Consider the following 71,001-nt stretch of genomic DNA (forward strand, 5'->3'; position numbering starts at 1 on the left):
ATCAGGTCCTTAAATTGTAATATCAAAAAGAGTTAAAGAGTTTAAAATGTAATGAAGCATATTCAATCTTTCACTCTAATATCATATTACAAATGATAAAAGAAATCTGTACTGTTGATTCATTTAAACTTAAAAATGCATTTTGAGATATTTTTATGTCCTTTTTATCTTATCCCTTTTAACATTTGTTTTTGTTTGCTTTATAATATATATATATATATAAAAGGTTAATATGCTAAGTGTCTGACCATTCAACCGATTATTATGATGCACACTGACCACCAGGGGGCAGATGCTCAACACAGGAGCTGCTGAGCTGCAGTGACTTGGCAGCAGCAGTTCTTAGGTGATGCACTCTGAAACCATAGAGGAGGGAGCCCAATTCCTCACAGGGCCTTTGGCCCTGGGTTATGTTGTTGCTGGGGCACTATTGACCCCGAATCTGATTTACTCTGCACACTTGCATTTGCCTTCAAACACCCTGTACAACAGCAAATTTGCAGAGTTCCTTCTCATACTCCAGGACCCCTTGGAGAATGTTGGAGAGCTGTTTTCAGCCCGATCCCCAAAGGCCAGGCCCAGGGACCCACCTGACGGAGGAGACTCCACTCACTCTGCAGACATTGGGGAGGGACCATGGGAAGTTGGTTTCAAGGTGTGTCCGGCCCATCTCACCCAGTCCTGCCCCTCCAGCCACCTTCTAATTAATTTCCTTTCAATGTGTATAAATTCGTGCACTGGGTCACTAGTCCTATATAATAAAGAGGTAATATGCAAATTGACCATCACTCCAACACAGAAGATGGCCAACCCCATGTGGTCAATGATGGCCACCACAAGATGGCTTGCAGGAAGCGCAGTTGTGGGCAATCAGGCCAACAGGAGAGGGTAGTTGGGAGGGACCAGGTCTGCAAGGGAGGGCAGTTGGGGGTGACCAGGCCAGGAAGGGAGGGCAGTTAAGGGTGACCAGGCAGGGCAGTTCCGAGCAACCAGGCCAGCAGGGAAGGGAAGTTGAGGGTAACTGAACCAGCAAGGGACCAGTTAGGTGTTAGTCAAGCCAGCAGGGGAGGGCAGTTGAGCAGTGATCAGATTGGCAGGCAGGTGAGCAGTTGGGAGCCAGCAGTCCCAGATTGTGAGAGGGATGTCCGACTGCCAGTTTAGGCCCGATCCCACAGATCTCTGTCTGAGGGACACCCTCCCTCCCGTGCACAAGTTTTGTGCACCGGGCCTCTAGTATACATATAATATACATCTGTGCAGTACAGATTTCTTTTTATTTTTTTTACTGAAGGGTATGTATGGTCAAAAATATTTAGCTTTTATTTTTTTACCAGGTTGGTGTGGCTCAGTGATTGAATATCAACCCATGAACCAGGAGGTCTTGGTTCGATTCCTGTCAGGACACAGGCTTGGGTGTTGGGCTTCCTCCCCAATTGGGGGTGCAGGGGGCATACAGGAGACAGCGATCAGTGATTCTCTCTCATCATTGATGTTCCTCTCTCTCTCTCTCTCTCTCTCTTCCCCCCCATCTCCCTCTCTCCCCCTCTTCCTCTCCCTCTCCCTCTCCCTCCCTCTCTCTCTCTCTCTCTGTCTCCCTCTCTCTCTCCCTGTATCTGTAAAATCAATGAAAATATATATTTTTAAAAATGTTTGGAAACTGTGTGTCAGTTTCCTATTGCTGCTGAAACAAATGATCATAATCTTAGTGTCTTGAAACAACATAAGTATTGTTTTACAATTCTGGAGGTCAGCTGTCCAAAATGGGTCTCACTGGGCTAAAATCAAGGCGTCAGCAGGGCTGGGTTCCTTCTGGATGCTTTTGGGGGAGAATCATGTCCTTCCCTTTTGCAGCTTCTAGAGGAGACTCCATCCCCAGCTCCTGGCCCTGCTTCCATCATCACATCCTCTCTGACTTGGACCCTCTCACCTCCCCCTTACGAGAACCCCGTGAGGACATTGGGTTCACCAGGATAACTCAGGATCATCTCCCATCTCAAGGTCCTTAATTCAACCACGTCTGCAAAGTCCCCTTCTCCATGGAAGGAAACACAATCACAGGTTCTGGGGATTAACATGAGGACGTCTTTAGAGGCTGTCATACTGCCTGCCACTAAGAGCTGAGGCAGGAACCATGACTGGCCCAAGGAAGAGAGAAATGGTGATGGGTTGGGGGGAGCAGATTGGATGTGAGAATTCCCAGCAGAGCAGTCCCCACAAGCTTGCTCTCTGGGCTACGCTTTGAGGGGCACTGAACCTCATCTTCAGCTAATGCACGTGATATTTCTTCAGTCACATTTCTGCCTTTTTGGCTAAAAGTAATAAACCTCCTCCTGTGTTTTGTTGGGTTTGTTTTTTCCTTTTTTAAAAATCCTCACCCGAGGGCATTTTTCTATTGATTTTTAGAGAGGGAAAGTCAGAGAGAAATATCCATGTGAGAGAAAAATGTCCACTGGTTATCTCAGGTAAGAGCCCTGATCAGGGCCTGGCAAAGAAGGAGCCTGCAATGAAGGTATGTGGCCTTGAACGGTATCTAACCTTCAGTCCTCAGGCCAATGCTCTGTCCACTGAGCCAAACCGGTTGCAGGGGTCCTCAAACTTTTTAAAGTGGGGGCCAGATCACGGTCCCTCAGAGAGCTGGAGGGCCGGACTATATGAACTACTAATTCCTACTGTAACACCTCGGCTGCGCTCACTGCCCAAAAAACCTGGCGGGCCGGATCAGACTCCTCTGCGGGCCGCATGTGGCCCGCGGGCCGTAGTTTGAAGACCCCTGGGTTAGGGCAAACCCCCTCTAGTTTAGGAAATGTTGGCATGGTTCTTTTGCTTTCTACTGGTTCAAATCATGATCTAAGCACTGCCTCACTCCCTGAGTGATCTGGCAATTTTCTCACCTCTCTGTTCTTGGGCTCTCCCCTCTTTAAAACTGAGGAACTAAGCCAGACCTTGCATAGTGGCTGGGGGGACTAAAGGCTACAGTGGATAAATTGTTTGCACAGGGCTGCTGCTTCTCTCCCTCTTCCAGCTGGAATTTCCATCCATGCAATTCTTCATGCTGGGAACAAGCCTCATCCATAAAGATGCAGAAAAGTGAGAGCAAATTGAGTCCAAGAGTGAATGCCACTTTGCTATGATTTCTGGATTTCTCGGTTCATCTAGGGATTAAAAAACACAGCTTCTTTCCTCAAATCAGTGCCAAGCATGACAATGAGAGTCAATCAACTTAGAATGAAACACACTTGACATGGCAATGGGTATCAAAATAATTTCCCTAAAAACGAAGATCTTCCTAATTTAACAGCATTGTGTTTTGACAATTTCCCAAATTCTCGGAACATGCACAAATTTGGCCAGTGTTTGTCCCACAAAGTGCCCCATTCCCTTCTGAGGTCTCCAAAACAGAGGGCGGTGGGGGGGCCCTTTCACGGGTGGACATCCTTTCAAAGGAAGCGTTTTCATTTCCTTGTTCTGGGAGGCGGCTTGTCAGATCTCATTTTCCAGCCAAGGGCCTCTTCCACGCAGTAACATCCTCCCCTGCTGGAACTTCCAGGTTTTGCTACAACATTAGCAAAATTTGAATAGGAGATGCATTTCACATCCAAACGGGTGGTTCTTAAATCTTCACTGTGGTAAGAATCTTCTGACGTGCTGGGGGTGTTTTTTGTTTTTAATTGTATTTATTGGGGCGATATTGGTTAATGAAATGCTATAGGTTTCGGGTGTATGATTCTATAATAGATCCTGTCTATCTTATTGTGCGTTCAAGTCTCCTTCCATCTCCGTTTATACCCCCTTTCCCCTCTTCCACCTCCCTCCAGTCCCCTTTTTAGAGGTGCTGTTTTTTTCTTAGTGGAGATTTTTATATCCTCTCCCCATCTCCTAAGAATTAGGATGAGAAAGTGTACTACTAGTAGGGCACAGGTACATATTTAAGCCCCTCTCAATCCTTACCTCTGCAAGGCCCAGTGATCCTGATCCATGTGGGTTTTCCAGGAGAATTTCGCTGAAATCTAAAACGATGCAGAATGGATGGTGGAGAAATGGAGGGAGAGGCATTGAAGTTCTCCATCTAAGAAGATTCAACAAGAAAAGTGGGGAGATTTTCAAGCCCAAGAAATATGTATTTTCTTTTTCTTTTTTTCCCAGTTTCATTGAAGTATCAGCTGTGCGTGTTTAAACCATACAATTTGATGAGTTTGGACAGGCGTGCACCGATGAAACCATCACCACAATCAAGGTAATACACATATTCATCGCCTCAAGCATTTCCTTGTTCCTTAGGTTTTTGGAGGTTTGCTAGCTTGTTTTTGTTTTGTTTTCTTTTCACTGTTTGCTTTTTGTGGTAAGAACGCTTAACACGAGATCTACACTCTTAACAGATGATGATTGCACAGTACACTGATGCTAACCAGGGGCACTGGGCCTGTACAGCAAGCAGATCTCTAGAACGTACTCATCTTGCATAACTGAAACCTGAAGTCAACTCCCCATTTCCTCCTCTCAGTTCCTGGCAGCCAGCAGCCTATCATCTGCTCCTATCAGTCTGATTGCTTTAGATAGTTCGAATAACGGAATCATGAAGTATTTGTCCTTCGGTTTAACACAGTGTCCTCCAGGTCCATCCATGCTGTTGCAAATGGCAGGATTCCTTCTCTTTAAAGATGGAACAATATTTAATTGTGTTTGTGTGTGTGTGTGTGTGTGTGTGTGTGTGTGTGTGTGTGCGCGCGCGCGCGCGCGCGCGCGCGCGCCACAAGGGGCATTTGGGTTGTTTCCATACCTTGGCCATTGTGAATAATGCTGCAGTGAACAAGTGAGCATAGTGATGGGGAAAATGAGACATTTTCGGGGGGCTAGCAATCTGAATCTGTGCCAGTAACCTAATGTACACTCTTGATAGCCTATAATTAAGTCACTGCCCACCCCTTCTTAATTATCTGGTCCTGCAAACCGCTCTGCTGACACAAGGGTCGGGCCCATCTTTGGTTCCTCCCATGCCAGGTGCCTTCTGGTTACACAAGCTGTGCTGTGCTCAAGGCTGCAGGCTTTCTGCAGGACATCTGCTCAGCACAATCAGTCTTTCTCTGCCCCGTTTGGTTCTTTTCAACCCCTTCAATGTATAGAGAAAATCTCATTGTCCAGGCTGCTGAGGATCTGGACCTTAGAGTCCCTGAAGCAGCAGCGCTGCCTTAATTAAAGGCTCTTTCCCGAACCTCACAGTGCCTGACTGTCACTTCCACGCCAATTTCATAAACTCCATATTCCATAACATTTGGTGCATTGGCCGGAAACATGTCAGTTGAAACTGGCTCTTGAGGCCACTGCTGACGAGATCGGACTCCGGGGTGCTCGGCCCAGGCTCTGTGACACTGGGAAGGCGCCACAGGCTCATTCGCTGGTTCCTGGACTCGTGGGGCCCGGAAGACTGCTGCGCTTCTGAGCTACAAGTGGATTTTCCTGAGGCGGGAAACAACTTTCTGGACCAGACGATGGGTAAGTGTCCCCTGGGGAATCAGTCAGAGGTCAGGCCTGCCTTTTGGGGCCAAAGAAGTAGCTGATCACTACTTAGGCAAAATATTTGCCTCAGGGACTTGCTGTGGGTGGGTGTGTGAATGAGAGTGTGAAAGCCCATGCTCCAAAAGCTACGGGAGTCGGGAGTCGATGAGAGCCCTACCATGGTGACCTCATAGGCTAAGGAAGGCATCGTCACCTGGGGGACTACGGCAACTCAGTCCCTCCCTGTGGTGGCGATCCAGGTCTGGGGTTTATATGGATCCTCCATCAAAGCTAAGAGGCACCTAAGTCCGAGCAACCAGCGCAGCTGGGCAGACAAATTGAAAGTTACCTCCTGTTTGTCTTGTGTCTCCGATCATTGGGTGGGGCTACATATTTGCAACATGGGAAATAGCTCCTCAACACGCACTGTGTTAGAATGTGTGTTAAGGAATTGTAAGAAAGGATTTGCTGGGGACTATGAGGTAAAATTCGTCTCTTGGAAGTTAAAAAGAATGTGTGAAATAGACTGGCCATCTCTTAGAGTAGGATGGGCACTGGAGGGCACTTTGGATGCCCCCGCAGTTAGGCATGTTCACAGAATTATAACTTCTATTGATCAGTGGCTAGGAATAGCTCTGCACAAGCCTCCTTGGGTCGGGCTCAGCATGTGTCAGAAGGAATAGAGTAAGATCTTAGTAGCAGCAGGACAGAAGCAGGCAGGACAGGAGCAGGTAGATGAAAAGAAACAGGTCTCTCAGAAGGAAGCTCAGCCCCCTATTCTACAGGAACTCCCAAAGAAGTCCCGCCAGTTTACCGCCTCCATACGTGCCTCAAATGGCACCCAGTGCTCCCTTGCCTGGTCAGGGAAGTTTAGATACATCACCTCCTCCATCTCTCCCCAACCGGACTCTCCAGAGCAGCTGGATGGCGCTTGCGCTTAGCTGATCAGAGACCCGAACCACATCCAGCCTTCCAGATGCCTCTCCGGGAGATTTTGGTTCCCCTAGTGCTTGGAGATGGGACCTTATAAGAGGGGAGACCGGTCTTTTACTATCTCCAGAATTGGAAGCATCACACTCCTGCTTATTCTGAAAAACCTCAGGCCATGGTAGACCTCCTCGAGTCAATTTTCCAGACTCAGAAGCCCACCTGGGTGGACTGCAAGCAGCTCCTTTTCATATTCTTTAACACTGAGGAGCACATGAGAGTAATGACAGAGGCTCGGAAGTGGCTCCAGACCCGGGCCCCGGCAGGGATATTAGACACAGACAGATGGGCCAGGGAGGCCCTCCCAGATGAGGAACCCTGTTGGGCCCCAAACTCAGAAGACAGAAGGGCCAGGCTAGAAAGAGATTGGCTGGCCTTCCTCCAGGGGGTCAAGACTGGGGCCAAGAAGCCCACCAATGTGGCTAAGACCTCCAAGATCTTCCAGAAGCCTGATGAAAGTCCAGCAGCTTTCTATGAGAGACTATGGGAGGCATACCAGGTCTATACTCCTTTTAATCCTGGAGTCCCAGAATATCAAACTACAGTAAATTCGGCCTTTGTGGGCCAAGCCCAGCCTGACATAAGGAGAAAGCTACAGAAGCTAGAAGGATTTGCAGGAAAAATGTCATTGAACTGCTAGAAGTAGCAAACAAACTTTTCATTAACCGAGACAGGGCGGCTAAGAAAGAAGCGGAGGAGAGACTGAAAAAGAAAGCAGCCTTGATAGTGGTGGCTATTAGGAATCAAGCTCTCAGACAGATAAGAAAGGAAAACAAGAACCTAGGCTTGGGGGGGGGGGGGGGGGCGGAGGGAGGAGGACAAACCTGAAGTGAAACCAGTGTGCTCATCATAAGGAATTTGGACAATGGAATAATGAATCCAAAGTGCCAGAAAGGAAAGCAGGGTCGTCTAACCCACCCAGCCGCTACCGGCCAGAACTGCCTGAAGCAGACCTTATTGGGCTGACGGCAGCTGACTCTGACTAGGACAGATCGGGCTCTTTTCAGCTGGGCCCCCCACGAGCCCATGGTCAGAATGAAAATAGGGGGCCAGAAGGAACTTTGTGATTGATACGGGAGCTGACGACTCAGTAGTCACTGGGAAAGTAGCGCCCTCTCAGGAAAGGTCACCGTTATCGAAGCTACTGGGACCAGACCCATAGACCATTCTCCCAGCCTCGCCGACGTCAGCTTGGCAGCCACCGATTAATTAATGAATTCCTGTGCTTGCCAGATTGTCTGAGGGGTAAAGACCTTTTAGCCAAAATGGGGGCAGAGATCACCTTTGCCCCAGATGGCTCAGCATAGCTGCGCTTAGGTAAGGAGGAGATTTCTCCAATGATCCTATCCTTAGCAGTGCCTGAGGAGGAAGAATGGAGACTTTATACCCCTCAGTCAGAGGCCTCACTTTTAGAGCCTGAATTAGAGGAAGAATTCCCACTGGTCTGGGCAGAAGGAAATCTCCCTGGCCTGGCAAACGACCACGCCCTGATACTAATTGATTTAAAGCCTGGGGCACAGCCTGTTAAATCTGACAATAATCAACTCCAGGGGAGGCACACCTAGGACTCCAGGCCCACTTAGACTGGCTGCTTCAGTGAGGATTTCTTAGACAACGCCAGTCTCCATGGAACACGCCTCTCTTGCCTGTTAAAAAGCCTGGGACTAATGACTACCAGCCAGTGCAGGACCTGCGGGCTGTTAATGAGGCTGTTACAACCCTGCATTCGGCGCTGCCAAACCCCTACACACTTCTAGGACTCATTCCATCAGAGGCGGAATGGTTCACATGTCTGGATCTGAAAGATGCCTTTTTCTGCCTCCAGTTGGCCCCCTCCAGTCAGTCCCTGTTAGCCTTTGAGTGGGAAAACCCAACTATGGGGCCAAGGAGCAGTTTACCTGGACCAGACTGCCACAAGGGTTCAAAAACTCCCCTATACTCTTTTTGGTGGAGCACTAGCATCTGATCTAGGGCAGGATTTGGGGTATGTTCTACTCCAGTAGGTAGATGACCTACTGGCCAGCTCCACACGAGCTCAGTGCTGGGAATACGAGCCCTTCTGAGATTCTTAACTGAAACAGGTTACCAGGTGTCCAAGAAAAAGTTACAGATTTGTCAGAAAGAAGTCAAATATCTAGGCTTCCGAATCACCAGAGGGAAACAAAGGCTGGGGTCTGAAAGAAATTAAGCAGTTTGTGCCATCCCAGTCCCTAGCATCCAGCAACAGGTTTGGGAATTTCTGGGAGCAGCAGGGTTCTGTTGGATTTGGAGCCCAGGGTTTCCAGAAGCTTCGAAGGCGGAAGAGAAGGCACCCTTCAACTGGATCTCGAGCAGGAAAATGCCTTCATCACTATTAAGGCAAAGCTCACCGAGGCCCCAGCACTACAGATATAACATGGGACTTGAACCTCTTCCTGGTGTAGCCCTAGGGAGTTATAACCCAGGAATTTGGACTCCGGCAAAGACCAGTAGCTTATCTCTCCAAGCAGATTGACACAGTTGTCTCTGGATGGCCCCCATGTCTCAGGGCCTTTGCAGCCATGGCAGCATTATTAGTCAAAGAAGCGGATAAGCTAACCCTGGGACAAAACTTAAATGTAAAACTACTCATGCTGTTGTAACCCTAATGGAAGCCAGGGGGCAGCACTGGCTGGCTCAAGCTCTAATGCAGGGGTCTTCAAACTACGGCCCGCGGGCCACATGCAGCCCCCAGGGGAGTCTGATCCTGCCCGCCAGGTTTTTTGGGCAGTGAGCACAGCCAAGGTGTTACAGTAGGGATTAGTAGTTCATATAGTCCGGCCCTCCAACTCTCTGAGGGACCGTGATCTGGCCCCCACTTTAGAAAGTTTGAAGACCCCTGCTCTAATGACTCAGTATCAAGGGCTCCCATGTGAAAATCTGCAGGGTCCAATTAGAAGCAGTGAGAACTCTTAGTCCTGCCACCTTTTTACCTATCACTGAGGGAGCCCCTGAGCATGATTGCCTGGAAGCCCTAGAGGAGGCTTACTCTAGCCGGCCAGACCTAACAGACAAGCCTCTACAGAATCTGGACTTTGTATTGTTCACGGTCGGCAACAGCTTCTTAGATGAAGGAAAAAGACGAGCCAGGCATGCAGTGGTATCAGACTTTGAGACAATTGAGGCACAGGCCCTGTCTGAAGGATGGTCAGGCCAGAGGGCAGAACTTTGGGCCCTCGCCAAAGCCCTAGAACTCAGTAAGGATAAGCGTGCCAACATCTACACTGACTCACTCTATGCCTTCACTACTCTGCATATTCATGGGTCATATATAAGGAGAGGGGGCTCCTGACGGCTGGGGGAAAAGGAATGAAAAATCAGAATGAGATCTTGAAGTTACTAGAAGCAGTCTGGAAGCCAAGAGAAGGAGCAGTCAGCCATTGTAAAGGACCTCAGTGGAGAAAAGACTCAGTGTCAGAAGTGTCAGTACGCACAGACGCAGCAGCAAAACTGGCCACTAAGAAGTAGGCTGTGCCCTCACCAATCATGCTGGCTCCTGAATTACCTGAACCTCCAAAATACACTCCTCAGGAAGAGGAATGGGCTCAGCCAGAGGGGGTAAGAGGACGAAGGAAGGCTGGCGGATACTCCCAGATCATAGGGTCTATGTCTCAGAACAGTTAGCCCATAAGGTAGTCCTCCAGCAGCATGAACTCACTCATCTAGGGCAGACTTCACTAGAAGCTTTGTTAGGCAGAGACTACCTACCTGATGGCCCGTCTTCCCTCCTTGTGTGCCTCTGTCTCTCAGTGTTGCCTCCTCTGTGCAGAACAATGCCAAACAGGGTTTTATAGGACAGATAGGAGTTCAACGCTGCAGGCAACCTCCCTTTGAGGACTTAGAAGTAGATTTTACAGAAATAGGGCCTTGCAGGGAGAATAAATGCCTGCTAATTTTTGTTTGCACCTTTTCAGGCTGGGTCGAGGCATATCCCACTCGCACGGAAAAGGCAAGGGAAGTCACTAAGGCATTGCTGAATGACATAATTCCGAGATATGGAATGCCGCTGACCATAGGGTCTGATAATGGCCCAGCCTTTGTAGCAGAAATAGTGCAACAGGTAGCTAAGGCTTTAGGAATTAGATGGAACCTACATACAGCTTACAGGCCTCAGAGCTCAGGGGAAGTAGAGCTCATGAACCGGCTAATCAAGCAGGCCATGGCTAAGCTATGCCAAGAGACAAGCCTACCCTGGACAGTTAACTTGCCTCTTGTACTCATGCAGGTACCCTGTGCCCCGAGGGACAGGATAGGTTTCTCTCTCTTTGAAATTCTATATGGCAGACCCCCTCCCTTACTTCCGCCCAGGGGAGGCTTGGGGGAAATAAGGGGACTTAGGAATTCAGAAGCAATTACAAGGACTTGGAAAAATTGTCTTTGAGATCCATAGATAGGTTATTGACTGATTACCCATCTCTCTAGGAACAGCCATACACCCTTATAAACCTGGAGACCAGGTTTGGGTAAAAATCTGGGAAAAGGAGCCCCTTAAGCCAACTTGGAAGGGACCCCATCCAGTCATACTAACCACCCCCACAGCTCTCAGGGTTGGATCCACCACTCCCGGTGAAAGCAGCACCCTAGCCGAGTGACACCCAGCCTGAGTGAAAAGGTGACCTCTGACCAGAAACACCCCCTACGGATCACCCCAGAAGACAGCAGACATGGCTGATCAACCTGCTCCAAGGAATTCAGATAGCACCCTGCTGAATTCTCCCTTCTAATCTTTCTTTCTTACCTCCTCCTAAAAGGTAATATGTTATTGGTATTTCTGGATAATCATTGTTTTTATCTTCCTAATATTCTTATTTTTCTTTTTTATGAGTGTCGCTGGGACCCTAGGCTAGTCCCAGGAGGAGAACTCTCCTGCCCATGCTGGGACACAGAAGCACCATAAAATTACTGCCTCCTACACAGCAAAGGAACAAGATGAGGCTGAGGCTGGTTCTTTTACTGTTACTGAACTCTCTTAATCTCGACCACTCCCAGGTCTACACTCGGCATCTTAAGAACCTCCTAAGTCCTAACTATCTCTGCCAAATGCTTAACCTTACACTCTCCCTCCTAAATCAGTCCATCCCGGCCTTAGCCAGGAATGCTGGCTCTGCCTTTCCCTCTCTTCTTTGGCATATGTCGCCATCCCTACACCCATCGAGGGATGGAACCAGGCAAAAATCACTCTGCTTATATAGAAAGAGAAGGGGAATACATTTTCTGAAAGAGCTGACACCCTATTAGGAGATTATCCTACAGCCCAGGCAAACCAAGCCTCCCTTCTCTTTCGTCCCTATATTCAGTCTCTTGCTAAGGTAGCTTCGTCCCCTCTCCCAGTCACAGGCCCTGTTCTGCACACCCCACTACTCGCCCAGGCCCCTTTATGCTTTACAAGATCACAGGGCAGCATATCAACGGTGACCTCCCATCCTCTGCTTGCAGAACCACAGTCAGATTGGAACTGCCAAATACCTATTGGTCCCAGTGGATTGACTCCCAGGTCTCCCCGGAAGCCAGTGGTCATTTTTATGACGAGTCAGTTTACTTCTTAGTCGACTGTCCAGGCCTAAGGTTTCAATTGTTCTTTTCCTCCCCTTTCACTTGTTCCTTGGATAGCACCTCATACTAGTATTGCTACCCATTTTCACTGCAAAAGAGTCTCAACCTCTCACCTGTCACCCCTTACCGGAAGTGCCATGGCAGCCACCCTCTCGGTTTGGAGTGCAGAATCAGGACAGAGACCCCTCCTACCCTGCAACTCACCTTTTTTCTCTACACCTTTCATCTTGCCTCCATAACCAGGGAATCTTCTTCTTCTGTGGATAAAACACATATGTCTGTCTCCCCAAAAACTGGACTGGGACTTGCACTCTCATCTATCTCTCATCCATTGTAGATATAGCTCCCAATAATCAGTCCTTGCCTGTCCCTGTAACTCACCGTATACAAAAGATCAGCCCAGCTAATCCCTCTCCTTGTAACGCTTGACATTTTAGCAGGGGTTAGCACTGAAATAGGGGGACTGGCAACTTCCCTGTCCTACTATCAGAGCCTATCCAATGACCTCGCTGACAGCTTAGAAGAAATAGCCCGAAGTATTGTTGCAGTACAGGATCAGATTGACTCACTGGCAGCCGTTACTTTCCAGAATCTAAGAGGACTGGACCTTCTCTCAGCGGAAAAAGGGGGATATTCCTTGAGGAAGAGTGCTGCTTTTATGCCAACCGGTCTGATTATTGTAAGGGATGAGGCCAAGAAACTAGCTGATCGGGCTTCAAAAAGAAGGCGGGAATTATCGGAGTCTTGAAGATCCTGGAATAATATATGGAGCTGGGCCTCGTGGGTACTTCCACAAGCAGGTCCCCTCGTAATGATACTCCTAGCCCTGTTACGTGGCCCCTGTATACTCAATATGCTAACACAGTTTATCTCTTCTCCTTTAGAAGCCTTTCAGCTCCAAATGGTACTGTAAGCCAGAACTCCATTCTACTACGACCCCCTTGGGGAAGATGATGAATACTCGTCATACTGAACCCCTTTATTTTGATGGCCCCCTTCAGCCAAAAGCAGTTAGAGCAGTCGTCGTACCTATCCCCAAGGCTAAGGCTAAGGCTAGCTTGTGGATCAAGAGGGAGGAATGATGGGGAAAATGAGACATCTGGGGGGGGGGGGGGGGGGGGCCTGGCAATCTGTGCCAGTAACCTAATGTACGCTCTTGATAGCCTGTAATTAAGTCACTGCCTGCCCCTTCTTAATTATCTGGTCCTGCAAACCGCTCTGCTGACATAAGGGTCAGGCCCGTCCTTGGTTCCTCCCATGCCAGGTGTCTTCTGGTTACCCAGGCTATGCTGTGCTCAAGGCTGCAGGCTTTCTGCAGGATATCTGCTCAGCACAGTCTTTCTCTGCCCCATTTTGTTCTTTTCAACCCCTTCAATGTATATAGAGAAAAATCTCATTGTCCAGGCTGTTCAGGATCTGGGCCTTAGAGTCCCCTGTAGCAGCAGCCCTGCTTTATTTATTTAATTAAATAAAGAGCTTTAATTAAAGGCTCTTTCCTGAACCTCACAGTGTCTGACTGTCACTTCTGCGCCAATTTCATAAACTCCATATTCCATAGCAATAGGAGTCCAGGTATCTCTTTGAGATCCTAATTTCAATTTTTGGAAACATACCCAGAAGTGAATTGGTAGATCATATGGTAGTTCTATTTTTAATTTTTTAATGAAGTTTTCTGTTTTCCATACAGCTGCATTCCCACCAACAGTGCAAAGGGGTTCCAGTTGCTCCACATCCTCAACAATGTTTGTTATCGCTTGTTTTTTTTATAATAGCCATCCTAACTTGGTGTGAGGTGATATCTCATTGTGGTTTTAATTTGTATTTCTCTGATAACTAGTGATGTTCAGCACTTTTTTATATATCTTTTTGGTCATTTATATGTTTTCTTTGGAGAAATGTCTACTCAAGTTCTTTGACCATTTTTTAATTGGGCTATTTGGGGTTTTTTTGCTACTGAGTTATAGGAGTTTCTTATATATTTTAGATATTAACTTCTTATCAGATGTATGATTTGCAAATATTTTTCCCATTTCATAGTTTGACTTTTCACTTCTCACTCTTGATTGTTTCTTTGTTGTGAAGAAGCTTTTTAGTTTGATGAGATCCCACTTGTTTATTTTTGCTTTTGGCTTGAGCTTTTGGTATCATATCCGTGAAATTGTTGCTAAGACAGTTGTCAAGAAGCTTTTCCCTATGTTTCCTTCTAGGATATTACAGTTTCAGGTCTCATGTTCCAGTCTATAATCCATTTTCATTTGACTTTTGGGTATGGATACCTTCCTTCTTGAAGGCAGGCAGAAAAAAAGGAAGGAAGAGATACGGAAAATAATAACAGGAATAATCATAATAATTGTATTTGTTCCCTATGGCTCCTGTAACAAATTACCACATACTTAGTGGTTTAAAACAACAGGAATTTATCCTCTTACAGTTCTGGATGTCAGAAATGACTGGGGGTGTGCAGGGAGCGGAAAGTGATAGAGCTGCGGGGGTGGGAAGGGGCCGATCACAGGGCTTTGTGAAGAGCCACCCTTTCTCTAGGTCAAGGGTTCCAGCCATTGCACAGAGGGACAGGCAGTATTCCCACAGCCAGCGCAGCCTCCGGGGACACTCCACCTTTGTGCAATTCCAAACACACCAGTTCTAGCTTCACCCCTTCTGAACCCCTTTGTTCAGAACACAAGTTCAGAACACAAGTGAGAGTATTGGGGTGCTTACATGTAGATAACTTTAAACCCACCGTTTTTATGAGGCTACAGTGCACAAATCTTAAGGGTACAATTCTATGGTTTTTACATAAATATACGTCTGTGAAAGCCACTCAGATGAAAATGCAGAACTCTCCCGGCACCCGAGAAGGCTCCCTTCCCAGTAAACACACTTGCCCCCAAAGAGGTAACCACTGTTCTGTTATTGACATTGATTATTTTCCTGTCTTCTTTCAGTTCATATAAATGGAACATACAGTACACAGTTGTTGTGTCTGGTTTCCTTTGCTCATTATTATGTTTATTTGATTCATCAGTGCTGTTGTGTGTTGGTTATGTGTTCTAAAAGTGCTGAGTAGTACATTCCATTGTATGAAACCATTCATCCTCCTCCTGTTGGTGTGGATATTTGGGCTGGTTACAGTTTGTGCTAGTATAAACATGTATTTCTAATTTTTAAAATTTTAATTTAAAAAATTAGAAATTTATAACTTAAAAAGTGTTGCCCTCACCAGTGTGGCTAAGTTGACTGGGCGTTGTCCCATGCACTGAAAGGTTGCGGGTTCCATTCCCAGTCAGTCAGGACACACGCCCTGATTACAGGCTCAGTCCCCAGCAGGGGGCATGTAGGAGGCAGCTGATAGATGTTTTGCTTGCACATCAATGTTTATTTCTCTCTCTCTCTCAGAGTAGTCTAAAAATCTTATTTTTAATTTAATAAATATTTATTGTTCAGATTATTACAATTGTTCCCCCTTCTCCCCCCACAGCTCCCCTTCACTCAGTTTCCACCCCGTCCTCTGCCCTTACCTCCCCACCACTGTCATTCATAGGTGTACACTTTTTTCCCAGTCTCTTTCCACACCTCCGAAGAATTGTCAGTCTACTCCCTTTCTATGCCCCTGATTCTATTATATTCACCGATTCATTCTATTCATCAGATTTTTTTATTCACTTGATTTTTAGATTCACTTGTTGATAGACATGTATTTGTTGTTCATAATTTTTATCTTTACCTATTTCTTCTTCCTTTTATTAAAGAATAACTTTCAGCATTTCATATAATATAGGTTTGGTGGTGATGAAAGCCTTTAGCTTTTTCTTATCTGTGAAGCCTCTTGATCTGACTTTCAATTCTGAATGATAGCTTTGCTGGCTCGGGTATTTGGTTGTAGGTTCTTGCTATTCATCACTTTGAATATTTCTTGCCACTCCCATCTGGCCTGCATAGTTTCTGCTGAGAAATCAGCTGACAATTATATGGGTGCTCCCTTGTAGGTAATTAACTGTTTTTCTCTTGCTGCTTTTAATATTCTTTGTGTTTTGCTCTTGGCATTTTATTTTATTTTATTTTTTTTTTTTTTATATTTACTCAACATTTATATTGTATCCAGACCATGCAAATAATTCCCAAATATACACACCCATAAAAAATCCATTTTGATGATATACTTTTGTGGCGTAGTATCTCCATCCATCTATTTTTATTTTTTTTTATTTTTTTTATCAGATGATACATTTTATTTTATTTTTTTAAAATATATTTTATTGATTTTTTTTGCCCCCCTCCCTCCCTCCCACACATCCCCTCCCTCCCCAGAGTTTTGTGTCCATTGGTTGCACTTATATGCATGTATACAAGTCCTTCGTTGATCTATTATCTCCCCCAGATCTTCCTCCCCTCCCCGCTGTAATTTGACAGTCTACTTGTTGATATACTGTCACTATATCTATCTTATGGTTCATCAGTCTATAATGTTCTTTATTATCCACAAATGAGTGAGGTCATGTGGTGTTTCTCTTTCATTGATTGGCTTGTTTCACTCAGCATGATGTTCTCCAATTCCATCCAGGTTGCTGCAAATGATGAGAAATCCTTCTTTTTTATGGCAGCATAGTATTCCATTGTGTAGATGTACCATAGTTTTTGGATCCAATCATCTGCTGACGGACACTTCAGCTGTTTCCAAATTCTGGCTATTGTAGATTGTGCTGCTATGAACATAGGGGTGCATATATCCTTTCTGATTGGTGTTTCTAGTTTCTTGGGATATATTCCTAGAAGTGGGATTACTGGGTCGAATGGGAGTTCCATTTTCAGTTTTTTGAGGAAACTCCACAATGTTCTCCACAGTGGTTGCACCAGTCTGCACTCCCACCAGCAGTGCACGAGGGTTCCTTTTTCTCCGCAACCTCGCTAACACTTGTCGTTTGTTGATTTGTTGATGTTGGCCATTCTGACAGGTGTGAGATGGTACCGCATTGTTGTTTTGATTTGCATCTCTCGGATAATTAGTGACTTTGAGCATGTTTTCATGTGCCTTTGGCCTTCCTTCTGTCTTCTTTTGAAAATATTCTATTTAGGTCCATTGCCCATTTTTTAATTGGATCATTCATCTTCCATTTATTTAGTTGTATAAGCTGTTTGTAGTTGTATAACCTTTATCAGTGGTAACATTTGCAAATATGTTCTCCCACACAGTGGGCTTTCTTGTTGTTTTGTTGATGGTTTCTTTTGCTGTAAAAAAGCTTTTTATTTTTATGTAGTCCCATTTGTTTATTTTCTCTTTAGCTTCCATTGCGCTAGGGGTAGTATCAGTGAAGAAGTTCTTTTGGCATACGTCTGAGATTTTGTTGCCTGTGGATGCTTCTAATATTTTTATGGTTTCCCGTCTGATGTTTAAGTCCTGTATCCATTTTGAGTTTATTTTTGTGTATGGTGTAAGTTGGTGACCTAGTTTCATTCTTTTGCATGTATCTGTCCAATTTTCCCAACACCATTTATTGAAGAGACTGTCTTGACTCCATTGTATATTTGTGCCTCCTTTGTCAAATATTAATTGAGCATAGTGATTTGGGTTGATATCTGGGTTCTCGATTCGATTCCATTGATCTATATGTCTGTTTTTGTGCCAGTACCAGGCTGTTTTGAGAATAGTGGCTTTGTAATACAGTTTGAAGTCTGGTATTGAGATACCTCCTACTTTACTCTTCTTTCTCAGGATTGCTGTGGCTATTCGGGGTCTTTTATTGTTCCAAATGAACTTCTGGAGAGTTCTTTCTAGGTCAGTGAAATATGCCGTTGGTATTTTAATGGGGAGTGCATTGAACCTATAGATTGCTTTAGGAAGTATGGACATTTTGATGATGTTGATTCTACCAATCCATGAACATGGTATGTTCTTCCATCTGTTTACATCTTCCTCTATTTCTTTTTTCAGTGTCGTGTAGTTTTCCGAGTATAGGTCCTTTACTTCCTTAGTTAAGTTTATTCCTAGGTATCTTAATTTTTTTAGTGCGATGGTAAATGGAATTGCTTTTTTAGTCTCTGTTTCTATAAACTCACTGTTGGTGTATAGAAATGCCATAGATTTCTTGGTGTTAATTTTGTATCTTGCTACATTGCCAAATTCATTTATTAAGCCAATTAGTTTTTTAATGGAGTCTTTTGGGTTTTTTATATACAATATCATGCCGTCTGCAAATAAGGATAACTTTACTTCTTCTTTTCAAATTTCGATGCCTTTTATTTCCTCCTCTTGTCTAATTGCAATGGCTAGTACTTCCAGTACTATGTCAAACAGGAGTGGCGAGAGTGGGCATCCCTGTCTTGTTCCTGTTCTTAGAGGGAATGGTTTTAGTTTTTGCCCATTGAGTATGATGTTGGCTGTGGGTTTATCATATATAGCTTTTATTACGTTGAGGTATGATCCTTGTACTCCCACCTTGTTAAGAGTTTTTATCAGGAAAGGGTGTTGGATTTTATCAAATGCTTTTTCTGCATCAATTGATATGACTATATGATTTTTATCTTTCAACTTGTTCATGTGATGTATCACGTTTATTGATTTGCGGATATTGTACCAACCTTGCATTCCTGGAATAAATCCTACTTGGTCATGGTGAATGATCTTTGTGATGCTCTGCTGGAGCCGATTTGCTAGAATTTTGTTGAGGATTTTGGCATCTATGTTCATGAGGGATATTGGTGTGTAATTCTCTTTCATTGAGTTGTCTTTATCAGGTTTTGGTATTAGGGTGATGCTGGCTTCATAGAAGGAGTTTGGAAGTGTTCCTTCCTCTTGGATTTTTTGGAATAGTCTGAGGAGGATAGGTTTTAGTTCTTCCTTGAATGTTTGGTAAAACTCTCCTGTGAAGCCATCTGGCCTTGGGCTTTTGTTTGCTGGAAGCTTTTTGATGACTGTTTCAATTTCTTCCCAAGTCACTGGTCTATTGAGATTTTTAGATTCTTCCTGATTGAGTTTTGGAAGTTTGTATTTTTCTAGGAATATGTCCATTTCCTCCAGGTTGTTCAGTTTGTTGGAATAGAGTTGTTCGTAGTATTTTGTAACAATCCGTTGTATTTCGGTGGGGTCTGTTGTTATTTCACCTCTTTCATTTCTGATTTTGTTTATTTGGGTCCTCTCTCTTTGTTTCTTGGTTAGCCTGGCTAGAGGTCCATCTATCTTGTTTATTCTTTCAAAGAACCAGCTCTTGGTTTTGTTGATCTTATGTATTGTTTTTTTGGTCTCTATGTCGTTTATCTCTGCTCTGATTTTTGTTATTTCCTTCCTTCTGCTTACACTGGGCTTTTCTTGTTGCTCCTTTTCTAACTCTGAGTTGTAGAGTTAGATCATCTGTTACTATTTTTTCTAGTTTTTTGCAATAGGCTTGTAAGGATATGAACTTCCCTCTCAAAACTGCTTTTGCTGTGTCCCATAGATTTTGGATTGTTGTGTTTTCATTGTCATTTGTTTCCAGGATGTTTTTAATTTCTTCCTTGATTTCTCTGGTAACCCAGTCCTTGTTTAATAGCAAGCTGTTTAGTCTCCATGTGTTTGATTTCTTTGGATTATTTTTATTGTAGTTAATTTCCAGTTTTATGCCATTATGGTCTGAGAAGATACTTGATATGATTTCTATCTTCTTGAATTTGAAGAGACTTTGCCTATGTCCCAAAATGTGGTCTATCTTTGAGAATGTCCCATGTGCACTTGAGAAGAATGTATATTCTGTGGCTTTGGGGTGGAGTGTCCTGAAGATGTCAATTAATTCCAACTGGTCTAGTGAGTCATTTAGGATTGATATTTCTTTGCTGATTTTTTGTTTAGATGATTTGTCGAAGGATGACAGTGGGGTATTAAAATCTCCTACTATGATTGTATTGCTATTAATCTCTCCCTTAATGTCCTCCAGCAGTTTTTTAATGTATTTGGTTGCTCCTGTATTGGGTGCATATATATTTACCAGGGTTATTTCTTCTTGTTGGATTGTTCCCTTTATTATTATGAAGTGGCCATCATTATCTCTTGTTATGACCTTCACTCTGAGATCTAATTTGTCAGATATAAGTATTGCTACCCCAGCTTTTTTTTCATTTCCATTTGCCTGGAAAACTTTTTTCCATCCCTTCACCCTCAGTCTGTGTGCATCTCTTTTTCTGAGGTGGGTTTCTTGTAGACAACAGATGTATGGGTCTTGTTTTCTTATCCAATCTGTTACCCTATGTCTTTTGATTGGAGCATTTAATCCATTTACATTTAAAGTTATTATTGATAGGTACTCATTTGACGCCGTTTTTATTCTATACCCATGTTCCTTCTTCACTTCTTATTTCTTTATTTTTACAGTAGACCCTTTAGTATTTCTTGCATTGCTGGTTTGGTGGGGATAAATTCCTTCAGTCTTTTTTTGTCTGTGAAGCTCCTGATTTCCCCTTCAATTTTGATTGATAGCCTTGCTGGGTACAGTATTCTTGGATTCAGACCCTTCCTTTGCATGACTTTGTATATTTCGTCCCATTCCCTTCTGGCCTAAGTTTCTGTTGAGAAATCAGTTGCTAGTCTGATGGGGGTTCCTTTGTATGTAACTTTCTGTCTCTCTCTGGCTGCTTTTAAGATTCTTACTTTGTCATTGTTGTTTGCCAATTTAATTATAATGTGCCTTGGAGTCTGTCTTCTGGGATTCATTTTGCTTGGGACTCTGTGGGCATCTTGGATTTGTGTGGTTTTTTTCTTTTCTATTTCAGGAAAGTTTTCTGTCATTATTTCTTGAAATACTTTTTCCATGTCTACCTCAGTTTCCTTTCCTTCTGGAACCCCTATTATTCGAATATTATTTTGTTTTGTTTTGTCCCAAAGCTCCCGTAGGCTCTCCTCCTGTTTTTTAATCTTTTTTTCTAGAAGTTGCTCTACTTGGGTATTTTTTTCCATCTTATCTTCTAGCTCACTGATGCGGTCCTCTGCTTCATCTAGTCTACTTTTGATGCTTTCTATTGAGTTCTTCATGGTAGCGATGTCACTTTTCATTTCTTCTTGGTTCTTTTTCAGTTCCTCATGGCTCTTCTTCATTTCCTCATGGTTCTTCCTCATTTCTTCTTGGCTATTGTCAAATTTCTCTTCCATTCTTTTTAGCCATGCTATGATCATTACTCTGAATTCTTGCTCTGATGGGCTGCTTACCTCTGGCTCGTTTACTTCCTTTTCTGGTGTTGCCTGCTTTTCTTTCATGTGCGGACTATGTTTTTGTCTCCCCATCTTTTCAGGAAGTCTGGTTATGTGGTATTCCTTCTCCTGCGTTGATTTTTGAGGTACAAAATACAACACTACCAGGTACAACACTAGAGTCACTTAACAGGAATGTATTTACAATATTAATAACCTCTAATAAAGGTGACCACTAGAGAAAGGCAACTTAGGGGATAGTTGAGAAGGAATAAAGGTAAAAATAAAATAAAGAAAAATTTTAAAAAAATTAAAATTAAAATTAAAGAAAAATTAAGTAAATTAAAAAAAGGGATAAAGAGATAGGAAAAGAAGAAGAAAAAAATAATGACAAAATGAAGTTGGAAAACAGGGAAAAAAAGAAGAGGGAGGGAGGGAGGGAGGGAGGGAGGGAGGGAGGGAGGGAGGGAGAGAGAGAGAGAGAGAGAGAGAGAGAGAGAGAGAGAGAGAGAAGAAGCAAACTAAAAGAGAAATGGGAAACAAACTATATATATGTGGAGAAAATTGCCATAGAACAACCTCTGAACCCCGCCAATGCCAGTAACAATATTTGGAGATTAATACAAACTACAATATCCACTATTATTAAGTGAGGCTATGATATACAGAAGTAAAAGAAACAAACAAAAACAGAGGATTTAAAAAAAAAATACAAAGCAACAATAACAATACAGGAATAAGCATAACAATTTCACTAAAAAGCATAAAAATTCACAATAATCAACCTTCACACAAACAATGCGAAAAGGATAGAGGGGAGAACAGATTTTTTTTTTAACTAGTTAATATAGTGCAGAGATTGGTATTTATACACTTGGATCAGGGGTTGGAACTTAGGTCTATAAGTATAGTGAGAGCTTTAGCAGGGGGTATACAGAGAGAATAGAGGAAAAACTAAAGCCAGAATGGGATAGGATAAACTGTAGACTAAAGGGTAAAGTTTAGTAAGAGAGTGATAGTGTAAAGGTTGAGTTGAGATAGGGTTGAATGATGCTATAGTAGAGATTAAAATAGAATGAAGGTTACTCCCAATGTAAAATAAAGAAAAAATAAAATGGTACTAGAGAGAGAGAAAAATAAATAAATAAAAATTAAAAAAAAAAATTGCAAAATAGCAGTAGTAATAGTGATGATAGAGATTGAAAAATGTAATAATTGAAAAGGTATAATCAAGTAAGGAAAAAAGAAAAAAAATTGTTTCTTAAGTAAAAGATATAAAAAATGAAAATTAAATAAAAGATGTAAAAAATGAAAATAAAATAAAGAATAGCAAAATTAGCATAAAAATGACCAGTAGTGGTCCCTTACTTCCTCAGTTAATGTATTTGGCACTTCCGATTCTCGGACCAGACAGTCTTGCAGTTCCCAGCTTTCCACTGCACCTCAGTTTTGTAAGGTAATCCTTAATTTTAAGTAGGCTATATCTTAGTTATTTGTGTCCATTTATTTTTGATTAATTAAAAGACAAAAGAAAAGAAAAGGGGAAAAAAAAAAAAGGGCAGTTTGTAATTCAGCTCTTAGGTGTCAGTGTTTCTGGTTTAACCTCCCAGTCTTTTTGGTTGCTCTGGCCTTCTTTCTCTATGGCTCTAGCTGGCAGGGTGCTAGCTGGCTCCCAGACTATCTCTTCTGGCTCCGATCCCTTGTTTCCAGAAAGGCAATTTCTCCCTGCAAATTCCCCGGATATACCCAATTAGGCAGTCCTTCCCTAGTATTCCGAAGCTAGGGGTTGAAGGGGATCAGGCGCCGAGGTGTCCAGATGTTCCGCCCTTGGCGGGACAGCCGCGATTCTTAACACTCTGTCCCGTGTCCCCTGGCGTTTTTTTTTTTTTTAAATAAAATAAAAAATTCCCGCTTCTGGGGAAGCTTATGCCAAACCCAGCACTAGATGTCGCTGCAGCCTTCTTAGGGCTCAGCTTTGCGGGTGCTCCATGGAGGCGGGGCCGGAACTCCCCGGTTACCAAAACTGCCTGCGCTGCAGGACCGCGATCTCTCAGGCTTTCCCCGCAAACTCTGACCTTTCCATGGGTGACCGAAGAACTCCTTTGAATCCACGCGCCTGCGCCAACTCGGGCGTCTCAGCTACTGGATGGACCTCTCCGCTGTGGGCTTTCCAGGCCTCAGAGAAGCCACTCCTTTCTCGCAGCGCCGCAGCCGCCGCCGCCGCGGCAGTGCTGGCACCCGGCTAGGAAATTCTGTCCAGAGGATCGCTCCCTAGCTTCCTAGAGACCTCGGCTGCCCCTCAGCTGCTAATCAACCCTCCCTGAGCGACTCAGATGCCACTTTTATCTGTTCTGGGACCAGAGTCAGAACAAGTCCGACTGTTCGGTCGCCATCTTCAAGCTCCGCCCCCCATCCATCTCTGCTCTTGGCATTTTAATTATGATGTGTCCTGATGTGGTCCTCTTTGGATTCCTTGTTTGGGGTTCTGTGCACTTCCTGGAGTTGTAAGACTATTTCTTTCATCAAGTGGGGGAAGTTTTCAGTCATTGTTTCTTCAAATAGGTTTTCCGTATCTTGCTCTCTCTCTTCTTCTGGAACCCTCATAATTTGAATGTTGGTACGCTCAAAGTTGTCTCAGAGGCTCCTTACACTATCTTCATATTTTTTTATTCTTTTTGCTTTTCCAGTTGGGTGTTTTTTGCTTCTTTGTATTACAAATCTTTAACTTGATTCTTGCGATCCTCTAGTCTGCTGTTGTATCTCTGTATATTAATTTTTTATTTTAGTCAGTATATGTTTAATTTCTAGTTGGTTCTTTTTCATATCCTAAAGGGTCTTGCTAATATTATCGGCCTTTTCTAGGAAATTCTTGAAAAACCTTATGACCATGGTTTTGAACTTTATATTCAGTCGTTTACTTTCCTCCATTTCTTTCATTTGCGATCTGTTTCTTTGTCTCCACATTTTCGCTGCTTTCCTGAGCTGATAGAGTAGCTTTGTGTGGTAGGTGTCCTATAGGGCACAGTTGCTCAGCCTCCCCAGTTACCTAAGGTGGACATTCTTAGTGCACCCCATTGTGGACGGTGTGCTCAGCCTTTTTGTAGTTAAGTCTTGATTGTTGTTGGTATCACTGGGAGGAGTTGACCTCCAGGCCAATTGGTTGTGAGTTTTAGCTGTGTCTACACTGGAAGAACTTCTGTGTTGGAGACACTCTCATGAGACAAGACTTGTAAAATTGCAAAAGCCTCTGTGCTCAGCTTGGATGGGGTGGAGTTTCAGGGCAGAGCAGATGGCTTTCCCGTCAGCCCTGCCCTATGAGGCCCCTGGGTCTCAGTGTCCCTCGGTAATCACTGCAAGTACCTCTGAGAGAAAGCCACCCTCGAGTTTTGCCCATTGCCATCCAGTCCAGTTTCTCCCCGAGTGAGTCGGGGTTCCCAGAAACTCGCCCGGAACTGGAGTTCAGCACAGTTGTGAGCCCTTGTCTCCCTTCCACTTTAGAAAGCCAACCAAGCACTCAGCTGCCCATGCACATAGTTGCCCGTCCTCTCTGTGTGCGCATCTCTGTACCTCAGCCTTTGCAGCTCCTCAGTCTCAATATGTTTTCCTCTTTTCTTTTAGTTGTATAATTTCCACTCAGCTATCTTTTCTATGGTTCTGGATGGTGTCCATTTCGTCTTTTAGTTGTAGTTTTGATATTGTTGTGTGAGACAGCAGTTTAGGTATTTACCTATGCTGCCATCTTAGTTTCTCCCAAAGAGAGAATCTGCTAAGTCAAGGTGGACTGCCTCAGCCAGCAGTCTAGCTCCTTGGAGACAAGAGCACCACACGTCTGTCTGCAATGCTGCACATCCAACAGCACTCATTCTGAAGCGCATGCTGACCCTGGAGGAGGAGGCAGGAGCAGGGCCAGGTGGGGGCATGGACCCTGTGGAGAAGGCAGTCTGGAAGAGACACCTGCCAAACGCAGACCTGAGGAACCAGCAGCTGTGCCCAGCCATGCAATCAGTAGATGGAAAAGATCAAACTCTAAGGAACAGGAGCTGGAAGAGGAACCCAGATGGAGGGGCATGGGAGAAGAGTAGGTTACGGGGGCTGCTTCAATTGTCATATACATGTGTCACTGCTGAAGGGCAAACACTAAATGCTAGAAACCTCCAGAGAAGGCGCAGATGAGCAGGAGGGAACCATGACCTCACAGAGGCCAGCACCCATAGACAGGGCATATTCTTTATTTAATAAATAATGTCAACTGTGAACTCCCTGTTGGAGCTCCTCACTAAAGATCAACCTGAAAAGCAAACCATGACCACGAGACGTTGTGTTCAAATGTAACTTAAAAGAGAGAAATTAGCCCAGGGGCATGACTCAGTAGTGGAACGTCAGCCAATGAACCAGGAAGTGGGTGTTCAATTCCTGGTCAGGGCACATGCCCAGTTTGCAGGTTCAATCCCCAATGTGGGGTGTGCCAGAGGCAGATGGTCTATGATTCTCTCTCATCATTGATGTTTCTATCTCTCTCTCGCCCTTCTTCTCTTAAATCAATAGAAATAGTTTCAAAAAACAAATTAGAATGCTGTAGTCACCAAGAAAAATTCATGTATAAAATACTATGGTGGAATATTTTCAACACAGGATGGATAGACTCAAGTACATCAAATTTCCTCAAATGTATTGGACGTCTTCATATAAAATATAACTTAGCAGAGCATTGAAAAGGAGCAATACCGCCCATGTTGCTGGAGTTGCGTGAGCACACACGGTAATTCCGGCGGGACTCCCAGATCTGCAGAGACATGATGGCTGTGATGGATCGATGAGCAGCAGCAGCTCCGTGAGGGACCGTGGGCTCGGGACACACTCTGGTCCCCCGAGGCCGCTCCTGGCACCACAGACCTGGAGCTCACGGCTCCCCTGGCATCACTTCTGGTGTCCATCCTGTCACGGGGAAGGCTGAAGGGCCCAGTGGACAGTGACCTCCAGGGCCCGCGTCCAGGGGACACCTGACCTGCAGCAGGTGGTCGGCTCCGTGGCTTTTACTCCCTGTCGGTGACTTTCTGTGTGAGCCGAACCCTTGGGCTGAGGAGGATCTGGTCCGACACCGAGGCCTTGGGCCAGGAACGCCCTGGAGCAGCACCCTGAGTGGCCCACACGGGGCAGAGCAGGCCCCCCATGGGCCTCTGTGGGGAGGGCAGCCTGGCCGGTGCGGAGGCGTCTTCCTCACAAACAAACCCTGACTCAGAGGATGCCCCTCGGTTGCTGGAGCAGCAAAGTGGGGCCCGAGGCGAGGCCCGGAGGACTGAGGGGAGCTCAAGCGGGGCGGTCCTCAGCCCGCGCCCCAGGGCCCTGCAGCCCCCATTCCCCATCTTCCTGCAGAAGCTGACTGACTTCCCAGTGCGCACTGCTCCCCACGGGGCTGCCCTCTGAGGCCACCAGCAAGGCTCCTCCCCAGGCTCAGCTGCCTCAGGGCCCGCCCGCCACCCCCAGGCCCAGGTCCGCCTCGAGGCTTCCTGGCCCTGCGCTGCCTGAGGGCCCTCAGGTCACACAGTTCCAGCCCAAGGAAGCTGCAGTCTCTGGGCGCCTCCATCTGACTTCTAAAAATCTTTTTTAAGAAAAGTTTTAAGTCGCTCCTCGCCTGCCCCTGCCCCACGGCTGCCTCTCAGACATGGCTGGAAACTTTTGCGGGAACTTGAGAGTCTGCTGAATCAAGTGATGAAGGCTTAGATCTGGATGTGTTGAGTTAGTATAGCGCTGGGGTGATGATCTGTGAGTGCCTTGGGTGGGGCCTGGATGAGGCTGGTTGACCTATTTGGAAATGTCTTTTGTGTGAAGTGTATCATTGGGCATGTGGAGGTATTATGGATATGAGAAAATGCTAAGTAACTGATTTACTATCTGAAAAGGGATTTACTATCGGGGAAAGGGAGGGAGGAAGAGACTGAACATAAACTGTGCACCTATGGATGAGGACAATGGGGGATGGGGAGGGGGCGGAGGTTGGGGTGGGAACCTGGTGGAGGGGGGAAGAAATGAGGAACCTTTGTAATAATATGAACAATAAGGATTGATTTAAAAAAAAAAAAAAAGAAAAGTTTTAAGTCATCTGCATATGAGAGGGCAGGGCGGGGCGAGGATGAGCTCCCGACTCTGCCCCGCAGGGAGGAGTTATCCCTAGCCCTCACCCAACCAATCAGGGTTAGCCAAGGCAGTGACATCACCACCAACCGGAGTAAAACCCCTGGACTGGGCGAAATTCGCTCTCTCCCGCCATGCTGCCGGCGTGAGTGGGACAGAGCCCATGCTAGCATGGAAAAGGCTCTTTTGTTTATTGCATCGGACTCGGCTCCCTGGTGGTCCTTGGGGATCACGAAGTTTGGGCGTAACAATAGCTCATGATTTTAATCTGAGTCTTAGAAGCACCTTCTGTTTCTCTAATCAACAAATACCTGTAGAGTGTCTTAGACTGGATCCTCATCAGAATCTAAATAGAAAGTTTTCAGTTGCTACACATTTACTTCTAAGCAATTCATCCATATTTATAATCTTACTGAGCATACTAAGAGGTAACAAAATGTGTATTGAACACCTACTATGTGCCAGGCTCTTAGCGGCAAAGAAACCTCAGTATTGTGAAGAATGGCAGGCCTCCGGCTCACATTCCTCTGTCCACAGGGTAGTTGGACTAGAACTGCTTACCTATTGGCTGAGTAACAAATCAGCCCAGAACGTCGTGACTTCAAATAACCAACAACAATTTTCATCTCCCACTCTCAGTGGGTCAGGAATTTGAGCGGTTCTGGCTCAAGGTGTCTCATGTGGTTTCAATCCAGCAGTGGCTGGAACAAAAACAGCAGGGGACTGGAGTAAATGGTGGCTGACCTGGTGGTTGACCTTACTGGAATATATCCCTTTGTGCAGGCCCAGGGCCTCTCCATGTGGGCTCCTCACAACATGACGACCTCATGCTTACATGGCAGCCGAAGGCTTCAAGAGCACGCGTGCTAGTGAAAAGATGTGGATGCTGCTTCACCGTTTATGCCCCAGCCGCAGAGGGCATGCAGGGACACTGCCACATTGTTAGTTATAGACAGCAGTAGGCTGTGTCAGGTGAGTCCCTGGGCAGCAGATGCCGAGACGGAGTTGGGATACAAGAGGTTCATCTCGGGTGATGCCTGAGAAAGGAGGGCGGAGGGGGCAGCATGGGCAGGAAGAGCCGGGAGACCCTAGAGTGGATCTGACCCCGGTGAAAGAGGGGCAGGTGCAGGCAGGAGGAGCCTCAGATGGCAAAGCAAATTGGACACTTGTGGCTTAATCTCATTTTTTGGAGCAAAGATTATCCATTAGAGGATGCCCATGTTGGCCAGAAGTGGCCAAGGCTTAGCCCCCTGCCCTGCTGAGTCATTGGCGGGACTGCCTGGGAAAGACATGGCCTTGGCTGGAGCGCTGAGGTGCGTGCTGCAGGTGCCAACGGTTGCAGACTGCAGCTAACCACACTCCTTGCAGCTGCAACTGTTGTTTTTTAAAGTTCAGATGGAATTTATTTTTAAATTAAATTTATCGGGGGGTGACATTGGCAAAAACACACAGGTTCCAAGAGTACAACTCAATAAACATCATTAAAGGACTTCCTCGTGTGCCCATCGCCCACGCAGTCCTCCTTGAAGGGGATCTAAGGGAACGCCTGGCTGCTGCACACGGCCACTGAGATTCACGGGGAGGAGAATCCGGCTTCACCCCTTGGTGGGGAGTCAGTAAGATGCTAGAAGAACGTGGGGAACGGGAATTATTGCAGCGCATCTTTGGGGGACACAGCCTGCTGCAGCCCATGAAACATACGATGCTTATAGAAAAGTGGTTTGGTGTCGGGATGAGCATCTTGGGCCTAGAAATCAGCCCAAAATGGATTCAAGTCTTGGTATCTCGTTGACTAGCTGTGTGACCTTGGGCAAATTACATAACCTATCTGAGCCTCAGTTTTCTCATCTGTGAAGTGTGGAAACAATAAAGTCCCTCCTTCATGGGGTTATCTAAGAACTAAATGAGATCAAACACTTTTCCAAACCTGTAGTCAGTGTTCAGAAGATGGGGGTACCATCATTATTATTACTGAGCAGCAAAGAGATCTTAGCCTAAGGCCGCTTAGTGTAGGGAATGACCCTATGTGTTGCAGAAGCCCCCAGGAACGTGTGGAAAACGCTATAAAATATGAATTTATCCTCAGCAAAGCATTCCCCAGTAACGTGGGTCTTGGGGAGAACACTGAGTTGTCAAGAAGAGATCGAGCTGTGTTTATTATAGTTACAGGGCAGAAGACGTGAGACACTTACCAACCCAGGAGCCACGGCTCGGGCACTGCGCTCTCCGGAGCAGGAGTTGTGCTTTATTCGTCTTTGTCACACGAGGGCCCAGAGCTGGCACGGAGTGAATGCTCTCCGATGCTCATGGCATCAGATCGCTTCTAATACAGGAGGAAGCATAGCTTTCACGGAGAGGCTCACATTATGAAGCTAGATAAATATAGGTGCTTTTTTCCCATCTAAAATGGAAATGGGGGAAATATGTTTTTCTTCTTATTAAAAGCACGTGTACTCGTTATAAAAAAAAAGGCAGTTAAAAAAAAAAAAAGAAAAGAAAAAGAAATACCACCATCCAGAAATAGCTATTATTAAATGTTGGTGAACTCTTTCCCAGAATGCTGTTTTTAAGAATAAAAATAGAATCATGGTATTTTGTATGCAGATATTTTTCACGTGGCCAATATATGATCCCCAGATGAGCGAGGGTGCCACACGCACCCGCAGGGAATTAAAGCCAGGGGGCAGAACAGAGAGGGACTCTGGGTACCACTCTTCTCTTGCCCTCTGCATGACCTCCCTGTGTAAGTGGCAATGTCCTTTCAGACTTGGTCGAAGCTCCAGCTGCCCAGTCCTAAGAAATGCCTGGCTTTCTGGTCCCAGGCCCACCCCTGTCCTGTCCAGCTCAGCCCTTCCCTCTGGGTCCCTGTCAGCCATTGCTTCTCACATGGTCTCCTCTTGCCCCTCCAAACCCACCAGCATCACTGGGCTCCTCCCTTCTATCTGGGGCAAGCAGAAGGACAAACACCCTCACCCCCTGCCTCTTGAGTTCCTTGAGTCCCCAGCACTGTGTCAAGTATTTTGCACACAATGTCCCAATCGGTTTCCACGATTTGCTCTTTGAAGGGGTACTGTCTCCATTGCACCCATTTTACAGATGAGGAAGTTGAGGCTGAAGAGATAACTTCCTTACTGTTACAATAGAATTTGAACACAAAAACTAAGAACTCAGTGTCTCTCTCTAAACCACTTATCTACCATTTTACAATGTGTAACCAGGAAGGGCAAGAAATAAGAAAATATGTTATTAAGTGATTTCTCATATTTTTCCTCATGTCACCAAAATGCCAACCCTTTAAGGTAGTATTTTTTTTTTGCTGGTGAGGAGACTAACGCTCAGAGAGATTAAGTTAACTTGCCTGGAATCTCACAGAACCATCATTCCAGCCCTCATCTGTCCAATACAGAAGTTTGTTTGTTCTACAATAACAAAGCTTTCTCCTCTCAAATAAGCGTGGCAGTGTGTTACATGGACTCTGGAGTTAGACTGCCTGGGCAATCTTGGACAAATCACTTAACCTTCTTGTGCCTCAGTTTACCTTATCAGTAAAAAATACAGATAAAAATAGAACTATCAGAGTTTCTTTGAGGGTTCAAGGACTGCGTTCATGCGAAGCACATGGGATAATGTCTGGTACCTAGCATGCTCAATACCAACCATTTGCTTTTCTTACTAATAAAGACCAGAGTTTGATAGAAAAGTTTGATTCTTTCCCCATTGCATTTCCTTTTGGAACACAGCAAACCTTGGAAGGTATATACGTGTCCTATGGGCTGCTGTAAGAAATGACCACAAACTTCATGACTTAAAACAACACAGATTTATTCTCTTACAGACTAAAGGTCAGAGTCCACCCCGAGTCTCCTGGGACTCAAATCACACGTGGTCAGTCCCTTCTGGAGGCTCCAGAGGAGATGTCTCCCTGACTTTTGCAGCTTCTGGACATCACCTGCATTCCTTGGCCTGTGGTTCCTTCCTCCTTGGCCTGTGGCTCCATCCTCCATCTTCAAGTCTCTCTCTGATTCTAACTCTTCAGCCTCCCTTGTCCACTGATAACACAGGACGATCTCCCCATCTCTAGGTCAGCGGCAACTGTAATTCCATCTGCGACCTTACCTCCTTTTTGCCATGTAACCCAGCATTCCCAAGTTCCAGGGACTGTGACATAGACATATTGGGAGGACAGCATCCATGGGATGGTACCTAGTGAAATATAGTGGCAACCATACTTTGGTAAAAACTGCTGTTTGAATTTAACCCTGCTAAGTCTGGCTCCTGCCTGATTAAACACGGAATACTTACCTCAGCTTCCAGGTGGAGACCTGGAGGCTAAGGCACTTTTCCCTTGCCTGGGACCAGGACCACAGGAGATTGATTCCCACTGACTCAGTAGCTTCGGGGATAGAAACTGCAGATAACCTTTAGAGACTAACCGCTGAGCTCTGCTTCTGTGTTATTGGCTATCGCAAGATAGGGCCACATTCCAATGTCCAGCAGGATGTGACTGGGAACCAACCCTGCGGGCTGTCCCCAGTCTTTGAATTTAGTCTTTAGGATTTAGGAACAAAGGAAAATTCCTGTGGTTTGAACCTTTAAAAGGGACTGCCTACCCCTGAAATGGTACAGTCGTGTGGAGACCACCTGCTTGTGGTGCTCTCGCGGCTGTCCTGGCCAGTTTTTATTTCAATAAATCCTTGCCTGCTTTTTTTAATTAATCATCAGCCTCCGGTGGTCTTATTTTGAACCCAGGTTTCGACCCCACAACACCTAGGAGTCCCTTCACCCCAGTCTCTCCATTCAGCTCCTCATCACAGTCCTGAGTCCTTTCTATCAGCACCCAAAGCCCCTCATTCCTGGCACCCATCACCTCTCCCCTGCTTCCAACAGCAGGAAGTCCTCAGAGGCTTCAGAATGAAGCATTTATAAGTTCTCACACTTGCTGACAATTGGCCACCTTTCTTAGCTTGACACTGAGGAATGTGATAAAGATCCATCAGGTGCTGGCTCCATGACCAGTCGCCTTAATTCTGCTTCTCTCCCTACTGGCTCCAACAACAAGGTGATTTAAAATTGCAGCAAAATTATAACCCATTCCCAATCATTCAACAACAAATATACATTAAGCAGCTACTCTGTACCAGCTACTGAGTTAGGCAACAGTTACCTAAAGATAAATGAGGCACTGAGGGCAGTGATGGGGGAGGAGGGCAGACATAAGTCAAAGACACTGTTGGAAACCGTGGTTAAAAACCGTTTTCTGTTACTTTATAAAGTGCGGCCCTGCAGCCCAGCAATATCATAGTCATTGGCCCCAATGTTTAAACGTGACTGCACATTAGACTCACCTGAAGTTTCACTTTTTAAAACCCTAATGCCCAGGCCCCACTCCAGACCAGTTACATCAGAACCTCTGGGTTGCGGCCCTGGCATCAGTGCTTTTTAAAGCTCCCAGGTGATTTCAGGGTGCAGGCAATGTGAGCATCAGTGCCAGCAGTGTGCCCCAGGGCTTCCAATTTAATTGGACCGAGTGCAGTCTGGACATGGAATATTGAAAAGCTCTTCCATGTGATTCTCAAGTGCAACGAAGTTTGAGAACCACTGGTCTAGAGCAGTGGTTCTCAACAGTGGGAGGGCTGCATTGTCCCCCACGGGACATTTGGCAATGTTTATAGACATTTTTGGTTGTCGCAAATGGGATATGCTGCTGGCATCTAGGTAGAGGCTAGGGATTCTGCTAAACATTTCACCATACACAGGACATCCCACATCACAAAGAATCTATCCCTAAATGTCTAGTGTGTCAAGGTTGAGAAACTGGTCTAGAGAGACCCTGTATGTGTCCCCAGGACTGAAAGACATGGCTAAGGATGTTCAGAGTAGCACTGTAACAGCAAAAACAACCCAATCTGATACAACCCAAATGGAGATAAATCTACATTAGCATTGTATATTCATAGCAGAGATGATTTTATTGAATTATCAGTGGGGAGAGAGGCATAAACACACCAGTGCGAACTGGAGGGAGTCCCCAGGAATTGACTGCATTCCCAGCTAGCTCTGAGTTATGAGTCTCTTTTCATTCTAGATTTCTTGTTAGTTTGACATTTCATGGGAAAATTTATCCTAGTTGGTCTTTTTAAGCAATTTGGGCAACTCCAGTAAAGAAAAAAAAACACATGAAAGTCAGCATGCATGAAAGTATTTTCTGCAGAATGACTATATAAATATTTTTTCAACCAAAAAAATTAGAAACTCCGTAAATATCCAGACACTGGAAAGTGATTAAGAGATAGATATTATGGTATAGCAATACAATTGAATGTTAAGCAGCCATTAAAACTGATAATTATGAAGTTCATTTAGAAACATGAGAAATGTATGTGATGTGGTGAGAAGTGAATCTATAGGAAATAAACAGCACAGATGCTAAGGTTCTTGTCTCAGCATTACAAAGTGTTCAGCAATCTGGAGAAAGGAGCTGTGCGTAGATTCAATAAGGAGTCCAAAGACGAAAGATGGTTTTGAAAGGCATTGGGGGTCAGAGGAGCTTCAGCTAAAGGAATTAAAGACTACCCCTTGATGTGCTCGCTTCGGCAGCACATATACTAAAGACTACCCCTTGACTCAGGAAGAGAGAAGAATAGTTAAAAACATCAATGAGAGAGAGAGAGACATTGATCAGCTGCTTCCTGCACACCCCCAACTGGGTATGTGCCTGAAACCAAGGTACATACCGGTATCGAACCTGGGACCTTCCAGTCCGCAGACCGACACACTGTCCACTGAGCCAAATCGATTTCGGCTGGGGAGTCTTTTTTTTTTAAGATAAAGTTTACACAACAAAATTCACAAATTTAGCCATTTAAAAGTGTGCAGTCCAGTGGTCTTTAGTATAAGCACAATATTCATCTAATTCCAGAACATTTTCATCATTGAAAAGCAACTCCATAAGATATTACCAGTCACTCCCCATTCTCCCCTTCCCAGGTTGTAGGCAACCGTTAATCTATTTTCTGACTCAATAGATTAGCCTCTTCTGGATATCTCATATACTGTAAATGGAACAATATAATATGTGGTCTTTTGTTACCTGGCTTCTTTCACTTGGCATAATGTTCTCATGGTTCATCCATGTTGTAACGTGTATCAGTACTGATTCCTTTTTGTGGCTGATGATATTCCATTGAACAGATATGCAGCTTTTGATTCATCCCATTCATCAGTTCATTGACATTTGGGTTGTTTCTGTTTCTTGGCTATTATCAATAATGTTGCTATGAAAATTCATGAACAAGATTTCTGTGAACTTATGTTTACCATTCTCTTGCATATCTAGGAGGGGAATTGCTGGGCTATAAGGTAACTCTATCTTTAACTTTTTGAGGTACCGACGAAATGATTTCCAGAACAACCACACCATTTTACATTCCCACCAGCAGCATATGAGAATTCCATCTTCTCAACATCCTCACCAACACTTACTCCCCTCTTTAAACATTGTTATTATTATTGCCAGGTCCTACACTTAAATGCCACGTTTTCAGATAGGCCTTCCCTGATGACCCTGTTTACAGTGGGAAGTCCACCCTTCTATATTATATGATTCCACCATTTATTTCCTTTATAGAACTTATCGCAATGTTTAGTTTTATGTTATCGTCTGTCTCCTTCATTAGATTGTAAACTCCATGGGGCATGATCAGGCCTGTCTGGTTAATTATTTTATCACCGCACCTAATATACCAAGTGGTTAATAAACACTCGGATGGATGGGTGGACGGTGGCACGGACGAATACTAAGGAGGGAGGAACAGGTTGGGAGCCAGCGCTCAGGAAAGGCCCATTGGCCGCCTCCATGAACAGCTCTCCAGCAGGCACCGGAGCCTGAGAGGGAAGGGCTGCAGCTCTGAGAGTCACTTGTATAATCAGACCCTGACAGCGAAATGACAGCGCCCAGGCTACCTGGTCAGAGGATTACCACCCGAAATTTAGTAGACACGCAGATTCCTCGGCTCCTCCCCGGCCACACTGAATCAGAATCTCTGGGACTCGCGAATGGGAATTTGCAGGCCTCACACGGTCCGCAGGTGCCTCTGCAGAGTTCGGCTCTAGAGACAGAAAGGTGCTTACACGGGGGTGGGTGGAGGGAAAGAGCAGGGAGGGACTGAGGCGGAAGCCACTGCCAGCCCCGCCTCCGGGCCGCGACCTTTCGCCGCACTTGGCCTGCGGCCGCGCCCCGCCCCGCCCTCACGCCCCGACGCCGCGCCCTCCGATAGGCCGCCGCCCCGCCCGTCCCTGGGCCTCGGCCAATAGGCCCGGCGCGCGCCGGAAGTCGGAAGCCGGAACCCGGCCTTGGTGGTGGCGGCGTCACCTAGGCAGCTGTCTCTCGGCGCTATGCGAGGCCTCGGGCCAGGTCTGGCGGCGCGGCGACTCCTCCCGCTGCGGTTCCCTCCGCGGCCGCAGCGGCCACCCGGTCCCCAGCTGTCGAGCGGGTCGACGGCGGCGGGCGCCCTGGGCCGGGCCATGGACGAGCTGCTGCGGCGCGCCGTGCCCGTGATGCCGGTCTACGAGCTGCGGGAGAAGACGCCGGCGCCCGCCGAGGGCCAGTGCGCGGACTTCGTGAGCTTCTACGGCGGCCTGGCCGAGGTGGCCGAGCGCGCCGAGCTGCTGAGCCGCCTGGCGCAGGACTTCGGCGTGGACCACGGCCAGGTGGCCGAGCAGAGCGCCGGCGTGCTCCAGCTGCGCGAGCAGCCGCGGGAGGCGGCCGTGCTGCTGCAGGCCGAGGACCGGCTGCGCTACGCCCTGGTGCCGCGCTACCGCGGCCTCTTCCACCACATCAGCAAGCTGGACGGCGGCGTGCGCTTCCTGGTGCAGCTGCGGGCCGACCTGATCCAGGCGCAGGCCCTCAAGCTGGTGGAGGGGCCGCACGTCCGGGTAAGGCCCCGCCAGGGCCGCCCCGATCCCCTGGCGCCTGGGACAGCCCGGGTCGTGCCCTCCATTGCACCCAGGTCCGTGGGCCCGTGGCAGCCCCTGTGTAGTTCCTCCTCCTTGCCCCTCAAGCCCCAGACACTGCGCTTTCCCTGCCTGGAGTCTTGCACACCTCAGTATGAGCCCCCAAACCCCGTCCCCTTCCTTCCCTCCCTCCCATGCTTTCTGAATCTTAGCTCCCTCTAGTCATGTCTTGCTCCAGTCCTTACTGTGCACAGCTTAATAGATAAGGCCGTCGCCTAGTTTGAGAGACTGTCATGCCTCATTCATGACTCGTTTGCTTCATAAAGACTTATTTTAGCTGAGAGGTTTCATCTATGCGGTATACGTGAATGGGTACCAAACTGAGCACCAAACAGCCTTTCTAAAAACGGATTGTGTCTGCAAAGTTATGTGTAAGCCATCATCCTAAGAAGTCCTGTGAAATATACAGAGATGACTAGGACATGAGGTCTCCAGTCTGGGTGCCTCCTGGAACTTGATTCTTAACTGCACAGGAGTCTGGAGACTTAGCTGGAATGTCACCTGCTTCAGAATGAAATCATCCATCCACCCTTCAACATGCGGCTGTCTAGCGTTTATTGTGAGGCTTGCTCTAGACTCCTAGGTCCCCTGGTCCAGGAGTTTCTGTTCTAGAATGGGAAGAGTGCTTTTCATACATTTGCTCCTTTCATCTTCAGCAAGCCTAGGGAGCTGTGTCATGGATGAGGCCAGGTGCCGTGCCCAGAGGACAGAGCTAGTGAGAGAGCCATTCTCAATGGCTCCACAGTTGTGTACTTCATCACTACACAGTGACTCTTGGAGTTGACCATTTAGCCAGATCTAAAGTGGATTTGTTCTCTTAGAATTTGCCCTTTTCTCTAAAGTGGAGGGCGGGTAAAACAGTCAGTTCATTGGTAGCTTTGTTTTATTTAATTTCACTGAATCAGAAGTTCAGGGTTCTCTAGTTGTGCCTGTATTTACTCTTTCTAATACTTGGTGCAAGCATCTGTCTTATCAGCACTCCCAGTGCCCATCTTTCTCTAAAACCAGAGGTCAGCCTTTATTCCGTTGTTGAAAAGGCATCAGGCTTCACGTCCCAGAAGGATCGCATTTGGTGTCTTTCCTTGGGCAGTTATGTTGCACAACAGACCATCCTGGACAACATTTTCATCTTGGCTCGCCATTACTCTCTCCTCTCCAGCCATGATGGAAAGTTCCTGAACCCACATCCCTGTGTGATTCCTGCCTGGGAGGTCTGGTAGCAAAGGAGCTCATTCACTCAGCTTTTCTAGCCACTCCAGCTCAAAGTAGTCTCACCCAGTTTTGAGCTTCCTGACACTATTGCACCCCTCACTTGGATTTTGTACATCAGCCACAGAATTTAGTGTTGGAAATGTATTACTTCCTCTACTCCCAACTAGATAGTCAGCTCCTTGAAAACTGGAAACTTAAATTACTTGCATAGAAAAGTGATGAATGAAGCATTGAGATAGACTCCCGGGTGCTCCGCTGTGAGACAGAGTCAGCACACTAATCATTGCCATTTGTCTTGTCAGATGGCTCCACTCACTGAGTTCTGATCCTAGAAGGAAGCCCAGGGGGCTTAGGAGGTTTCTGCGCAGCGGAGAGAGGGAGAGAGACAGCAGACATTCGGACTGCCCTTGGCAGATTGCAGCGAGTGTTGGCCCTGGGAGGTCTCTAATGCCTCATCCAGTTCTAATCCTCTGATTCTCTGACACATTACTCAATGCGTCCCCTTGCTCTTGGCCACACGGGAAAATGCTTAGTTACCCTGCGCTGGAGAAGGAACACTGTGGTAGCTGAAAGCTGTGACGTTGAGACTTGACTTGGAAGAGAAGCATTTGCCCCCCAGGAATCCAGGGCTTTGAGCACCAGGCCCTCAGGTGTTCAGGCTTTATTTATTTATTTACTTAGCCAGCTGTCCACACAGGTTAGAGGGAAATGTGTACCTACAGGCAAAAAGATATTTTTAAATATATATATATATATATATATATATATATATATACATACACACTATATATATATATATAAAATAAAAGATATTTTTAAATATATATATATACACAATATATATATATACATATATATATATATGTATTTCTACTGATTTGAGAGGGAGAGAGAGAAACATCAATGATGAGAGAATCATTAATCGGCTGCCTCTTGCACGCTCCTCCACACTGGGGATCAAGCCCACAACCCGGGCATGTGCCCTGACCACTGAGCAATGCCGCTGGCACAAAGGTATTTCAAGAACAAAGGATAAATAATGACAGCCTGACCTTTGCCTCTGCACGTGTTCTGGACACATTGGGTGCAGAAGCCTGTTCTAGTTTCTGTCATGCCTCCATTTCTCTACCTAAATAGCCTGTCCTTATATCTAGTATGTCTGTTAGTGGCTACACTAGTGATTCCATTCTCCTTTGCTGTACTACATAGTTACATAAAAAAATTTAAATCCCTATCATTGAAATCATTCAGGAATTAGGTTGTTTTTTTTTAATCTATAACAATTGTCATCTGGGATCTGAAATTGTAATCTATCACCAGAATCGCTTAGTATCCATCTTGATTCCCTTGGTGCAAGCATCTGTCTTATCAGCAATCCCAGTGCCCATCTTTCTCTAAAACAAGAGGTCAGCCTTTTGCATTCAAGTTAAAGAGTGATTGAGCTAGAACTTCTCGCTTTTAGGGACTCCGTGTTAGAAATCACCATACCTTTGGCATGTGATGCTGAAGGGCAGGAGTCCCAGCCCCCCAGGGGCCTGTGACTGGGGGGAGCGGGGAACTCCTCCAGAATTGTCAGCACCCCTTCCTGTGTGCACACAGCAGACACCCCGTCACTCCGTCACACATCCATGCTACCTGCCTGGCCCCTGCTACCTTTGGGACTTGCTAGGTAAAGTCAAGTGAACACACTCTGGTTTACTGTACATGTGGGCTTGGACCTGAGCATTTACTCTGGAGTGGATTGGTTCACTGCGTGGCCGGCATGAGTTCTCATTTACTGGAGTCTTTAGAATAACCAGCAGTGTGAGGCCGGACCTGTCTGATCCTCAGTGTCTTTGGCCAGACAGTATGTATAGTGGAAGAAGCACTGGGTGGAGAGACAAGAGGCAGGTTCCCAGTCATGTCTTTGCCATCCACTGGTTAGAAGCACGATTTCATGTGACTTTAGCCAAGCCACTTAACTCCCTGGGCCCTTTGGTTCTGCACTGGGGTGAGAAATTCAGCTGGTGGTTGGTATGCTCAAGGTCAGCCTGCTTCTCTTCTAAGCAGTGCCCTGAGGGATATGGTGGAGCTTTGCTAAAAATACGGTTTACAAATGAGGGCAGGTTTGTTAAGACCTCTGCTCTGACCAAGGGGTGTGATTATTGGAAATGTGGGGAGAATCCAGAAGACTGACACTTCATTTCGAGTGAGTGTCTCACAGGATAGAGACCAAAGGCATGAGGCCAAGTGGCCTCTGTCTATCTCCTTGGACAGTTTAAGGCAGACAGGTTTCTTTTCTCTCCCATGAGGATCTTAATCCTTTTTGATAAGAAGTTCAGAGTAAGTTCCAAGTCTGCTGAGAAGATACAAGTGCTATGTTGAAGAAAGTTTTTACCACCTGGCATAGACAAATATCTATGTTGGGTTTTTTTTGACATAGCAGATCCGATACACGGATGCCTCCTGAACAAAATATCCTGGAAATTAGTAGGTGTGTGCCCAGCCCTGCTTGTGAGGGGTGTGTGTGTCTGTGTGTGTCTCTGTGTGTGTGTGTGTGTGTGTGTGTATGTGTAACGTGGTGGGAAAGGGTTATGTGGAGGGGAGGGTGGTATGTGGTTTCTGTGTGTTGGTTTCTAGGCTTTTTGTTTTTCCCCAGGAACATTCCCAAAGGCCCGTTTGGGTTGAAGAGTTAGATTTCTTCGATTAAATCCCCAATGAAACTGAACTGAACCCCATTATAGCAGGAGGTCTGAGTGCTGTTCAGCAGTCTGTGGGCGCTAGAGTGAAGTTGGCATTTAGAAAATGAAAGGGTTTCTTGATGGGTGATTTAAACCTGGAAATTATGGTGAAATGAGAGGTGCACATAAGTGGAACATAAGAGAAGAACTAACGGTGTGTCAGACACGCTTCGCATCCTCATTGTTGCAATGCCCAGCCCTGCTAGGCACTGTCATACGTTTTTTGGTGACTTGTCCTGCTTTAAGTGAGTATAGTGGTCCTTGTTGGTTCTGCTAAATTCTGTGCTTAGCTAGGCTTAAAAAAAAAAAAAAAGTAGGTAGGAAAGTGGGCCCCAGCCATGTGGAGTGTAGCAGCTGCATGAGTTGGAATTGCACCTAAACTGTAACTTCAGCACTCTGACCCTTCCTCATAGCTTTTATCTCCCTTCCCTCGGGGCTTCTGAGCCATGGAAAGTAACTCTTCTTCACATATCAAAAATGAGACCTTTACAGCCAAAGACTTCAGAGGAGAGTGGGGAGACAGCTTTTCCCTGCTGAAAGAGTTGGCTGGCCTTCTGAACAGTCGTCCGGGATAACTATAATAGAATGGGCAGGCCAGAAAAGACGGACCTAACGCCGACTGTGGCATCGCCACGGGAGTCCCCGCAGCTGCATTGCTCAGTCTCGGATTGTTGCTACACGATTGCAGGATTCATGAGCAGATTTCTGCAGCAGCGACTTCTTTCCCTCCTGCTTTCTGGGACCCAGCAGCCTTGCTGCGGGGGTGGCTCGTCCCAGCCTGAACAGCTTCTTGTGCTGTCAGAACTAAGCGGAGACATGTAACCTTTAACCCAGATTCCCGGTTCTTGTGACCAGTGTCACATTTTATAGCTGTCAATAGCCTAAAATAGAATGAAGAGACTTTTAGACGAGGAGCTTTCATCAGTCAAACAATTTCTTTAATAATTATTTCTGCATTAATACTGAAACTAGATCCAGTTTTTTCTGTTATGAATGTAACAGAGATGCCAGTACATTTTACATGGAACTGGTCTAATCCATTTCTAACCATTCAGTGCAGAGGTTCCTAACCTGGGTCCATGAACCCCTGGGGATGATCCATAGTTGCGTTTCAAAAGGTCTGTGAACCCCAGGAAATTGTATGCAAAATTTCATTAATGTATGTGCATTTTTCTGGGGAAAGGGTTCCTGGATTTTATCACATGCTTAAGAGAATGTGAGGACCTTTTTTATTTTTTTAAATATTTTTTGTATTAATTTCAGAGAGGAAGGGAGAGAGAGAGAGAAACATCAATGATGAGAGAAAATCATTGATCTCTCCTGCACACCCCACACTGGGGATTGGGCCCAAAACTAGGCAGATGCCACAACTAAGAATAGAATCGTGACCTTCCGGTTCATAGGTCAGTGCTCAACCACTGAACCATGCCAGCTGGGCTAAATGTTTTTTTCTTTTTAATTCTCACCTGAGAATATGTTTCTTGATTTTTAGAGAGAGAGAGAGAGAGAGAGAGATAGAGAGAGAGAGAGAGAGTCATTGATTGGTTGCCTCCTATATGCACCCTGACCTAGGATTGAACCAGAAACCTAGGTATAGGCCCTGACCAAAAATCGAGCCTGCAACCTTTGGTATATGGGATGATACTCCAACCAATTGAGCCACCCAACCTTTTTAAAACATCCTTTTTAAAAAGGATGCTTACATCCTTTTTAAAACAGCTCCATCCATCATGTTGTCAGCCCTGTGCGTGGTCACTTCCGTGGGGAAATGCACACTCTCCTGGGAGGACATGTGACTGGACAGCCCTAGCTACTCAAAAGCTCTTTAAGTGCTGTTTGAGTCTGACTCTGTGTCTCCCCCACTTGGCCCTGGATTTACCCCCGCCCCTCACCACTCGGCTATAGAAAACGTACTGCTGTTACCCGTTCTGTGTGGTCACAGCAGGCTAACCTGAGACGGGTCTGTGCAGTCTTGTCCCAATCTTGCTTGGAAGATTTCAGTGAAAATTATCTTCAGTAATAAAGTTGACTCAAACAGTTTTCAGTAATAGATTGGATATAAGTAAGTGAAGTGAAATTAGAATAATTTCATCAAATCTGAATGCATTGATTGTCAGATACAATATTTTATGTCCCATTAAGGGGGAAATGCTATCAGTTAAATTGTGCCCTGCCATCTTTTGAAAGATGCATCCTGACTTGAGAGATGCTAAAGTATGAACATGCACATCTTAGAGTTGATGAAATACGGTACCTGGACCCAGTGCCTGCTTCTCCCAGGAAACAAGGAATGATGCTTTGGCTTATCAGAAACTTCCTGAGGGGACGGGACTGGAGCTCTGTGCTGCCTGCGTTAGTGCCTCCTTTACGGCACACCGCTCACCGTTCTGCTAACTGGTTTTAGTTGTGTTCACTACGGGGAATGAATTGGAGCCTATTATTGGATGTGGGACAGTTAATTTGAGTTGACTGCTCCGTTCAGGTATCTTACAGATGGAAGTGCTGGAGGCTGAATGAAGCGCTGCGTTCGGTGTAACTGGCTGAGGTCAGAGTGCAGTAGCGCTGTCTCAGAAACGGCTGTTTAGAGAAGCTTCTTGCAGTCTCTTTCGAGCTCTCGTTTTCGTATTTTAATTCACTGTGCTGGTGTCAATGCAGAGATGGGCTTGGAAAAGCTGACGCTTTCTCTTCTCCTTTCCAGGAAATGAACGGTGTGCTGAAAGGCATGCTCACCGAGTGGTTTTCTTCGGGATTCCTAAACCTGGAACGGGTGACCTGGCATTCGCCGTGTGAAGTGCTTCAGAAAATCAGTGAGTAAGTACTCAGCTTGTCACGTGTCTTATATTAATATCTCAGTGGAATGCCAGTCTCCATTCACATGTGCATTTTCTTCCAGCCCTATAGAACCCAAACACAGATGTTGTGGCTGTCCCCGCAGGTGACATGCAGGGTCTCATTTATGTCCTCATATTTAAGCACATGGACTCCCTTTTCCCAGGTTCCCATTATCAGCTGTATGAATTCACTGGACCAAATATTTGCATTAATCCAAACAGTATCTATCTCATCGTTAAAATGTCTCCTTTGGATAAAATCTCTAAGTTAACAATATTGAACATAGTTCCAACATGTCCAAGACACAGTAAATGCAGCCTAGTACGTCATGGTTGTTCTCACAAACCGGCAGCTCTTCCCACCTCAAGATCTTCACACTTTGCTGTCTTACATGATCTAAGGTTTGGAAAATGCTGTACTATTTGAGGTGTAACCACCTCCAGACCCTATTGCCATTGCACATGTTGAAAACCAAACAGTGAGGGGCTGAGGTGGCTAGCCAAATGGAACCAAGAGACCCGTGTTTGCAGCATTGACTTCAAACTGCAGATTCAAAGGAAATAAAAGACATAGAATGTTCAACGCCCGAGCATCTGGTTAGTTCCTGCATTACAATCTGCTGCATAACTGCTTCCCGAGGGCCTCGCAAACTAGTCTTAAGCCCGGGGATTAAAAATTAGAGCACAGTTTTGTGTGTAAGGTGGTCATTAATTGCCGTTCCTTTTAGTCTGCTGTTTCACGTTAAAATAATTTTCTTTACATTTTCCTGAAGAGGCAATTGAAGCTGTATTTAAAGGATTTATTTGACTTCAGTGAGTAATCTGAATCAGAATCAGCAATGGTTATTTAACTTGTAATTGAACATTTGTCTTACCTCATTGCAATCTTATCAGGTCTGAGGCTGTGCACCCTGTAAAAAATTGGATGGATATAAAACAGCGGGTCGGACCGTACAGAAGATGCTACTTCTTTTCTCACTGCTCCACCCCCGAGGAGCCGCTGGTGGTCCTGCACGTGGCACTGACCAGTGACATCTCCACCAACATTCAGGTACCCGCGGCCGGTAAATCCAGGGCCAGGCAGGCATCCTGCAGAGCTCTGAAGGTTTTTAAACTTGGCTTTATGCCTTTTTTTCCTGAAGCTTTAGGCTTTTGTGGATTTTTTAATTGGCTGGATAAAACCTCTAATTTTGTAGCTACAGAATGCAGATGGGTAGTATGTAGACAGTTTTGGAATGAGAGCATTCATCGGGGTCTACTGACTTTGAGTTGAGACAGGGTTGAAGTCTATTACAGAACATCTTGAGGGGGAACAGAGTTGTGAGGGCAGAAGAAAAGGAGGGGGCATGGTGCATCTTAAGTGCCTGTGGGTAGTTTTAAACAACATGTGATTGAAAAAGAGACAGTGCTGTGTGCCTGATACAGGCGCAGAGCCCTGCCAGGTCTGTTCATCAAATGGAGGTGATGGGGGCCGCGTTTGACAGACCCGGCCTGTGGCAAGCTTGGCTTCTCCTTAAGGAGTGGACGAGAATGTCTGAGACATTCCTGCAGACACATGGGGACTGGGAATAGAGCAAATCTCGATGAAGGTGAAGACAGGTGAGGGAAGGTAGGGACACCTGGGTCACAGCGGGTTTGCTAAGACCAGGAGGCTGTGGTGGGCAAAGGCTTTGGCATGGGAATGGCCTGTTCGGAAGCTGGAGAGATGATACCAGGTCACAGGATGGGTTTTCTGGGTGGCATTTCTAGTATCAGAAGGTAGAGAAATCGAGCAGGCAAATGAGCTGGTATAATTTATCACCAGGGAGAAGTCCCTTAGGATTTTGTGTTTGAAAGAGTTGGCATACTCTCACACCAGAATTATCACTACCTCTCTGAGGACAGTTGGTTGATATCTATTAAAATATAAATGTGCATTCCTCTGACTTAAAGAATATCACTCTCTATCAACCAAAGGACTTGTTTGCATGCATATAAGCCTAACCAATGGACACAGACACCAGGGAGTGAGGGTATGAGTGGGGGGCGGGGGTAATGGGAGGATAAGATATGTAATACCTTAGTCAATAAAGAAAAAAAGTTTTTAAAAATAAAACTTTCCAGTAAAAGAATAAAACTCCAGTCTTTCCCTGGGTGAGGGGCAGTTGCCTCACATCAGGAAACTGGGGAAGAGATCTCGGGATTCTTTTTAAATAAACTTTGAAACTATCTTCCTGAAAGAAAAAAAAAATGTCACTCAGGAATTTATCCTGGGGAGACACTCAGATCGAAGAGTGCAGGTGGTTTCGGCATTGGCTACAGCGTTGAGAGGCTGGGAATGATGACCGGTCCACCTGTGGAAGGTGCGTTAGAGAAATGATGGCGTACCCATCTCGTACATCCTCACGTGCTTGGGACATTCCTGCAGGTGCATGGGGGCAGAAGAGTGTATTTAGGTACTGATTTAGTTTTCTGTTTTTGACATGAAAAGCCAACATTGACAAACTAGTGCATAGAAAACCAGGTTACAGAATATTTTTTTTTAAATATATTTTATTAATTTTTTTACAAAGAGGAAGAGAGAGGGACAGAGAGTTAGAAACATCGATGAGAGAGAATCATCGATCAGCTGCCTCTTGCACATCCCCTACTGGAGATGTGCCTGCAACCAAGGTACATGCCCTTGACTGGAATCGAACCCGGGACCTTTCAGTCCGCAGGCTGACACTCTATCCACTGAGCCAAACCGGTTTTGGCTGATCTCATTTTTAATATTAATAATATTGATTGAGCATTTGTTCAGTGTCTGTCAGCCTTTGAAGCACAATCCATGCATTACTGCTCACAGCACTCTGTGAGTTAGGTATTCCTAGTATTATTAACGATTGTCCTTATTTTAGACCTGAGGAAACTGAGGCTTAAGGAGAACTTTAGTCATTTGCCTGTGATAATAGAATAGTTAAGGGTGGGAATTGGGATTCTAGCCCAAGCCCTTAGGGCAGCCACCGTGTGTGTGTGTGTGTGTGTGTGTGTGTGTGTGTGTGTGTGTGTAAGTGTAATTGAGCATCCGTGTGTGTGTGTCTAAGTGTAATTGAGCACCTGTGTGTGTGTGTGTGTGTGTGTGTGTGTAAGTGTAAGTAAGTGTAATTGAGCATCTGGGCCTGTGAAAGAATTATGTGTATACAGATTTGTGTATACCTACCTATAGCCAAGGAGACAGACCTGGAAAGGTCTGTTCATCAAATGGCTAACGGCAGGACTTGGTGTTAGGTTTTGGAGTAATTTGTGATTCCTTCTTTGTGCACTTATTTTTGCCTCTTGCACTTTATGTGTATCTCATTTGTATAACCAAAGAAAGATCTCGCTTTTATTTTGAAAACTTTAAAAAAGGTGTTGCTGGAAATTTTTGAATAAGGAACCACAAGGTAACCTACAGACTTCCTGAAAAGCAAAGTAAATAAATGACCAGGATGAAGGTTAACGATGGAAAGTGAGGTCTGTCCTTTGAAGCGCAGGAGCAGGAGAGAGGACTGGTCGCGCCCAGGAGGTGCTGCTGCCTGTTTCCCTGTCTACCCCACTTTCCTTCGGCAGCAGGTCTTACCTTTTCAGGAGTCACAGAAAAAACTGAGCATCTGAAGGGGGTGAAAGCTAAGGACATTTCCCCAGGGACATAGTGCAAACCTGCATACTCCATCCTCAATTTCAGAACGTTTGTGGACTCCCAGGCCTCATCATGGGCTCTAGGTCAACCACCCCCAACTTTAGGAGTCATATGTAGCTGATGGAAGTTAGAGTTGTGTAACTATGTTCAGAAGCAAGCTGGTGCCCCATCAAAGCAAACTAAAAGGTAACCACCCGCTATTCCATTATTGTCTAGTGACCTGCAGAATATCACAGTTCAAAAAACCCGCAGTCAAAGCTCAAGGCAAATAAAATCAGACTTGGCAAGTCATATCTCAGTTTGCTTCAAGGAAAAACAAGAATGTGGCACAAAATAAAAAGTGCATAGCCCTAGCAGGTTCGGCTCAGTGGATAGAGCATCTACCTTCGAACTGGAAGGTCCCGGGTTCAATTTTGGTCAAGAGCACATACCCAGTTACTGGTTCAGTCCCCAGTCGGGGGTATGCAGGAGGCAGCCAATCAATGATTATCTCTCATCCTTGATGTTTCTATCTCTCTCCTCTCAGAAATCAATAAAAGAGATATATATTTACAAGGTACATAGAAAAGTCAGGAAAAGGTAAATTTCCTAAAATAAAAAGTATGTAACACTCACTGGTTTCTTGAGAAATCAAAAACAGTGTAGTTCAGAGAAAGGAGTACAAATAACTGAAGGGGGGAACAAGCAGAATCAGGCCTTTCAGAAAGGGGCAGGCGGCGTAGACAAAGGGTCAGGTGTTCTCTCTGGGTGTTGAAGGGGAGCAGATTAATCACATTTCAGTTTGCACAACAGCCTGAAAAGGACAAAAAAGCCATAAATTGCTATTCAACAAAGTTTGCACGAGTCCTTCAAAGAGAGCTAAATGACATGACGTGGAGCACACACCCAGGGAAGCCTGCAGTTGCCACCTTCAGGGAGATGCCAGACCAGATTGCAGGCAGTGGTTAGTCTTCAGAGCCTGGTCCTTGCGGGGGCACCCTGAGAGAATGTCTCATGGCCGGAAGTGAACGGGTGAGATGCAGGATGTGAGAGCAGCCAAGCCCGCTCACCGCCATCATTCCTGTCTTGCAGTCAATAGTGAAGGAGTGTCCTCCGACAGAAACAGAGGAGAAGAACAAAATCGCCGCCGCCATATTTTATTCCATCAGTCTGACCCAGCAAGGCCTGCAGGGGGTAGAGCTGGGGACCTTCCTCATAAAGCGCGTGGTGAAGGAGCTGCAGGTGAGTGAGGCGCCGCTGTGGGACCACCGGGTCCGAGCTCCCTGCCCCTGCTGCAGTGCAGTCAGTAACCAGGTCCTATGATTGGTGATGGGCAAGGGATGAGATATGAGCTGGGGGTAAGGAAGAGGGTTTAGACAAGTGCCAGAGGCACTTCCCAGGAGCTTGAGACCACTCGAGGGAGGAGAAAATGGTGTCAGGAAACTAGCTTCTCCCTTGGCCACAAATGCAGATGTGTTCTGAGGACATCAGCTTCTCGGGACCTTGGATTCTGATTTGCATGTGTTGTCGCAGCATAATCAGTAGGAGTGCTGCCTTCCATTCTCAACGGTCCCCGTTTGGATGATACATTTTATGGTCATTCTAGCCACACCTGACTGTGCCTAGCCGCCCTCACCCACTCTCCAGGCTTTTGACCCCTGATGTTTCATCAGCTTGGGCTTTCTCATCTTTAGAGGGAGTGTCGAGATTAGAACAGAAGGCTTACAAAAGACTGGCTTTTTAAAATACATACACATATACATATACAAATACATACACATACACATACACATACACATACACATACACATACACATATTCTGTGGGTGTGTGTATCTTCCTTTATTGCCCTGGGAAGAACACTTTAACATCCTACAACAGCAGTGTTCAGGTTCATTCTGCGTCTAGGCTTTTTAAAATTATCTCATAAGGAGCAAGGTAAAATAATTAGACTGTTAATAATTGGCTCTGAGGGTGATGTTCTCTGCTTTGGGTAGTTTCAACACAACTGCAACCCAGGTTCTTCCTTAGAGATGGGGTGGAATTAAAATGTGTATGTACTTCATATTAAATTCATAATCATTTCTAAATCTGATGACTCGGATGCATATCAGCTTCATTAGAATCACTCTGCCTCTTTTCCCCAAAGGTGGTTAGAAGCCACATCTAATTAATATCAACTTCTTATTTCTTTCTTCTTTGCTGAAGGTGTAAATGAATGGGGCAGGAAGAGGGTGACTTTGTAAGACAGGCGATCAAAGGGGACGAATCCGGGGTCCTGGGGATTCACCCATAGGCTCTGTTTCTCAGTCAGAGCTAGCCCCTCAGAGTTAGTCTCTCAGCCACCACTCGGCTGTGCGCCGGAGAGTCCTCAGAAAGGATCTCAGGAAAGCTCCCCTCCTGCACAGGCGTGCTCGTCAGGGCTTCCCAGCAGACACTAGGCCACTTACATGCCCTGTGACAGCGTGGTTAGAAAGTAATGCTATAGTCTCATCTTTTGATATTCTGTTGTTTAAATTGTTTTTGGATTGTAATGATAATGAGAAAATGGTCATCATATAGGATATAAAATAACAGTCTCACCAATGTAAAAAGACCAGGAGTTATACTTTATCAGACTATTGAGAGTGGTTATCTCAGAGTAGAGGAGTGTTATGGTTTTCTTTGCTTCTGTCAGAAATCTTTAAAAATTTTATATAGTGAGCATATATGTTAAACATATAGTGAGCATATATGTTACATTTATAAACCAAAAGTACTGGATTTTTAAAAATGATCATTGAGATCTCTGTAATTTGAATAATAATGATTGACCTGTATCGGCTGATGAGAAAAAAGACCCATTGCCTCCTCTTCTATCCCATCCTCTGTACCCACTGTGGTATAGCTGGGAAATCAGTTATTTATCCATCAGTCACTGGGTACTGTGTGCCAAGCACCGAACCAGATTGTGTGGCTGCACAAATGCCTGTGGGTGGAGAATGGATGCCAGAAAGACACTCTGCAGTCAGAAGACTGCACACCAGGTCCCACTTCGCAGCATGGCTCTGGTTTCCCGCGGTTCCCTGACTTGCCACCCTCTCCATGGTGCAGATGGAGACACCACCTAAAGGCTTGCCTGGGGGCTCAGGATGCCTCCGGGGCCTGGCCCACATCAGATTCATAATGTTCCTTGAAAGAAGAAAGTCAGTGCCCATCAAACATCACTTTGTAAGCCACACAGCATACCCAGGTTAGTGATACATAAATGCTAAGTGGACAGATGCTTCTGGGTGGGTGACACACCTGCTGAATTCTCTTTGTGTGTGTGTGTTCTCTCCACCTCCTCTCCCCACCCTACCATGCCTTACAGAAAGAGTTTCCTCACCTTGGAACGTTTTCAAGTCTGTCTCCTATACCTGGCTTCACCAAATGGCTTCTGGGGCTTCTGAACTCACAAGCAAAGGATCATGGGAGGAATGAATTATTTACAGATTCTGAGTGTAAAGAAATCTCCGAGATCACAGGGAGTCCCCTTAATGAGACGCTCAAGGCCCTCCTCATTAGTAACGAATGGGTGACGTCTGAAAAGCTGGCCAAGGCCCTGCAGGGCCCCCTGATGAGGCTCTGCGCCTGGTACCTGTACGGAGAGAAGCACCGGGGCTACGCCCTGAACCCTGTGGCAAACTTCCACCTGCAGAACGGGGCTGTGATGTGGCGCATCAACTGGATGGCAGACCACAGCTCCAAGGGCATCACTGGCTCGTGTGGCATGATGGTCAACTACCGGTACTTCCTGGAGGAGACGGCCACCAACAGCATCAGCTACCTCGGCGCAAAGAACATCAAGGCTTCCGAGCAGGTCCTCAGCCTGGTGGCCCAGTTCCAGAAGAACAGCAAACTTTAAACCTTGCCTGAAGCAGACGTAACGCCCCGGCTCGGAAGAGGATAATTTTCTGGGCGGGTCGGGTGGTGGTGGTGATGATGTATCAAAAGGGAATTCTTAGTAAAGCAAAGTGACACTGTGTTCTCTTGCCCACAGCAGGGTTACACTGGCAGGCCGGGCCCTGGCTTCCACGAGGCAAGGAAAGGCGCGGGCCCTGGCTGAGACGGTGGCGGGCACAGGTGGACACAGACGGGGCGGGGATGCAGTGCTTTCTCCCAAAGATTCTCTTGTTGCCTTTGGCCTGGCTCCCTGCCCAGGGTCGGTGCTGTGGCCCCTGTGGCTTCAGAACGCTTTGGAGCCTCTGCTGGCTGTCCTCCCAGGTGGATCGGTCCGCCTCACAAGGATGCAGGCACATGGCTGCAGAAGGACAGATTTTTCTTCAAGCTTAGGACATAATTCAGCCATGGTGACCTGGGCCACTGCTCTCCACTCAGGGCAAAGGGATAGAGGGCTATGCTATGACTTATATTTAACATATAATAGTTATATTTTGGAAATTGCAAATGTATGGAAAGGTTCATGACTTTGCACAGAGTTTACTAAGTTAAATCACTGAACACCAAAGGTGGTGTCGCTTAGGGCTTAAAATCAATTATGGACTTTAAATTTTTTGGTGATTCAAGTTCATAATGAACTTAATAGTAAAGAACATGTTCGTTCTGCAAAGCATTAAACATATTTAAGATCGTGTGATGGTTGTCTTTGAGATCTGAGACCTCATAAGCTAGAATCAGCTCTGAAATGTCAGCTGCGCCTTTGGTCCCCAGCCAGCCCGAGGGCATGTTTGGGGGCTCCATGAAGAGGCCCTCGTGTGTGGCCTTCATCAGAGATGTAGAGAGCAATGATACCATGGTTACAGGATGGAGGGCAGGTGTGTGTGTCTGCATGGCTGTGTTCGCAGTGTTGGTGCTGTCTTCGGGCAGAGAGGTCACCTTGCCTTCCTTGCTTTTCATCTCCCACAACTGTCCCCTGTCCTTCCCTGTCGTGTTCTGCATGTGATAGACAGCATGGCGGTGGTCACTACGAGAACTTTTGCTTTTTCTGAATCCCGGTCGAAGCTGTCTCTTGCTTCTTTGCATTGCTTTGAGCTAATCCTGAAAGCCCTTGGGCTCTAGTGTTACTTGCAGGGAGAGAGAGTTAGAAACATTGATGAGAGAGAAACATCAATCAGCTGCCTCCTGCATACCCCCTACTGGGGATGTGCCCGCAGGATTCTGGTCATCATTCCTGGCATCCTTTTGGGCCCCCTTTTAAAGACAGAAGTCCTCATGGTGGTGATCGGGTTTGCCAATGCCCCATGTCCTTCCAGTGACTGTAACCACTTCTGTACTAGAGTTTCCACCCCTCTTAGTTGCCCCCAGGCTCCAAGATCGCAGCTGCTCTGTAGCAGGCATGCCATGGAGAAGGTGAGTGGATGTGGATGGTGCTATGGTTTGTGTGTTTGTGGCCCCCCCCCCCCCAAAAAAAAATTTTACATGTGGGAATTCTAACCCCCAGATGTGATGGTGTTAATGGGTAGGACCTTTGGGCGGTGATTAGGTCATCAGGGTGGACTCCCATGAATGGGATTAGTGCCCTATCAAAGAGACCCCAACAGCTCTCCCCCCATTTCACCATGTGAGAATACAAGAAGTCTGCAATCCAGGAGAGGCCCTCACCCGACCATGCTGCACCTTGACCTCTAGTTTCCAGCCTTCAGAGCTGTAAGCAAGAAGTTTCTGCTACTTATAAGCCACCCAGTGGTATTTCATAGCAGCTTGAACAGACTGGGGTGGATGGATATGGATGGATGGGTCCTCCTTCCCCGTGCCTCAGTACAAATCACTAAGGAAAGAGCTTAGGATGCGCTGAGCCAGAATTCCCCTACCTCATGAATGTCGCAGGAAACCCCTCATTTCTTGCTTCTCACACTTACCCTACAGCCCCTAGAAGCAGAAGGCCTGGCTGCCACTTTCTCTGAGGGATGATTAGACTGCCCAGTGTTGTCCTTAGCACAACGATCACAGCAGAACAGGAGTCAATATCAGTGGCCAGGTTTGGAGGCAACAAAAAAAGGTTACTCAGCTGATCTTAGCATTGGGAATTCACATCCTCCAGGAGAGCCCTGCCCCTTGCCCAGGTGACATCATCATAAGGCGACCTAGTAGCGTCGGTGTAGGTGCTGTCTCCGAGGCCTGGTTTCCATCCCATTGCTTAGTGGACCTAGCAATCCCTCTGACCACAGTCCTCTGAAAAATGTCCTGCAGTGACGGTCTCATAGTAGGTGCTCAAAAAAGGGTCACTGTGGTTTCCATAGCTCCCCAGGTTCAAGGCTGAAGCCATGGAGCCTGCTCCTCCTCAATGTCTCCCCCGCCACCACAGGTATCCTCATCTCACTGCCTTGGTGTCTGTAATTCTGACAGACCCCAGATCTTCATCCCGTTTCCCTGGAGGTTCAGTTGTGGGCTCTGCCAGAATTCGGAATAATTCTGGTTCAAGGGGTGCTAGTGGACGCGGGGCCAACCTGCTCTGACTTGCTCATGGGTCCCTTTTGGTTCCGGAAGACAATGCATGACGTAAAGGCCGAGTCCACCAGCTTTGGCTCCAGCCAGTGCCCAGGTCAAATCCAGCCCCACCACTTCCCAGCTGGGTAGCCTGGGGCAATGTACCTGTTCTTTTCTGTCTATAAATGTGTGTAACCATAGCCCCTATTTCTGGGTCTACTGAGAGGGTCAAGGAAAACGACATATTTAAAGCATTGTAATAAGGACAGAAACTGCACTTGAATGCTTTATATAAGTGCACAGTTACTGTCCTTATTACAAAAGTTCAGACATCTGGACTTTAAAAATATATGTATATTTTTTAATTGACTTCAGAGAGAGGAAGGGCCAGGGAGAGAAAGAGACATCAATGATGAGAGAGAATCATTGAACGGCTGCCTCCTGCTCGTCCCCTCCTGGGGATCGAGCCTGCAACCTGGGCATGAGCCCTGACTGGGAATCGAACCCTGACCTTGTTCATAGGTCGACACTCAACCACTGAACCACGCCAGCCAGGCATCTGGACTTTGACCTTTGCACTTGCCTTCTGTAGGTTCTGGAATCTGTCACTCCCTTATTTGTCAGTGTTCGGCCGTTTTCTGGCTTCTGTTCACAGTTTCTACAAGGTGACTAAGTGGAGTAATTTGTTCCCAGGAATTTCTACGTTGTTCACTGTGTGGGTGTTGAGGCATTCTCAGCACCCCTGGTAACAAGGCAGCACCCCAATTCCAGTTGGGACCTGACTAAGCAGCATGACCCAAGCTCTCCCGGCTGCTACCTTGTCCAACAGCCCTGACTAGCTCTGCCTGGTGGGCTGGAGTCACTCTGATTCTCTGATGCCTGCTTCCCCCTTCCCGCCATCTCTCCCTTCCTCTGCCAGGATCCAGATGTATAGCAACTAAGGGTTGTGTTGCTCTGCCCTCTCCTGGTCCTCTGAGGGCATAACACTCCTGCGAAAAGGGGCCACTTCTTGTTCAGAAGGTAGCCGAAAAGGAGTTGGTATCTCTTTAACATTTTTGCATCAGCTTATTCTGGGCTTTGTTTGAAATGAAGCATAATGTGCAGTTAAGACTTAAATGGAGCAAACATCTCTTTATGGTTTTTAATTGGATCCTAAGATACTCATTGGAATATCAAATCTATTTTTATCTATTCTTAGAAACAAAAGCTGCCCAGTGGTTTCTCCTTACTGCAGAAAGTTCTGCACTAGTTTCAATTTAGCAAAATCTATAGAGGTGAACCCCAGGTCTCTTGCATCTTCATTTTTTTTTCTGAATTACATTTGCATTTCCCAAATAGTTAATACTTAATCACCCAGCAAAGGAGAAAGAAACGGTATCTCTGCTCTGGGCCACATATTCTCCACACTAAAGCCTGAGGGAGTGTTTCTCACTGACAGATGAGGAAACTGAGGCTCAGTGAGGTCCGAGCAGCTGGCGAAGGTGGGCCAGTGCCAGAGCATGCGTTTCTACCACACTGGTCTGCCTCCCAACCAGGCAGAGCCGCAGGGGAGGAGCACTGCCCTTACAGAACTGCTGGGTCACCAAGCCTATCAGGGAAGTTCCCTAACAACACAGGAAAAGGGGAATTAAGAAGCCACACTTCTCTGCAGTCCCTCTTACACCTCTCTCTTCCCCAGGCTAAGTGGGGCTGCCCCACAAGTCTGCACGTCAGCTCCCTGTGCGGAATGCTGATGTCACTGGCTCCTTTCTGGGAAGGTGAGAGGGGATTGAGGAGAAAGGCAGGTCTGGAGTGTAACGTGGTGCCTGCAGCACAGCAGCTGGCTCCTTGGGTGGTGACTGTGCTCTGGATGGAGAGGAAGGAGCCTAAATTTTCTTTCTCCCCTCTCCCCCCTCCCCCCCACGCCGCTGCCTAGGCCACTGTCACATGGGGTCAGAGACTCATTCTGATGCTAAAAATGGTTCTGAGCCTCAACAACTGGATCCGAATCAGCTGTCATTGTGTGCGCCGTCCACCCCATTGACCACTAGATGGCAGTGTTGTCTCTTTCTTTCCTGAACTTGGAGCTTAACCTATTATAACTTAACAGGTGCAAACTGACCCTGGTATTAAACCTGTACCCAGATCCTGCACATCACAAGGGCATGGATCTGGGGCTGCCCGCCCAAGCCTGCTGCTCTCCTGCCTCTAGGATAACTTCCCCACAGACACAAAAGGTCCTCGAGAGACTTTTGAAAGAACAAAAATTGGAAAAGGATGAAACGAGGTGATCCCGTTATCCAAGAGCCACCAGAGGAAGCATCTCACAAGGGAAGCACTTTGAAGGATCCTGTCTCTGGACACAAAGTGAACTTCTCTCGTGGGTTCTAAGGCTGGCTCTACAGGTATGTTCTCAAGAGCCCAGCAACAAGTACGAGGAGCCGAGGAAAGCCCCCTGGCAAGCAGAACTCAGAACCCGGCTCCTGGCCAGAGGAACTGCCCTAGGGGCCGGAGGTGGTGGCTTCCCAGTGGGACTTGGCACCGTGATGGCAGGGGACTGGCCATGCTCTGTGGGCCTTCTGGAGCTCCACAGAAACTTTATTGAGCTTTCACTTAAAAACTGTATTTGTAACTTTTAATTGAAGCAAAAACAATCTATTCATCAGTGTGATCTATCAAATATTGGTGCCACCAACCTGCCAGCTTGTGATACAAGCTAATCTCAACTTCATTAAACCCTCAGAATACCCCGGCTTCTCCCAAAATCTGTTGAATTGAGCACCCTGCGGGAACTATCTAAACCTATAATAATTTCCAGCTTTTTATCAGCGTGGCTCAGAGCTCTCTGTCCTGTGCGGCCACACAGATCAGCTTGTCAGAACAAGCACCAGACGTCCCAAACCCCTCCTTTCTAGTGTTCGCTATTTCCAAATAGCCTTGTCGCTGAAAGTTAAAATTTCTACCCAAGATCTCAGGATCATGCAGCCACCACCCTCCAGTGAAGCAGCTGATAGCTGAACTTCTGAAGAGTGTGATGTATTACAAACAACAGTGACAACATTCCTGGCCTTAGACCCAGGCAGACACACACACAGGAGAAATTGACTATCGGCCACTTGACACCTTTGTCCCTCCAAACTAAACCTCCACCCATGCACCAACATCTGCCGAGCCCAGAGAAACACGCTCCACATCTCTTGCTTTATGTCCCTGAGTCAAAGGTCAGTGTGCCCTAATGCAGAGGAGGCCATAGGTGGTCCTGCCCGCCTCCCCCCAACCCCCCCTTCCACAGACAGCGACACGGCTTCAGAGCAGAGGAGGATTTGAGTGGCAGGAGAGATGAGGTGAGAGGAAGACACCTCCATTCTGTTGTCAGGTACTTCCTTTCCCCGAGAGGAAAGCCAACGATTCCTGCAGGACCAAGCCTGGCTTCCCGCAGGACGGTGTGAATTATGAATTATGCCTGCCTGTGCTTTATTACTCATCCAAACTCACCAGCCACCACAGAGCCCCAGACACGACTCTTTGGTCATCTTTGTTATGTTGATGGCCTTCGGACACAGAGAGACCATAGCTCCTAAAGTTGTTTTCAATTTTGTGATTACAAAGGACTGTTAGCTGTGACACAGGCTTGGACACATTTTATTTAAACCCAGTTATGGCTCTAATCCTGGCATCACTACTTGTGAGCTGGGTGGCCATTACTGAATTTGCAATAAGTACGTGTATTCATTTTAATTTATAAAACAGATATATACCCCCCAAAAAATGAATCGGTAAGAATATATATTTTTTAATTTTAGAATATTTGATACTGGTACTCCAAGTGAGATTTTGTTTATTTAAAAGCCCTTTGCAGCTCCTGGGGAAAACGTTTGGGAATGCTGAACGAGATGATTTGCAGCCCTTCTGAATGGCAGCGGCCACTCTGGCATCTGGGACCCCCTCCTCCCGCCCCCAGTCTATTCTCACCTCTGGCACGGGGCAGCTGCTGGCTCCGCCCCCTTTGGAAGGCTCCGTGATCTAGCTTCTCCTTCGTGGCTCCTCCAGAAAGCTCCAGTGAGTAAAGAAAGGCAGTCTCTGGCCACAGGGATGGAGGGCGCCTGTCTGAGATGCCGGGGCTCACAGGTCTGGGTCCTGGGTGCATTCCCGCGCACACAGCTTGCAGAGGTTCATACCTGGGCCCCAGCCCAGGCCGCAAGCTGGTGATGGCACTGGCTGGCCCAGGTAACTCCCGCCCCGGCCCAGAGTTCTGAAGCCCCAACTGCAGGGCCTCTCACCTGTCAACCTCTTGCCTTGGACTTAACCTTGGCAAGATGTACCCATTTTCAAGGTGCCCCCACTGAGACTGGGTGCTCTGTGGAGCCACTATGGGAGGGAGCTGGGCCTGGCCAGACCGCTGGGGCCCCCTCTGAGCCTTCCTCCTACTAAGCTCCCCGTCAGACTAGGCAGGACTTTGTGATGCGACAAACAGGCCAGCCTGGCCCCTTGTCCCCCAACTTTCCTGTTGCCACACCCAGGTAGGGGCCCCCGGAGGAGGGCGAGTCCCCCATACCTGCACCTCTCCATCTAGTGCCGGTTACCTTTCAGCCCCACAGCACCCCACCTTTATTGTCAGGTAAGGAGGGGGCCAGGGGTCTGCGAGGTTACGGCCTTGGGGCCCGGTATGTGGGCCAGAGAGAAGGAGGGTCTTCAGAGGGGTGGCTCCGCCCTAGAGTGAGGACGGGTAATCGTGCTGTAGGGTCGGGGAGCCTGGGTGGGAACCCCAGCACCGTGCTTGTCCTCTGGCAACCCCTGAGCCTCAGTATCCCCAGTAGTAACGGGCTAAGTCTGGTTCCTCCCCGGAAGGGCTGCCTGAAGGGTGAAGGGTGCTCCCCCGTGGGGTGCCCCAGCACACACCCCGGGTGCGGAAGGTGCTTAAAAAGCCACCGGCCATTGTCATGAGGCCACGCAGATGGCGCCACTCACTCCCATTGCAGTGGGTGGCTTCCAGAGCAAAGGGCCCAATGCCGCCCCCTCCTGAGGAGCAGCCCTCGCCAGCACCCACCCACCCGCCCCCAGGCCTGGGAGACAGGGCAGTGCTCGCCCGGGCTCTGTCAGGCTGACCCCGCTCTGCCTTAGGCTTTCTGACTGGCACCCAGGCTGGGGCGGAGCCTGACATGTGGTGAACGAGCCCCCCCTCTCACTCCCCGCCGCCAAAACTGAACCTCTGTGCTTCAGTGGGGCCTGCAGACCTGGAAGACGCCAAAGGCCCCTCACACCTCCCCCACCCCCGCTGCAGCCTCATGCCAGCCTCTGCTTGCACCGTTTCCCAGCCTGGGTCTCTCCGTCCGGCTAACGGCACTCAGGGCTCTGGCCGCACTAGCCGTGCGCTCCCTGTCCTCTGAGCGAAGGCAGAGTGACCGTGTGAGCCCTGGTTTCTCTGGGTCCGCCACACCAGGGACTGCCCGTGGGAAGCACCTGGCACACAGCCCCACCCAGACCCCAATCGGAGTCCCACCCCCAGAACACCCCTACCATGGCAGGACCCACATCTGGTTAGCCCTGGCCTTGAGTCACTCCGGCCCCACTCCTGCTCCTCCCAACCCTTGGCCTCTGCTCCCCCTGAACCCTGGACCTCTGCCACCTCCCCCTCCTGCCCCCCAGGCCCTTGGCTTGGTCAGGAGCCCCTTTTATTCCCTCTCAGCTGCTCTGCCAAGATTGAGCTCCTGGGGTTCTGAGCCCAGCCAGCCCTGCCACTCACTGGGGGTGACCTTGGGAAGGAAGCTGGCGCCCTGTGGAGTATTGCACATGACATGCTAAGCTCTGTGGGCTGGGTGAATGCTCTGCACGTAAATGGTCCCCCATCTCCTTTCTGGGGAGCAGCACACCCCTTGAACACTCAGAGCGGGGGGTAGGGGCCCTCACTAGGCCTGGTAGAGCGTCACTCCCCCACTTTCTGTTTTCCTGCTTTCAGTGGCCTCCAAGGTAGACAGCAGAGCTCCCGGGCTGCCAGGCCGCAGCCACGCTGATGAGGGCAGGCAGGCCAGCTGCGCCACGTGCTGCCCTGCGTCCCTGACCTCGGCAGCCTCGGAGCTGGGCTCTGGGAGGGGAGAGGCACCAGGGCCTCGCTGCCTGGAACCTCATTCTCTGCGGGTGGAGGCACCACGCCTCCCCGATTCGCAGAAAGGGGAGCGAGGTACACAGCTGGGCAGGAACCACACTTAAGCCCCAAACCTGAAACTTGGAAGGAAAGCTAATCCTAAACAAAACACCTTTCGGGCAGGTTTTAATCCCCCGCAGTCCTTCCTGGAGGAGTGTCCTGGGCTGCCACAACAAGTGACCAGAAATGGGAGGCGAGGGGATGACACCTCAGACACCTATTCTCTCAGTTCTGGAGGTCAGAGACCTCAATCTGGGCGTGGGCAGGCCTGGACCCCTCCGGAGGCTCCGGGGAGGGTCCTCCCTGCCTCTTCCAGCTCCTGGCGGCTCCGGGCTTTCCTGGCTGTGACCGCATTGCTCCGGGCTCTGCCTCCTTCAAGTAGCCTTCCCCGTGCCTCAGATCTCCCTGTGTCTTATAAGGACCCTCAGCTTTATTATGTCTGCATAGACCCTTTTTCCCAATAAGGTCACATTCACGTCTTCCTGGGTTCGGACCTCAACGTATCTTTTGGGGGCCACCATTTAGCCCACTACTCCCCGTCTCCTCTCCCCAAGATATGATGTTTCTGAACTCAGATTTGTATGGGTAAGGTGACCAGACATCCCGCTTTTGGCGGGACAGTCCCGATTTTTAACAATTTATCTCTTCTCCTGCAGCTTTTTAAAATTGGGACTCTCTTAAAACGCCGCGAGACGCGAGACAAATTGTTAAAACTCGGGACTGTTCCGCCAAAAGTGGGACGTCTGGTCACCTTACGTACGGGATGTGCATCATAACAGGTGGATAAGCTTCCATGCGTGACAATAATCCCTATCACATAGTCTCACCACTCCCCAAGCCACTTGATATTAGAACGGGGCAGGGGCGGGGGGGTAGGGGGGAGCTGACTTCTGGCATAGTTGAGATGGAATGTCCCTGGAATGTGCCGGCACTGCCCTTCCCAGAGGCAGTGTCCCTCTCCCGGCTTCCTCTTCCTCTGCAGAAAAGGGCCCGGCTCTGCTGGCTGGGGCCGCAGGCTTCCTTGTCTGTTTTTCATGTGCCTTTTGCTCGCCGCGGCCCTCTCCCCAGATCTGTGCGCTCCCCAGGCATAGCACCATGTTCTGTCTGAGCTGAGCACTGGCCCTGCTGGCTGGCTGAATGACATGAGACCTGCCCAATCAGTGGCCAGAAAGAGGCCCAGCTCTGCCCTCCTGGCTCCCACTCCAGTGTCTGGGCCTCTGCTGGAGGGGAAGCTGGGCACACCCCCTTCCCTCCCCTCTACACTGTCATCAGGGACGGAGAGGCCAGTCCCAGAGGAAGGGGACGAGGAGGCTGAGGCCCTAGTGGTGTCTTACTAAGGAATGCTCATGGCTCAATGGGTGCAGTGGTATTTGTTAAACACCTATTGTGTGCTAGGCCCCATCCTGGGCTTGAGATGGACTGGGGAGCAGAACAGAAAACAGCCTGTCTTCTGGGAACTTGCATCCATCCCAGTGGGGGAGGGGAGAGGGGATTCAGACAAGCGAACGAACAAGCAAGCATGCGTATGTAATGTGATGACACGGACCTTGTGGGAACACGGCTGGTTGAGGAGGGTAGAGTTGCTGTTTTATAGGGGGTACCTGACCACTGAGAACTCATTTGCGCAAAAACCTGAATGAACTGAGGAACGAGTCACGTGGCAGTCAGGGAAGAGCCGTCTAGGCCCAGGGAACAGCACTTGCACGGCCCTGTCGTGGGAGGGAGTGTTTGGGGGCAGCAAGGCGCCCAGGAGGGCCACGATGGGAAGGGTCAGACAGACTGGTTTATACTCTGGGTGAGAAGTCGCTGCAAAAAAAAAAAAGTCCCTGCAGGAACAGGAATGCACCTGGCTTCCCGTGATCATCCCAGCTGCCGCTGGGGGACGGGCTGTGGCTAGGAGGCGTGGCAGCCGTCTGGGTGTGGAGCTGAGTGGTCAAATTCCAAGTGCAGGTCCGGTTGGTGGGGTCTGCTGATCGGTTGGGGTGTGAAAGAAGGGGCGTCGAGGTGGACTCTGAGCAGCTAGGAGGAAGGAAAAAGCGATTCTGGGGCCCAGCTTCGGAGGCGTCGCAGGTCCTGCTCCAAGTCTCCCCTCCTCTCCTGGCTGCGCTTTCCCTCTGCCAGTCGCTGCCTGCCCGGAGCCAGCAGTGCAGGCCAGGGACTCAAGCAGCCACCCAGGGCTCAGCCCAACCATGCCTGCCAGAGCTCGGAGGATCATGCAGAGGGTCACTGTGTCCCTGAGCACCTGGGACACCTCCCTACTGCCACCACCCCATTGCACACAGCCTGGGGCCACTCTCCAGCCCCTTCCCCCTCAGAGCAGGAGGCGGCCTCAGGCCTGCCTGGACACCTGCAGGGACACTGGAAGCCTGCAGGGGTGGGCAGGCACGCCGAGCCTCTTTCCAGAGATGCGATCACAGTGCTAAAGATACAGAAGCTCCCAATTAGGGGCCTGGACAGGATCTAGACCCGGAGTCTCTGCCAGCTGCGGTTTTCCAAATCAGGGTGTGTGCAGGGAGAGGTAGAATGGGAAAGACCCAGAACCCCAAGCCAGCAAACTTGGGTTCTAGGCCTGGCTCTGTCTCCTGGGATCCTCTATTAATAATAATAATAATAATAATAATAATAATAATGGCAGCTAGCATTTCTGCAGAACTTGCCATGCGCCTTGCATAGTTTTCAATGTGGTACATCATTCCCAACCCTGTGAGGTGATTCCTGCTTTCATCCCCATTTTTCGCATGAGCAAACCGAGGCCCAGATCAGTGGAGTCGCTTGCCTCAGATCACACAGCTGGGAAGTGGCTCCTAAGACAAGTTTCTCCTCACACAGCCTATCAGAGCCCTGCGTGGTCGGTCCTCTGCCCACCTTTTCAACACCCCCCAGTCCTCATCCCAGAGTTTGGAACCCTTGGCCCTGCTGCCGTTTCACACACACCAGCCCTTCCAGCCCAGGGCCTTGGCCCGTGCCTTTCCCTCTGTCTGGATGCTCTTCCCAGGGCTGGCTTCTCACACGTTCTTGTAGTCTCAGTGGAAATGTCACTTCTTCAGGGAGGCCTGAAGACCGCAGACCCAAATCCACACTCTTCCTGCTTCTCCCACACCCCATTCTTCCAGCAAAGCTCTTGGGGGGCTGGAATGCAGCCGGAGTGGGAGAGCAGGGCCTCCTTAGGGCCTGTCCCGGAAGCAGACTCCACCCCCTCCCTGAAGTCTGCTTTCACGCGTGACCATGGAGCACCTTTCATGTCATCACTGTGAAGAACGGCTGCAAGTGTTCCGTTTGAGAATGTGCCTGGGCCTATTTAATGAGTCTCTTAATGATGGCACTTGGGTTGCGTTTGTTTTCAGCTCTTCTAAACAGTGTTGTAATGAATAGCTTTACGCAGACGTCACTTCACGTGGTGCAAGTCTGTCTCTAAGACAGATGCCTCTCACGGCATTGTGTGTTATGACAGGTGAGGCCACACCTACCTGCCGTGCCCGGGCGCAGTCACTGTTTCTGAGGATCTGTCTGTCCTCCAGAGCCCGCCATGCCCCCTGGGTTTCTGGTTCTGGCCTCAATCATTTCTTCCAATGCACCTTGTGCAGAAGGCCGATAAGTTATAAATGATGGAGGTGGGCGTCTGCTCTATTCCCCCAGGACACCACCTTTGGGTTTCCCAACAGAGGAACGAGGAGAGTCCTTGAGACATACTGGGGATGGCACTGCAGGAGGCCAGCCCTGCCCAGGCTGAAGGGACAGGAGAGCTGGGAGAGAGCAGAGTAGGAGGAGGAGTCACAGCGCTGGAGCAGGGAGAGGAGTCACAGCGCTGGAGCAGGGGGAGGAGTCACAGCGCTGGAGCAGGGGGAGGAGTCACAGCGCTGGAGCAGGGGGAGGAGTCACAGCACTGGAACAGGGGGAGGAGTCACTGTGCTGGAGCAGGGGGAGGAGTCACAGCCCTAGAGCAGGGGGAGGGGTCATAGCACTGGAACAGGGGGAGGAGCCATTGTGCTGGAACAGGGGGAGGAGTCACAGCCCTAGAGCAGGGGGAGGAGTCACAGCAGTGGAGCTGGGGGAGGAGTCATAGCACTGGAACAGGGGGAGGAGTCATAGCACTGGAACAGGGGGAGGAGTCATAGCACTGGAACAGGGGGAGGAGTCACTGTGCTGGAGCAGGGGGAGGAGTCACAGCCCTAGAACAGGGGGAGGAGTCACAGCCCTAGAGCAGGGGGAGGAGTCATAGCACTGGAACAGGGGGAGGAGTTATAGCACTGGAACAGGGGGAGGAGTCACTGTGCTGGAGCAGGGGGAGGAGTCACAGCCCTGGAGCAGGGGGAGGAGTCACAGCGCTAGAGCAGGCCTGGCCATGGGGCTGCTCTGCCAGCAGAGTGCCCCAGCAGGCTCATGCCCGCTTGTGAAAGCCGACGGTAAAAGTTTTAGGAATTTTGTGAGCTAGTTTAACGCATCAACTTATAACTAATAAATTATATCCAAAACAAAGATAATGCTCAAAACTCATCACTCCATAGTGATTTTGCTACATTTCACTACTAGCTGTGGTCATGAAGTTATCCACATCTCCACATCCGTGTGGTGGAAATACTTCTGTATGTGTAGTTACACCACAGAATTGGGCACACTGCAAATTAGGGCTTTCCACAGCATCCCCTAGCCTGCCTATCAGATGCTTGCCAGCACTGACCACTGTGTCCTCCTGCTCTCTGCCCTCCTGCCACCATTTCCCATTGATCAAACCCAACCACAGGCTGCTGGCCCTGGCACCAGTCCCCCCGGGCTCATTGTGGGGCAGAGAAGGTAGGAATGGACCTGGGAGAAGCCAGTAGAAAGTAATCAGCATGCAGGGCCTGGACTCTCAGGGAGGCGAGAGGCACCTGTGACCCACCTCTCCTGTGTGTGGGGCTGGCATCTGTGCCAGGTCTGACCCAGGTGGGCAGCCAGAATCTAGCTGGTCCTCCCAGGAGGCTGGGCTGGCGCTCTGATTGCATATCAGCCACATCAGCCTGAGTACCAGAACTCCTTTGTGTTTTTAGAACAATGACAGCGTACTTCTACTCAGAGAAAATGATGTTCCATTTTGATTGATTCATCACCATCCTGTTATCATACTGAGTCAGTGGTTCTCACATTTGAACTGCACCAGAACCCCCGGAGGATTTGTAGGAACACAGATTGCTGGGCCCCGCCCCCTAACTTTCTGATGTAGCGGGTGTGATAGTGCCATATAATAAGAAATATAGCCCTAGCCGGTTTGGCTCAATGGATGGAGCATCAACCTGCGGACTGAAGGATCCTGGGTTTGATTCCAGTCAAGGGCACATACCTGGGTTGCAGGCTCCATCCCTGGCCCTAGTCTAAGTGCGCACAGGAGACAACCAATCAGTGTGTCTCTCTCTCACACATAATTTCTGTCTCTTCTCCTTTCCACTCTCTCTAAAAAATCAATGGGAAAATATCCTCAGGTGAGGATTAACACCAATAAAAAAAGAATTAGAAATATGCATTTTGGTCATCATCCCCAGCTCCTGGCCAGCGTTCCTAAAATCCTTGTCATTTCCTAAATGACCAAGGTGCTCAGAGCATCTTTTATTCTAACAGTTGATCTCAGACCCCCATGCCTGACCCAGAGCTCCTAAACCCCTTAGGACTTCCTGGGTGATGGTGTCTTTTGTTCTAATGAGGTGGCTCTGGGTGGGCTTCTGGCCAATTTCGGGAGGGGGGCTGCCTAACTGAGAGACCATGTTTAAAATCTTAGAACTTTCAGCCCCATTCCCCATCCCCAGGGAGGAGAGAGGCCTGGAGCCTGAGTGCCAATCACCGAGCCTGCGTGATAAAGCCCCAAAAGCCCCTGAGGCCCGGGGCTCGGAGAGCTCCCAGGCTGGCGAGCACATGAGCTCGGAGAGCTCCCAGGCGGGTGGGGTACCGCCCGCTCCCCGGGGACAGAGTCCTGTGACCTGCTGTCCGCTTGTGTCCGTCAAGTCTCCCCCGTGATGAGTCGCAGTAGTAAGCAGCTGCTTCCCGGGCCTCTGGGGGTCATTAGTGGCCCCAAGGGGTCATGGGAACCTTCCATTTGACGCCAAGTTGAACAGAAGTGTGGGTAACCCGCGGACCCACTCCCTGCAACTGGCATTTGAAGTGAAGACTGAGCCCTTCACCTGCAAGTTCTGCTGTGCCAACTCCAGTTAGTGTCAGGATCGAATTGCAGGACGCACGCTAGTGTCTGAGACCCGGTGGGTGCGGGAGAACACCCGCATATCTGGTGGCAAAGTACGGCGAGTGTGAAAGTACATGACAGAAATGCTGAGTTTTATCTAGTCTTGGGTCCGGGGTGGGCTTTGAGAACTGGCATTTGTACGTCGCAGGTGGCACTGATAGCGCCGGTCTGGAGGCCCCACCTTGAGAAGTCACTGGCCCCAACCAATATAAAGTGCCCGTGTGTCATCACACCCACACCTGGGGGTGGGCCTGGGGTTGGGGGCCAGACTCCCGGGGGTGGAAAGGCCAGGGTGGCCAAGGAGCAGCGAGACAAGGAGACAGGAGGCCCGGACACGGGGGCGGGGGGACTGTGAGAAGGACCGGGGCAGTGCCGCCCCTCAGGCCCCATTCCAATAAGTAGCCGATAGCTGGAAGAGGTTAGGGCTGCACCAGGCTGAGGACGGGAACAGGAAGTGGGAAGAGGGAGAGAGAGGGAAACGCTCCCGCAGGGGCAGAGGGGTTCGGGCCCAGGGCCCACCTCTCTGAGCAGGGTCTGGAACAGCAGAGAGCATCCGTGTGGTGCCTTTTGTAACAAGTTCAACAATAGGCAGCACTCATCTGCACGGACACAAATCAGGCCAAGAGCTGGGCATTTCCATGTCTGGACGTGGTCACACAAGCATGCACATCTATACAAAACTCACCAGGCTGCCCATGTACGATGCATATGCTCTACCACACACCTCCCGTGTGTCCCAGGCTCTGCTTCGCTGTTTCATTTGCTGCCCATCTCCCAAGGCAGGGGTCCTCAAACTTTTTAAAGTGGGGGCCAGATCACGGTCCCTCAGAGAGCTGGAAGGCCGGACTATATGAACTACTAATCCCTACTGTAACACCTTGGCTGCGCTCACTGCCCAAAAAACCTGGCGGGCAGGATCAGACTCCTCTGCGGGCCGCATGTGGCCCGTGGGCCGTAGTTTGAAGACCCCTGTCCCAAGGCCTCCTGTGTGCGGGGCCTCCTGCGCAGACGCGGCTGGGAGGAGAGGCCACGCCTGCCCAGCCTGGAGGCCTCGCCACCGCAGTGCAAACCAGCGGTGCTCAGAGGAGCCCCAGCGAAGATGGCTCAGAGGAGGCGGGGGAGGCGGGCCCCAGGACACAGGTCAGGGCCTGGGAGACGTCAGCAGGTCGCCTAGCTGCTCCAACGAGATCTTAGAAACAAGGAGGCTGCCCGGGAAGGCGATAGAGGGGCACACGCTCCAGGCAGAAAGCACAGTCCGTGCAGAAGGACGAAGTGACGTGTGTTCAGTCGTGGGCCTTCGCTGCGGCTGGAGTGTGTGGGTGGAAGGGAGCCAGATGTGCTCGGAGATAAGCAGGACTGGCTGTGGGGGGCCCCGTGGTGCTGCCGGGTCTGAATGTTCCCCTAAAGGCAGGGGCTGCCTTGGGAGCCTGGAAGGGGGCTGCCAGGGGGAGGCAGCTGCAGAAACCCGCGAGGGGCGCACCCCCCGGGAAGCCGTGCGCAGTCTCTCATAACCTCACACGCCCGCCTTTCCTGCGACCTGGCAGCCCTCCTTCTAGGCTTTTACTCCGAGTAAACGAGAGCAGATGTCCGCTCAGAGCACGGGGGGCAGGGGCCGGGGGGGGCGGGGGGGGGCCAAGCGTCCAGGAGAAGGATAAACAAGTGGTGCTGCTGGCAGGCGGGGAACTCTGTTCGTAGGAAAGGGAGGGGAGCACTGACCCCACTCAGCGACGTGGGTGATCCTGGCCTCGGCGAGCGAAAGATCCCCTAGGAGAGAACATTCTGAGGGACTCCACTGACGTCAAGGCCGAGAGCAGGCAGCACGTGTGGGCGAGTCAGCCGAGGTCTGCAGCCCGCTTACCAGCGTACCTCACTTATTAAATGACGACGATGCAGGCGAGAGAGGAAGGGGCCTGGGAAGGGACAGGCAGAGGGATGTGAAGGGTGAGCCATCGGACTTCATGCTCCATTATATGGGCCCCTCCTGGGGGTCAATGCGTTCAGCCATCGAGTTGCAGGCACAGAGTCAGGACCAGTGTGTGTCTGATCTGGGGGGCTCTGAGTAGGAGCTCAGGACCTGAATGCATGGATGAGTGAAGAAACAGATGAATGAGTGAGAGGAGGTCAGGGCCAGACTCCTAGTGAGTTCTTTGGCTGCGAGGCATTTCTTGTCCTAAAAGTGACCGGCTGACGGGCCCACTCCTGTGCCTCTGAATGGGCTCCGGCAGGGCCAGCTTCACGGTGTGGTGTGTGCGTGCGGCTCTCGGGAGGGCCCAGGCTGGGCTTGCGCACTGCCGTTGCTGTCTTGACGTCCTTAATCATTGTTGGCCAAGGGGCACAGACCGTGTTTTCATTTTGCCATGGGCCTGCATGTTCTGTATCCCCTTCTGGTTCTGGTTCTGGTTCTGGTCCAGGGAGAGGGGCCTCGGGCGGTTTGGGGGAGGGTGAACTAGAACAGGGTGGAGATGGGGGTTGGCGGCTCCTAGACGCACACGGGCAGGCCTGCCATTGCTGGGGCAGTCCAGGGTACAGTTATGGCGGTACCACAGGAGGAGGCCCACAAGGACCACTCCTGCCAGGACCCAGGCTCCCCTCCTCCCCGTGAGGCCCCCCAGGAGGTGCCAGCACAGGGGACGAAGGGACAGTGGCTACCAGCAGGCCCCATGGCCCACAGCTTCCTGCAGACTGGTAGGCCTGGGCTGGGCTTCAGGATCCTGGCCCGTGTCACCCCCGCCAGAGACGCAGGCCTTTCTGCTCCCAAAGCCACACACACCAGTTCCCCCGGAAGGAGGAAGAGGGAGCCGGGGTGGCTGCCCGCCCAGGACGGGCCTCCAGACTCAGGGCAGAGAGCCACTGGGCACCTCTCTTCAGGAAGGAGTGACCACACCCACGCACCCTGGACCTTTATCCCCACAGCACACCCCAATGCACACACTTACACACACACACACACACACACACACACACACATCACCCTGGAAGCTGGCCTGTCCCAAATGGAGCCTCTTCCTAGGGACAGGAAGTGGCCGTGGCCTTGATACTCTCCTGGGACAGCTGCCACAGCCCTTGACCCACGCTTGCCCTAACCCTCCCCACCATCCTTTCTAGATGCAGGTCTGATCCCGTCACCCCCTCTAGAGCCCCACCTTCGTTCTTGAGAGAAAGACCAAACTCCTTCCTCAGCCCCAAGTCCCGGTGACTGGCCGCGGTCAGCCTCTCCAGCCTCAGCTGACGCCCATGCTCAGACGCATGCCCTTTCCATTTCCAGAGACTCCCACCCGCCAGGGCCTTGGGCCCTGCTATTGGCCTCACCTGGAAGGCCTTTCCTAGCGGAGTCAGCCCTTACCACCTCCATTCCCAGCCCACTGTCTCTCTCTGGACGGCTTTTCCCAGTGTGACCAGACTGGCCAGTTAGTGACAGCACATCATCCACGCGCTTGTGTATTTCCCCGCATCTCCCCCTTGAGGGAAAGACCTGTGTCTTTTTCTCCGCCGTCGTATGTCCCCCTGCTAGCACAGCACCCGATGCATAAATTCCGCTCTGAGCCCCTCCCCCAGGACACAGCCATTTCTAGGGGCAGCAGCAGGGCCGGGACTCCAGGGCAGGTCCCCATGTGTAACCCTGGAGATGAGCCACTTCCCCTCGCTGGACCTCAGCTTCTCCACCTGGGAAGTGGGGCTTTGGGCTCCCAGCACAGACGACCTTGTGCCCGGGACTCTGTGCCTGACCTTTCTGCAAGTGTCCAGGCTCTGAGCAGGCCACAGAGATCCCGGATGAGGAGGGCAAAGGAGCAGGGGGAGTTCTGATCCTGCCCGCCGGCTGGGGAGACAGGGATGTCCCACCCTGATCACGTAGAGAGTAGAGGGTGGGGCTCCCCGAAGGCAGCAGAGAGCCCCGTAACCGGAGTCAGGTCTGGAACCCTTGGTGGCTGGAGGTGGACAAGCCTATCCTTGCCCGGACTTGTGAGGGGGCGGAGCCAGGCCCAGATGGTTAGGCCTCAGATGCCACCATTCTGGCCCGTGGTGCAGGAATTGTGTTGAGGTGGGGATGGCTGGGGACCCCTGCCCGCCGTGCAGCAGACATGTCTGCAACTCTCCTCTCCACACCCAGACAGCCAGGCCGCTCCTCCACCTCCGCCTCCACCCATGCCCCAAACACGCAGAGCCTCCCAGGCCCTGCCCGGGCCTGGCTGTGCCCGCTGGCAGCACCCAGCTCTGCAGAGGGCAGGCAGCAGAGGGGGTCAGCTGGCAGGCTGCCTAGCGTGTCGGAGAGAAGTCAGCCCAAGGGCCCCAGGGCCTGTCAGGGCCTGCTGGGAGCAGCCCCGTGAGCGGGGCAGGCTCTGTCTGTTCAGCCGCCTCCTTGCCCAGCACTCCCCGCAGCAGCGCAGTGCCAGCACCGCCCGCCCTTCTCTAACGCCCTGCAAGCAGAAAACGTGTAAATACAGAAAACATGGCGATAGGAACAGTCCCTGTTATCCCCCTGCCCGGGGAGGCCGCTGACTGAGGTAATGGTGGTGAAGAGGATGACAACTCACCAGAAGCCAGCCCCGTTCACAATGGTCTCAGCGCAGTGGTGTCAAGGAAGACCAGCTAGAAACCAAAGCCACTCGCAAAAAAGGCTCTGTCTCTCCTGGCCGGTTTGGCCCAGTGGCTAGAGTGCTGGCCCTTGGAATGAAGAGTCCCGGGTTCAATTTTGGTCTCTTTGAAAATCAATGGAAAATATCCTTGGGTGAGAATAAGGGGAAGAAAAAAAAAAGCTCTGTCTCCTCCAGGAAAGAATTTGGGAAAATAAGCTATAGAAGGTGTTGCCAACGCACTGCCTAGCTCAGCCCCTTGCTGTCCCTTCATTTTCTCATCTGTCAATGTGCTAATAATACTACCTGCCGCCCGGCTGGTGTGGCTCAGTGGTTAAGCATTGACCTATGAACCAGGAGGTCACAGTTCAATTCCAGGTCAAGGCACATGCCCAGGTTGCAGGCTCGATCCCCAGTGTGGGGCTTGCAGGAGGCATTCCATCAGTGATTCTCTCTCACTGATGTTTCTGTCTCCCTCTCTCCCTCTCCCTTCCTCTCTGAAATAAATAAAAAATATACTTTAAAAAATATCCCCTCCTCTGAGAGTGATGTGAAGAGTGATTTTACATAAAGCGCTGAGCGCAGGCCTGGCTTAGCTTAGGTCATAAGTCAAAGCTTTCGTGATTCTCCTTTTTATTCCAGACTTTTCTCCAGTTGGCCTGCCCTCCCTCCCGGGCTGCCTGCCCTGTCCCCTTGGCCCCAAGCCAGTGGGGCCTCTAAGCTGTTTTGCAAGGTCCTCACGGGATCTGTCTTTGGCCCAGGCGACTCCAGAGGCAAAACCAAAAGGGGGAAGTCACCCTGTGAAAGCGCAGGGCTTAGCACTGCTGGGCTCTGACGAGCAGGACGCTGCCTCAGGGGGTGTGAGCGCTGAACAGGCTGGGGGGGGGGGGTCCCATCCTCCCAGCTCATCCCGGCCTCTCCTCTCTTCCCTCCCAGCCTGGGCTTCTGCACGTGAGCATCTGCCC

The 71,001-nt window shown here is 48.6% G+C and overlaps 1 protein-coding gene and 1 long non-coding RNA gene across 2 annotated transcripts; one reads left to right on the forward strand and one right to left on the reverse strand.

The window, feature by feature from the left end:
• Window positions 1-31,155: 31,155 nt before the first annotated feature.
• Window positions 31,156-35,466, reverse strand: LOC311610285. The gene is made up of 3 exons (XR_014792940.1): window positions 35,297-35,466; window positions 34,425-34,608; window positions 31,156-31,537 (listed from the first exon to the last, which is right to left on the reverse strand). It is a non-coding gene; the product is annotated as an uncharacterized lncRNA (long non-coding RNA).
• A 201-nt stretch (window positions 35,467-35,667) lies between these two features.
• MLYCD (malonyl-CoA decarboxylase) lies at window positions 35,668-51,343 on the forward strand. Its single transcript, XM_084905573.1, has 5 exons — window positions 35,668-36,268; window positions 42,977-43,089; window positions 44,004-44,160; window positions 47,821-47,970; window positions 50,081-51,343. Exons 1-5 carry the CDS (start codon window positions 35,729-35,731, stop codon window positions 50,612-50,614), a joined length of 1,494 nt encoding a protein of 497 aa, XP_084761699.1. The 5' UTR covers window positions 35,668-35,728; the 3' UTR covers window positions 50,615-51,343.
• The last annotated feature ends 19,658 nt before the right edge of the window (window positions 51,344-71,001 follow it).

The sequence above is a fragment of the Pipistrellus hanaki genome, assembly GCF_964339955.1.
Source record: "Pipistrellus hanaki genome assembly, chromosome: 15".
Lineage (NCBI taxonomy): Eukaryota > Metazoa > Chordata > Mammalia > Chiroptera > Vespertilionidae > Pipistrellus > Pipistrellus hanaki.

Bases quoted from the DNA above. Each gene is read 5' to 3' on its own strand.
- MLYCD (XM_084905573.1), top strand. From the start codon at position 35,729: ATGCGAGGCCTCGGGCCAGGTCTGGCGGCGCGGCGACTCCTCCCGCTG. The intron at 36,269-42,976 runs GTAAGGCCCCGC...TCTCCTTTCCAG, and splicing joins TGGAGGGGCCGCACGTCCGG to GAAATGAACGGTGTGCTGAA. The intron at 44,161-47,820 runs GTACCCGCGGCC...CCTGTCTTGCAG, and splicing joins ACATCTCCACCAACATTCAG to TCAATAGTGAAGGAGTGTCC.